The sequence below is a fragment of the Eleutherodactylus coqui genome, chromosome 13 (assembly GCF_035609145.1).
Source record: "Eleutherodactylus coqui strain aEleCoq1 chromosome 13, aEleCoq1.hap1, whole genome shotgun sequence".
NCBI classification, from domain to species: Eukaryota; Metazoa; Chordata; class Amphibia; order Anura; family Eleutherodactylidae; genus Eleutherodactylus; species Eleutherodactylus coqui.
Window position 1 is genome coordinate 73,964,617 of NC_089849.1, and position 72,089 is coordinate 74,036,705.

Genomic DNA, 72,089 nt, shown 5'->3' on the forward strand with positions numbered 1-72,089 from the left:
TCCTTTGCCTTCAAAACAGCATCAATTCTTCCAGGTACCTTTGCACATAGTTTCCGAAGGAACTAGGGAGGGAGGTTGTTCCAAACATCTTGGAAAACTAACCAAAGATGTTCTTTAGATGTCAGCTTGCTCAAATTCTTCTGTCTCTTCATGTAACACCAGACATACTCGATGATATTGAGTTCAGGGCTCTACGGGGGCCATAACAATCATAATCAACTGTTTGGTACAATTGGTTAGTCACAGGGGCGTAACTATAGAGGATGCAGGGGATGCGGTTGCACCCGGGCCCAGGAGCCTTAGGGGGCCCATAAGGCCTCTCTTCTCCATATATGGAGCCCACTACTATGAATAAAGCATTATAGTTGGGGGCCCTGTTACAGGTTTTGCATTGGGGCCCGGGAACTTCAAGTTACGCCTCTGGTTAGTCATACACCTGATTGTAATCCTACAAAATCCCTGATACTGTGCAAATATACCTAGAAAAATGGTTGCTGTTTTGAATGTAAGGGGACGTAATTTTGTGCCGGATTGACGCCAGAGGCGCTGAACGGAGTCTCCAATGCAGATGTCAAAAGAGCCTTAGCAGCAGTAACACCAAAGACAAACACATGTAGAATAACTGAGCCTTGAGAACTAACCATTTTATTATCATTTTAATGAATTTAACACAACAAGAGTTTATATGATAGTTATTTTAATTATAATCATATAAAAATGCAAAACTATATCTATTACTTTATTCTGCTCTTTGCTAGTAGTAATTCGATAAGGGGAACTTATGAACTGTAAATGCCCGTTTGTTATTGTTCCCTGTACATTGTAAAGATGGTCCTAGATAAGCTATCTGGACAAACTTTGTTCTCACACATTATAAATATGCGAACCTGGTTATCACTTTCTCCTTTTAATCAGTCTTTCTTGGCCTTCATGGAGATGTTGACTCTCTGTGCCGTGATTTCAGCTTTTGTGGCATTGGGTTCGTCAATCCCTTTGCAACAGAGAAAGAAGGCCCCCCATAAACTTTTGCTTGTCTCTTTTGATGGATTCCGTTGGGACTATGACCAAGATGTCGATACCCCCAATCTGGATAATTTGAGCAAAGATGGAGTGAAGGCAAAGTATATGACTCCGGCATTTGTAACTATTACAAGTCCCTGTCATTTCACCCTGCTAAGTGGTAAGATACTCTAATAACATCTCTTAGACTGAAGAGGACATTACTATTAGATCATGCTTACAGAGGACAATATTACACCAGATGTATGATTTGTATTTGTTTACTATGTCTTAATAAGTGATCCTTCAAGTTACTATGGCCTCAGGATACATGAAGGCAGATTTACTAATACTGTCTATTAGTTACACTGAGCAAATTTAGATAGATGGGGAGAATTTATCATCAGGAGAATCTTTTATGCAAGTTTTCCCTCCGCTTTTTCCACTTCTTCAGTTTAAAATGTGAGAAATGTATCAATTGTTGCACAATGTTACCATTTTTAAATATGCCCAGGGATGTGGAGTCACATTGCATGCCAGCCAGCTACAGAAATGAGATTGCAACACATTTTGCAACTTTTTAAAAAGTTACATGTCATAAATGTCTGTAAATTCTGGTCAACCAGCAAGTCACACCCACTTTTGTAGACGCTTTTGGCGCAAATAAACAGTAAATCTGCCTGAATGTGCAACTTACGCTAGAATTCTGGCCCAACCTCAGTAATAAATGTGCCTCACAGTATTTAAATGGGACAGATTTATCACAATGACTCTTCTATTTGATAAATCTGGTGTATCTTTAGACTGTCTAGTCTAAGGTTATACTACCTATTAACCCCTTAATGCTACAGTATATATACAGTTACACAGTTACATCATGCAAGTTTGGGCTATTATGGAAGGGGATTGTGGTCGATCATGCTCCATATAATGCGGGTAATGGCTGTTTCTTACAGCCGACACCCGCCTGCAACAGGTCCAATAAGCGGCGCCCCTGATTGGAGGTGTTAACCCTTTAAATGCCACTGTCAATTCTGACAGCAGCATTTAAAAGCCCTGATTGATGTTTGGGGGTTCCGCACTGTCCCCACGCTATAAGATCGTGGGTTGCTGTGCAGTTACCATGGCAGCCTGGGGCCTTCTGAAAAGCCCCAGGATTGCCATTGCAGATTGCCTATCAAGCCATGCCTGTGCCATGGCTCGATAGATTTCCGGTCAGATCATGTTATAATATAATGCTATGGCATTATATTATACTGCAGGAGCAATCAGACTATTGCAAATTCTTATCAGGGACTATAAAAAAAAGGAAAAATTACTTCAAAAAAGTTTTATTAATTATAGAACATATAAGGTATTTAAAGTTGAAAAAAAAACGTTTGCCATATTTATAATAAAAGAATCTAAATACTAAAAAAAATGTTTGTTTTTTTTAACTGCATCCAAAAAAGTCAGACAAAGAAACCTCCTTTGCCGACTGTTTAACCCATTATAAGCCACGATCAATAGCAATCACAGCATGTACGCAGGTGACAGGAGCAGGTAGCACCTCCTATTATCCATCAGCACCCTGCAATGTGAACACAGGGTATAAGGGCAGCTAGAGGCCTCATTAAGGCCTTTAGATTTGCCAGGCATGCCAGCCTATCATACCCTGCCTCCTGCTGATTGGTCAAAAGTACACTACACAAGACTACATAAGTAGTGCAGTGTAGTGTTCCAGCGTTCTAACAATCACATCTTCAAGTCATTTGGAGGGACAAAAAATGGGTTAAAAAAAATTAAAAAAGAAAGAGAAAACAAACCCCACTAATTCCTTACAAACCAGCTTTATAATAAAAAATAATTAAAAAAATAAACATACCATATATTGCTGCATTCATAATGATTAGAGATCAGCGAACGTACTCGGCCACGCCCCTTTTTCGCCCCAGTACCGCGATTTTCGAGTACTTCTGTACTCGGGTGAAAAGATTCAGGGGGCGCCGTGGGTGAGTGGGGGGTTGCAGCGGGGAGTGGGGGGGAGAGGGAGAGAGAGAGCTCCCCCCTGTTCCCTGCTGCTACCCCCCGCGCCGCCACACCTCCCCCCGCCCCCGGCGCCTCCCGAATCTTTTCACCCGAGTACTGAAGTACTCGAAAATCGCTGTGCTCGATCGAGTAATTACTCGAAACGAGTACGTTCGCTCATCTCTAATAATGATCCATACTATAAAAAAATATTCAGTTCACTATCCTACATAGTAAATGTCGTACAAAATTTTTTTTAAAAAGCACTGTCAGAATTGATATTTTTTATTCATCTGCCTCCAATAAAAACTCAATAAAAAAATTATCAAAAAGTTAGAAGTACTCCAAAATTGTATGAAAGGAAACTAGCGCCATCACAAAAAACAAGGTCTCCCACGGCTCATATGGTGAAAAAACAAAAATGTTATGGACTGTGGAAGGTGCCAATGCAAATACAATTTTTTTTCTTTATAAAAACGGGCTTTTACTGTGACAAAAGTAATAAAATTGAAAAAAACTATATGAATTTGGAATTTCCTTAATTATATTGACCCCCAAAATAAAGCATATTATTTATACCGCAAGGTAAGCATCATAAAAAAAAAATAACTGTTTATCATCTGTCTCAAAAAATGGAGTAAAAATTAATCAAAAGTTACCTAAAAATTGAATCAATCGAAACTGCAACTCATCCTGCAAAAATCAATACCACATATAGCTCTATTTGCGGAAAATTACAATGCTATGGATCTTGGCGGTGCAAGTAAAATTATTTTTTGTTGTAGAAAAATAGTAACACCTAAAAAACAACTAAAAGTTAAACAATACATTATAAGTGCCCCAAAATGGTACCATTAGAAGATACAACTCGTCCCGCAAAAAACAAAGCTGTGTCAATGAAAAAATAACCATGTTATGGCTCTTGGAATGAAACGATGGAAAAACAAAAAAAATTGCCTGGTCGTTAAGGTGCAAAATGGGCCAATTACTAAGGGGTTAAAGTGGGATGAATGTGCCTTCAAATTAAAGAAAAATAATGGCATTTTCCCTATATCCTGTTTACCATAGGAAGATACATTGAGAACCACGGTGTTATACACAACATGTACTTTAATGTCTCCACTTGGCAAAAGGAAAGTTATCTCCGTACACAAGGCATTTCTTCCTGGTGGGATAATGGAACGCTTCCTATCTGGATTACAGCTCAGAGACAGGTATGTATGTCTTTTTACTAGCAAAATAAAGGGGGTTTATGGCTTTTAAAAATTGATAGCCTATCCCCAGCTATTAATATGTGATTGGTGGGAGCCTGCAACTTAGGACCCCTACAATCAGATAGGTGAAGGAGACGTGGCGCTTGTCCGAGTGCTGTAGCGGCTTCAGGATTGACCTCTGAGTACAATCCTGTTTGCTACCAGCCATGCCAGCACCTCCACTTCTGGCCTGGTTCTAAAATTGGGTCACTTCTCCCTGCTTCAGGGTCGGTGACATCACTACGGGGTCTGGTTGGTAAACTCATTTTAATATCTAACCCAACACCTTCTCTGCCTTTACAATGACCATGAAGTAGAAGGAGCAATTTAATTATGGAAATGAGATGAAGAGTCAGCCCGCTTTGATGACATCACTAATCTTAGGATGGGGGAATCTATACCACATGACCTGATGTTGGAGTCAGGCTGGAAGTGGAGTTCCCGGAATTTGCTTATGCATCAAGTAATCGTTGTCCCATTTACACAGCATGCTCGTTGAGCAAATAAACATTGTGTCAAACCTTCATGCCTGATAATCGGGACATGTAAAGGGTCTTTAGTCATTGGTCCTCATCTATGATAGCCAAATACCCAAACTGGGCACCCAGGAAGCCTTGTTTCCACAAGAAGATAATGGGTTAAATTAAATATCTGGTGCTTGTTTTACACATTACCTTTTAAAATTACCCGGTTATACCACTCTTTATAACAAAAATCAAGCACCTAGGAGGAATTGCCATTTTGCTGCAAAACTTGGCATACAGTTCCATCTCAGGCAGATCTGTAAATGATTAGAGTTGTGGTGATTAGATGAACGGTCTTCCTACCTGGGGCCCTAAAAGTGGTTCCACCCTTGGCCTATAAACATGCTCTCAGAGGCTAGTTGTGTCTAGTGGCCCACTTTCTTTGCTTGTGTAGAGCGTTTTGACTACTAGACATTCATCTATGATGCAATCAAATAGATATTGTCAAGTTAACAGAGTCTGAGAGGGGGTGCACTATTGGAATACTAGAATCTGGATGGTTGTATTGATGAATTGCCCACCACCTGGGTTATTTTGACCAGACTGTTAGGAGGTGAATAAGCCAAAAAAGAAAAATGTGGGCTCACCTCACCAGCAGTAACTTTCAATGTTGCAGGAAGATTTGGGATCCAACAGGAGCTCCATCCTCAAGTAGCCGACGGCAAACGGCCAGATTCCATATGAGCAGAATTTTTTATTCAATAAAGAAGGAAATTTTTAACGGTAGCAGCTCCCCTCCATCTCTATTTTCTGCTCATATGTTAGGAGGTGTTGGGACCAGTGGATGCGTGAGGGCACACACACAAGGCAACTAGACTCAGGACGCCCTTGATAGACCACCAGTAGAGAGGATTGTCTTATTGTCCGACAAGCACGAGCAACTCCAACTCTTTTGTTGTCCACCATCCAGAGACAGATAGCACCATCGTTACAGGCTCCTGTGTTTGTTGGAACCATTTCCAGGTGCTTGCCTGATGGATATTTGGTCTTATGACGCCCATTACATATATCAACTTTGACACCTACAGGCACCTCCATTTGCAGTGGTGTCTTGAACAATGAAACAGGACTGCTAATGTAACCAGGTTGTCTTCAGCAAAGAATCCAGGTTTAGTTTGGGCACTGACTTACGAAGACTGTGTTCGTGCCTGGAGACCCAGGGTTGAGCGTTTCAGTTGTGTCTTTACTGTGGAGTGGCACACTGCCCCCCAGCTGGCATGCTCATTGGGGGGGCCATCGCATACGACAGTCGGTCACCCCTAGTAGTGGTACGAGGGACAATGACCGCTCAGCGATATGTTCAGGACATCCTGCAGCCTCATGTGTTCCTCTCATGGTGGCTTCCAAGAGGCATTTTCCAGAAGGATAATGCTCAGCTGCACACACAAGGGGGTCATAGCAATGCCTCCACAACATTGTCACACTTTTGAGGCCTTCACAGTTGCCAGATTTATGATCAATAGAACATATATGGAACAATCATAGATGTCATCTTCGATAGCCTGCGACTTTGTACGATTCTGAGACTTAGTTACAGCAAATGTGGACTGATATCTTGCAGGATACCATACTGAAAGTGTATGCCTCCATGCCCAACCGTATCACATCTTGCATCCCAGCTAGATGTAGACCAACACGGTTATAGAGCCTCCCTTCAAGTGTTCAGTTTTTCACAATAAATTCTCCCTTTGCTCTAATATTGCAATCACTTACTTCTATCAATGTTACAATCACCCATAGAAGGTTTCATTTAATTCCGACAACTCCTTCTAGGTGCTTGATTTTTTTGGATAACGGGTGTATATTCAGAAGTTTCCATCTAAAATTAAACTTTGTATAAAATCAAACGGTGTGTAGCATTCATGGGCATACAATGTTACTCCAAAATCTCGCAGAATGATCGCACGGAAAAAACGCAAGATTTCTGCAGGATAAGCGCAGCTTCAAAAACCGTAGTCTTTAACCGCGGGATTTTGGAGCGGCTTCGCCGCCTGCATTCTGCTGTGGCCATCTTTCCTCATAGAAAAAAAATTGACATGCTGTGGCTTTGTTTTCCGCGCCGAATATTAATTTCAGCGTGCTTGGCCACAACGGATCGGTCACAGTGTGTGAATGAGATTTTTGCAAATCTCGTCGGCTTTGCTGGCAAGTCTCGGGATTAAAAATGTGGGTGGAATTTCCGTGCAGAAAGTCAGTACGGACATTCCGCTGCAATTCCGCCTCAGTGTTTATGTTTTTCTAGAGGAGGACATGATTGCGTAAGTACGCTCCTTTACTGTACTTTTATACACTGCCGGGTCTGTTCACATCGACGTGGGACAACTGCACCATGTTTGAACAGGCAAGGCAGCCTACTTAGTAGACGGCCTTATTAGTCCCTGGTGATATCAATTAACACCACAAAATCGCACAACTCATTGCACGATTTTGTTCAGAACAAGTACACATTTGCGCACCCCGTACGCTCCTATTGAGCTTCGGGTCCGCACATAAAAATAGAGCATGTTGCGTATTTTTTCATCCGACGGAAATTTGTTTATATTAACTCAAATATTCTTTTGCTCAGGGTTTAAAGACTGGATCACTCTTCTTTCCTGGAGGCAACGCCACATATAGAGGGGAAACTGTAAACATTAAAAAAGTTGAGAAAACTGGACATAGCTATAGCAATGAAACAGAATGGGCAGAAAACGTAGAAACCGTGATGAAGTGGTTTACAGAGCAAGATCTTGACTTTGTGGCACTGTACTTTGGGGAACCTGATTCAACAGGACACAAACATGGACCAGATTCTCAGCAGCGTAAAGACATGGTTCAACAAGTGGATCGTATGGTTGGACACATACGAAATCGAGTGCAACACTATGGCTTGAATTCCAGTCTCAATATTATAATAACATCAGATCATGGTATGGCTACAGTACACAAAGGTTCAGATGAGATTGTCCTGCGCAATATAAAGAATTTCTCCCTTTCTGATCTTCAGTTTCATTTACTGGATTATGGGCCAACAGGACTTATAGTACCTAAAGAGGGAAGGTTAGAGAAAGTATATCAAGCGTTAAATGGTTCTCACCCTCAATTGAATGTCTACAAGAAAGATGATGCTCCTAACAGATTGCACTATGGAAACAATGCAAGAATCACACCTTTAGTATTGTATGGAAATTCAGGATATGTCATACATAGTGTAAGTAACATTCTTTTACTCTTATATTTGGCTGCCTATAACTAAAGGTGCATTTATACACACAGATGATCACTCACAATTCGTCAGAAACTGAAGTTCTGAGCGATCATTTTGCATAGGTACTAATGGGCTAAATCAGCCCTTTAGTACTTCATGTGCATGTATTTAGAGAACAGCGGGTGGTCTGTTCTCTAAATACCTCGCTATTGTTCTCTAGCAGGACAGTGGATGTTAACAGCTATTAAAGAATGTTATCAGCTGTTATCAGCGCTGCCCGCAGAGAACACAGTGTGCGGTCCATCTTAACTTATCATCCCAAGGGTTTCATGCAAACCTGAAGTCAGCCATGGACAAAAAGTAAGTTCACGATGGGCGCACATTTACACACAATGATTATCGCTCAAAAGATGGCTTCTGAGTGAATTTTGAGCAGTTTTGTGTAAAAGGGCCTTTTACTAGTTTTACCAGGAGAATTAAAATTCTCTACATATTTACCATATTTTATTCTTAATTTAGAAATTATTCCCTTTTTGAGTCTCCAGAAGAGTTAATTAACACTAAATTAAAGTATTTTAAAATAGGTAATTTAGCCCCTTAAAGTAAAAGTCACCTGATGGAACTAAAAAAATTGTAACAATTATTAAAGTTCCTAATTAACTAAAAAAAGACAAAAAAGGAAAAAATACAGTGGACAGTTTTTTTTGTAAATAAATCATTTTATTGAAGTCAGTAACCAGTAGAAACATTTAAATTTCAGATATCCTCATACTTGTAAAGCCCAGTACAATAAAGTTTTGTTATCTATTAAGCTAATGGCAAACATCATGAAAAGAAAAAACAAAAAAAAGGCCTTGTATGCATGCCTTCTGTTTGTGCTCTGCCATTATAAAAAGTAATATAGATTAAACCTTAATTTCTGTGCTGACGAATTTACCTAATGTAATACCTTATAGTTAGAAATATATTAATAACAAATAAAAATAGGGAAGAATATAGTTTGTAGGGGTCCCAAAAAGAAAACAATACCAGCAGAAAGGAAACACTCTGTATTAATAAAACCTAACCTTTAAGGCCCATTTAGACACAACGATTATTGCTCAGTGATCAGTTATCAGGAATTCACAGCGGGATACAGCTGATACTATCGTTTCAGCTGTATCCCGCTCCCTGATGACAGGCTGGGTATGAAGAACACAGCTGTCCAGCTGCGTTCTTTATACTTCGCACAGAGCGCTCGGCTGTATAACAGCTGGGAGCTCCGTGCAGAAAACAGCTGGATGCACAAGACAAGCAGGGCCACCCCGATTGTCTTCTGCATCCTCTGCTGGGAGCGCTCGGCTGTATAACAGCCAGGTGCTCCGTGCAGAAAACAGCTGGATGCGCAAGACAAGCAGGGCCACCCCGCTTGTCTTCTGCATCCTCCGCTGGGAGCGCTCGGCTGTATAACAGCCGGGTGCTCCGTGCAGAAAACAGCTGGATGCGCAAGACAAGCAGGGCCACCCCGCTTGTCTTCTGCATCCTCCGCTGGGAGCGCTCGGCTGTATAACAGCCGGGTGCTCCATGCAGAAAACAGCTGGATGCACAAGACAAGCAGGGCTACCCCGCTTGTCTTCTGCATTCCTCTGCTGGGAGCACTCGGCTGTATGACAGCCGGGCGCTCCCAGCGAGGAACAGCTGGATGCAGAGAACAAGCGGCCCCCTGCTTATCCCCTGCATCCTCCATTGGGAGTGCAAGGTGATTGCTCAATGTTTGAACGATCACCTTGCGCTTAAATGACATGACGATTATCACTCAAAAGTCGCTCAAAAGACATCTTTTGAGCGATGATCGTTGTGTCTAAATGGGACTTTAATAAGGAGAGTAAAATAAAACTCAAACAAAAAGAAACCCCAATAAATCCCTGGTACAATACTACCTACTCATGAGGGCTGGAGTAAAAATATCACCCAGATAGAAGTTCTTCCCGGATAGAATGTGTATAGATGCTGATATTCATCTGATTGGTGACCAAAACTGTTCGATGTAAACCCAGCCATAGACATAAGAGAGCTGCCAACTGAAGAAGTATTTTAGTTGATAAAATAGTAAGTAAGGGTGAAAAAAATGCTAAAAAAAACTAAATTTGTTCCTAACTTGAAAAATTGTAATCAGTCCGTATAAGTTCCCTTCACAGTTGCCTGTTCTATGCTCTCTACCATAACTTATGCATCAACAAGTATCCAAAAACAACCATCACGACCACTGCTTCTCCCCTCATCTACTATAACCAGTGTTCCCCGCACTTCTTTAGATTGTAACTTCATTTGGGCAGGGCTCTTTTCTCATGAATCACACTTTCGTATGCACTGTATAGTATAACATGTAGTGTATATAGTAACATAATATGATGATGGCTTGTAAATAGGATAATAATTGTTCAACCCATTGTCATACAGTGTTTATCCAGTTGAATGAGCTGCAGGTACTCCATGTGTTAAGGGCTTAAGGCCTATTTAGACACAACAATTATCAATCAAAATTTGCTCAAAAGCCATCTTTTGAGCAATAATCGTTGCGTGTTAGTGTGCCCACTGCCCATCTTTCACTGTTTGGCCGAACAATGGAATTCAGTTCTGCTTGAAAACCATCATTCAGGAGAACAGCTGATAAGCGGGACCGCACGCTGTGTTCTGCCTGGGGGAGAGCTGATAACAGCTGATTGCTTTGTCTCAGCGGTTCTCAGCTGTCAGCCCCAACACAGAACAAAGTAAAAGTAATCAGGGAACAGCGGGGGGTCTGCTCCCTGATTACAGCTCCTGGCGGCTCATACGCTGCTTGTTGGTACTAATAGGCATTAGTACCAAGTAGTAGTTTATGCAAAATGATCGCTCAAAAGCCATCTTTTGAGCGATTATCTTTGCAGTGTAAATACCCCTTTACTGTATGTTAGAAATATTCTCCCTAAAAGCTATGCTTCTGGAATGTGACCTCTACGTAACACATAATTCAATGTTGCTGCTTTCAAATAGCCAGCAAATAAATGATGTTACAGCAAGCTTTCGAGGCTACTTAGGCCTCTTCATCAGGCCGGTATAACAATGGTATAATCCTATATCTAGCCTGATGAAGAGGCCCAGGTAGCATTGAAAGCTTGCTGTAACATCATTTATTAGTTAGCTATTAAAAGGTATCATATCTGCAAGATAATTCCATTGCTGTTATGGACACAAATGACATTTTGATCTATTGACTAACACGGTACTAAACTTTTTTCTTTTTACCAAATGGTATTCAATGGAGCATTCCTGAGTTTTTTTTCTGTTGTATTCACATAGAAAGTGATGGGAGAATACTCTATATGCCACCATGTGAAATCAAAAACATATAAGGGCGCAGTAAAGCTCCATAGAAGTCTATGGGTTCTCTTTTACGGCTCTGTACAATTCGGAGGTGACAACATGAGGCCGCTGTGATTCCATAAATGCATATTTTACTGACTCCCTACTTTATAATTAGATCTGTTAAGAATTCATGATCGTAATGATGCAATAATCGAAGCTAATAAAATGACATAGGGATGTCTTCTAACTATATCTCACCCTCTAATTCACAGTATATGAAGTACCAATTTAATAACGGTGAACATGGCTTTGACAATGAAGATATGGATATGAAAACCATATTCAGAGCTACAGGCCCTTCATTCAAGCAGGGCCTGATAGTGGAGCCTTTTGAAAGTGTTAATGTGTATGCTCTGATGTGTGAGCTGTTGGGAATAACCCCCGAAATTCACGATGGAGACCTTGAAGTAACAAAGAACATGTTGCTGACACACAACCAAGATAATGTTGTTACCGCCAAACCAAGAGGTTGGATTCCATTTTTGTCAATAATCAGAACAATTTTATAATATCCAGTATAAATGGATATTAAGTTACCATATATACTGGAGTATTAGCTGAGTTTTTCAGCACAAAAAAATGTGCTGAAAAAGTTCCCACTTGGCTTATAATCAAGTGAGGTAAAAAAAAAAACCTTAATACTCACCTATCAGCCGGCGTCTGTGTCCCCGGCGCGAAGCTGTCCCAGTGTGATACTCCCCCCGGTGATGCAGCCAGCTGCTGCATTCTTCTCCCCACTGTCTTCTCCCTGACTTGCTTTTAAAATCCCCACCGTCAGTGCTGTGATTGGATCGAGCGCTGGCCAATCACAGCCGGCGCTCGATAAACCAATCACAGCCATTCAGAATGACATTACTGGCTATGATTGGTTTATCGAGCACCAGCTGTGACTGGCCGGCGCTCGATCCAATCACAACGCTGACGGCGGGGATTTTAAAAGCAAGTCAGGGAGAAGATAGCGGGGAAAAGAATGGAGCAGCTGGCCGCATCGTCGGGGAGAGCATCGCTCCGGGGACACAGACGCTTGCTGATAGGTGAGTATGGCTTTTTTTTTTACCTACTATATACTCAAGTCTAGCTAGGCTTATACTAGAGTCAAAAAAGTTTTACCAATTTTTTGTGGTAAACCTTATTGACTCGGCTTATACTCGGGTCAGCTAATGCTAGAGTATATATGGTAACTACACATTTTTAAATCTATAAAATGTAGCACACATTTGGCTTTGCTCTTTAACCCTTTCATGGCCAGGTAAAATTCTGCAGGTCTGGCATTCCCACTTTCCAAAAACCCTAACTTTATTTTTCGGGTAACATATCTACATGAGGGCTTGTTTTTTGCAGGATAACTTGTATTTTTCAATCGTAACATTTGGCGTACCATATAATGTATCGCGAAAAGAATTCTTAGTGGTGTAAATTGTAAAAAACTCAATTACACCGTTTTTTTTGGAGGGGGGTTGTTTTTACGGTGTTCATGGTGCAGTAAAAGTGACACGTTATTTTTATTCTCTGGGTCTGTATGATTGCAGCATTACCAAATCTATGTAGTACTTTTATGTGGTACAGCTTAAAAAAAATATATATATTTTAAAAAAGTTGCTTTCTGTCGCCATCTTTTGACCCCCATAACTTTTATATTTTTCCATCGATAGGGCTTTGTGGGGCTTTTTTTTTGTGGGGCAACTTGTGTTTTTTTAATTAGTACCATATGACTTTTTGTTTGTTTTTTTAATATTTTTTTTTCTTGGAGATGGGGGTGACACTTCTGTCACTGCTTATTTTTCTTTCTGACTACGTTCACCATGTAGGATTAATAATGTGGTATTTTACTAAACTGGACCTTTACGAATGCTATACCAATTTTTACATTTTATACATTTTTTTAATGCAACTGCTGGGAAAGATTTTTTTTTCTGTAAAACTTTTAATATTCTTTTTAATGAAAACGTTTTAGTTTTTTTTTTAGTTTTTTTTTTCTGTAAAACTTTTAATATTCTTTATAATAAAGACGTTTTAGTTTTTTTTTTACATCACCAAAGGGGACTTGAGCTTGCAATTGATTGATCGTTTATACGGTATAATGTAATACTATGGTATTGCACTTTACTGAATTTTAACAGGATGCCTATTACATGCAAGCTGTCAAAGTGCCCCTAGATATTTGCAAGCAATGAATTTAGCATAGATTTCCTGTTATTATTGGGTCACGGTAACTTGTGAGTTGCAACATGACAGCATTCACTAACATTGGGATGCGATGTAACAGGGCTGTAGTGCAATCCTTGGCCATGCAGTGTGAGTAGCAGCCAAAGTCACCGTGCAGCCTAATCTTGAAAGACATGTTTGGTTCTGTATGGATTCTTGTATGGATTCTGGCTTGGCTTTCCATTCCCAGTCATTGTTACAAGGCTTGTATGAAGAGTCTAATATTGGAATGCTGCCTTCCAATAGGTGGCGCTGCAGAGGTATTCTTCCATCTCCCTTATTTGCATATTACCCAGAGGAGCATGAATGACCTTATATATATATTTGTTTCATTCTATATAGAGTACGTTGCATGCCACTGTCTGTACTGGAGGAGCCTCTCTTCAAAGTTATAGTTAGGAAACAATTTCTAGCAAGTTGTTTTACAATAAATCATTTATTGTGCCTTATGGTTTTTATATCTTCTAGACACGATTTATCACGTTACAATCGGACTTACTGCTGTAACTGGAACTCTTTTTGTTATTTCTATCATAACCATAACTGTCATAGCTATCAAAAGGCGGAGAACAACAGTATAATGCACTGCAAGGAGCAGAGAGGTTAAGTATGAACCCCATATAATTATATTGCTTACATATAATAATCTCATGTTGTATGTACAGGTGTGCGAAATCTATAGGTCAGGTGACCAAAGGCTTCAGAAAGCAGCCATGTTTCTCTAATCCTGGAAATCCATTTAACTGTTCAAGTGGGATGTAGATTTATTTTAATTTATTCAGTGAAAAAAGTAAACCTCATTGGTGAATCTTCAGTACCGGCTTCTCGTGCTTTAACCCTTTCCAATCTAATTTTGGATTCAGGGTTTCCTAAAAGGCTTTCTCTTTTTGCTGTTATACAACAGTGCCATCTGCTGGCTAAAGCCAGTGTGTGTGCACCAGAGAGGCTGGCAATAGATGGTAAGAATACCCTGTCGGACGTCTTCTGACATTGGAGCTGTACAAGCTTCAATCAGAATGTAGGAAGACGTCAGGCAGTGGATTGGAAAGGGTTAGGCGTATTGCAGTGAAATGCTAGTTGGAGTTTCAGGTAATCTTTAGGGCTTAAACAGACGAACGTGTTTGCGGAGGTTTTTGCACGCGTGAAATTCAAGCCCGTAAAACATGATGAAATGAAGTTATTGATTTCAATGGTTTCGTTCTCCCGAGCGTGTTTCTCACGTGCAAGTTCCATGTGAAAGAAAAGATAGGTCTTGCCCTATTGGTCTGTGTTACGCAGAAAGAATAAAGTGAGAGGGAGAGAATTAGGCAGGGAAAAAAATACCGCAGACCCTAATTTGGCGTTAAATTGCCATGCTACTCCACGGAAAGGGAGTGCCACGTGTGAACTGGCATTTTAAGCGCAAAAATTGAAGTAATATGCGCTGGCGTGTGCGTATCAGCCTGTTTAGGGCAATCTTCAAAGCTAGTTCATGTGCAAATACACACCGTTGCGATGAGCTTATTTCTGCATACGTTTGTCTGTTTGAGCCCTTATTTAGAGCAAAGTCAGAGTTAGGGCTTATTCAGACGACCGTATATCGGCCGGGTATTCACGCTGGCCGATATACGGCGTCCCTCTCTGCAGGAGGGGCGGCTGGAAGAGCCGGGAGCAGTGCTCTGAGCTCCCGCCCCCTCTCCGCCAACTCTGCACCCCTCTGCACTATTTGCAATGAGGGGAGGTGGGATGGGGCGGAGCTAATTCTCAGAACTTAGCCCAGCCCCCGTCCCGCCTCCTCTCGTTACAAATAATGCAGAGGGGTGGAGAGTTGGCGGAAAGGGGGCGGGAGCTCAGAGCACTGCTCCTGTCTTTTCCAGCCTCCTCCCCCTGCAGAGAGACGTCGTATATCGGCCGGCGTGAATACCCAGCCGATATACGGTCATCTGAATAAGCCCCTAGGGCGGATTCAGAGGAACACAGTTTTCTCCTGTAATACAGCTGTGATAATCACATAACGGGACATAACCCTGATTTCAATAGGATTCTTGCCCATTAATTGTACGGGCGAGAAAAATAGTACCTGCCCTACTGGTGGGTAATATCGGGCAGCACCTGTCTTCCTGCGGTTATTTTCAAACTCCTCCTCTCTGGCACAGAGTTTAAAAATCTGGCAAAAGGGAAGAAATCCCCCTCATTCAGACGTACGTATGCTCAATGCTGCTGAGCGTAGTTGTGCCTACACTCGTCTGAATCCGTCCCTAGACTAGGTGCACACTAGCATTAAAAAAGTCTGTGTTATGTCTGCAGAAAACTTATAAATGTGTGTAGGGGTCCACGGCACTCACAGTGGGACAAAAACCCACATCCAGGGGGGACCTATTCAAGCTTCAATAAATGCAACAGCCAATGGCAGGTTGTGAACTGTCGACCAAAACGTATTCAAATTCATCAAGATATGGCGGCATAGAATGGCGCAAAAGAGTTTCTCAATCTTAGCATATAAATCTTTATTGTGCCATAGGTCAAATTCAGGCAACGTTTCGGCCTACAACTGGCCTTTATCAAGCCACTTATCCTATGAGACCGTGCAAAGGATCCATGCTCAGGACATTTTTCCATTCCTGCGCAGCTCCATGTGGTCTCAGTATTTGGCCCATATTTCGTTTGTGTTTACCTTTTTTTTACTCCATGGGCCATACGGTTTTCAAAAAACACCGAAACGAGTCCAATTCTTTTTTTCTGCATATTGGAAAAAAAAAAAACGGACTGTACACGGCTAGCATACGCTTGTGTGAAGCGAGTCTTAGGGCGGTTTCAGACGGCCGTATGTGTAAGTACGCTCGCCAGTACGGAGCATAGTTGCCAACGGACAAGGTTTTTTTCTTCCTCTCTGGCTGTTCAAACTCCACACCATATTGCTGGAGTTTAAAAAAAACTAAAGAAAAACAGCGGGAAGATAAGTCCCGCCCCAAGGAAAGTCCTATCTTTTCTCATCTCCGTAGAATTAATGGGCGAGAATCCCGATAGTGAAAACTAAACCACTAAAATCAAAGGTTTTGTTTTGTCCTATTATGTGGCTGTGATTATTACGGCCGCATAAGGGGAGAAAAACGCGCCCATATGTTTAAGGCCTTATACACGTTTGTGGCACTACATCTGCTATACATCTACTGCTGCCTATAGACCGACCATTATATTTTTGTAACCATAGGCGCTCTTTACTTCGTTTCCAAGGTGATGCAATTTGTTTTTACATCTTTTGCAGATTCTTCCGTTCTATTTGTATGAAGACCCTGAATGAAAAACATTCCGTTTCTATGGGGGATCGACGTTACTTATTTGTACACTTACAAGATGACTTACCTACTGTGTCTTTATGACTTATGACGGCCCTGTTACCTGGACACAATGTACAATGCTGGGCTGCAGTGATAAACCTGGAGCTGTAACTAATATGATAAAACCTCCATGTGACTTCACAGCACCGAGAGAATATCTTATGAGTGCTCAGCAATAAAAAGCTTTGACCGGCTATGAGAGGGTTGTATATTTCTACATACACAATAAACACATAACCATACATCCGTCTGCTATATAACGCTAGATACCTGCCAGGTGAATCATTGCGCTGCTTGTTGTGCAGTAAAAAAGGAGACATCCCACAGCCGAATCCGACCCTGTGACCCCTGTGCACCTTTCCGGGTTTTTCTTATCTGTATTGTGGACGTACCAGCCGGCGCGCATGCGCAGTACAGATAATTCGCCTAGAAATAGAGCATGCTGCGATTTTATTTCCTTTTTACCCCCGTGAGCGGAAAATTACCATTGTTTTCCGCTCATGGTCAGGATAAACCGCTTTTCCGTAGCATGCTATGACAGGTATTTCCTGCGGAATCTGGAGGTGGACAGGGATCCCACGTCCCCCTCTTCTCACTGAGGGCTCACCACACCCGACGTATCGGCTGCAGCTCCATTAAATCTCCACGTCACTGTGCGGGGTGAAGTGAGTCCGCAATGAAGAGGAGAGGGGGACATTGGACCCCTGTTCTCGAGATTGATGGGGGCCTCAGCAGTGAGATCCCAACCCATCAGATTTTTAATAGGTAATAAAGGTCAATTTTGGGAATGCCCTATTAAAGAGGCAATCAACGGGGTCTGGCACTTCTCCCTGACTTCAGACTATAAGACTTAGAGTCTTTTTAGCAAGAGTTTTTCTTGATAGAAAGTATGCCCTATAGTCTAAAAACCTGTCATAAAGTTCAGTCGTTGTGTTGCGCTGCTCTTGCTGCCATTAAAGAACTGTCTGTGTGCAAAACTCCAGGTTTCTGTTTTCTTGTGCAACTCTGTGTGGTTCGGTCATAGAACCACCCAGCCACATTACACATGCACCACTCCCTCAGGCCCTACACTAGTGATAACACAGAGTATTAGTCTTCCAAAGGTCATTCCTTTCAGAAGTTTCACTTTATAATGTTCTTATAACGTAAGCTATAATGTGTGCTACCATGGTAGGTCCCATGTAAGAAATGAAAAAAATGTCAAACAGCAGAAAAGGGGATATAGACAACTTGTATATTCGCAGAACTAAAGCCAAAATGACTTTTTTGGCTTCCGTCGGATGAATACATGCCCATGGACACATGCACCGGGAATATTTGCTGAGCTGTGCATACGGCAAGGGGACAATGCAAAAACAGCCTTCGTTTGCTTCCCTCTCATACCGCAGACAACTTCCTGCCTAGTGGGCTAATGTAAATGGATCTAAGGCCTCCTTCACACCGGCGTATGCGGTTTTATGGTTGCCTGCACGCAGCGTAATATGCATTAATGAAGAATAGAGCGATCAAGTCCCGAGCTTAATCAGCATTTTCTTGTCCATTCACACGGGTGCATCACGGAAAAAATACTCTGCAACATGGAATTTCTTTGGTCGGCAGAAATCCTTGGAATTACTTCTAATAGCTTAACCCCTTAAGGACATGGCCTATTTTGGGGTTTAACCCCTTAAGTACACGGCCTATTTTGGGCTTAAGGACGCAACGATTTTTGGCGGATTTTCATCTCCATTTTTCAAAAGCCATAACTTTTTAACTTTTCCATCGACGCGGCCGTATAAGGGCTTGTTTTTTGCGTGGTGAACTGTAGTTTTTGATGGTGCTATTTTTGGGTACATTTGACTATATTGTAAAACTTTAATTATTTTTTTTTATGATAACAGGGAGAAAAAAAACGCATCAAATCTACCATAGGTTCTTTTGTTTTTTTTTTACAGCGTTAATCATGCAGCATAAATGATACAATACACTTTTTCTGCGGGTCGGTACGATTACAACGAGACCAAAATTCTTATATTTTTTTTAGGTTTTTCCACTTTTCTGCAATAAAAACCCTTTCTTTGGAATTTTTTTTTTCTAATCGCTGCATTCAAAGTCTTGTAACATTTTTTTTTATTTTGCCTCTGTTTTTTGCAGTTATTTTTACGCTTTTTGTTGTGCCAAATAAAAAGCATATTCAACTTATTGTCATCACGGACGCGTCGATACCAATTATGTGCCATTTTAATTTTTTTTTTTACCTTTTTTAATGCTAATATGAGAAAAAGCATAAAAAAGGTTTTTTTTTACATTTATATATATATATATATATATATATTTTTTTTTACACCATCAATGTTCCTCTGGGGGACTTAAAGCACAGCATTGATGATCGCTGTGATAAGGCATGGCAGGACTTCTGTCCTGCCATGCCTTATCGCTTATACAGCGATCCCAGGCACTGGCAACACAGGACGCCGGTATCTGGTGTCCTGTTGCCATGGCAACAGGCCGGACTCTCTGCGATTATATCGCGAGAGCCCGGCAACTTCACAGAGGAAGTGCTCTCCCTCTGTGAACCCTTCTCATGCCGCGATCTATATAGATCGCGACAGGAAAGGGGTTAACAGAGGGGGGCGCATCTCTGATGCACCCCCGGTGCTGCAGCGGGAGGCCGGCTATGACTGACAGCCGGTTCCCGCTGCGGGATAGCGCGAGATCAGTCATGATCTCGCGCTATTCCTATGACGTAAGGGTACGTCAATTTGAAGGAAGTACCCCGCTCCCATGATGTACCTTTACGTCATGGGGAGGAAAGTGGTTAAAAGCAAAATGCTCACTTTTATCGTTATAACGAATTTCGAGCGAAAATCTATGTGTCTAAATGGGGCTTAAGAGTTTATACTACCAGTTTATTATGGAACTTCAAAAATACACAAACCATCCTTTGGAGAGTAATCTGTTTAGGATTTTTTTAAAAATTTTTAGAAAAAAATGTGCCTCCGCTGCTTCCGCTTGTCATCGCTGCACCATCCTGAACCTGCGTCGCACCAACACCTGCGTCTGGTTACATAGAAATGATGGCAGCGTAAAGTTCAGTGCAGCGATCACCGTGCAGAAAACAGCAGCCACAGCATTCCGGAGCGTTCGCAGGGATTGTTGTGAGCGCACGATTACCCCTGGGGCAATTATATAATAGCCTCTTTTACACGCGACCATATTTTAGCGTGTTTTCGCATGTGGAAAAATCCCACACATAACATGTGGAGAATAAAACCCATTAACTCATTCTCACCTATCTGTTTTGCGCCTGCGGTTCTTGCAGGCGCAGAAAAACAAAACAAAACAACCTGTTCTTTTTTGTGCGCATTTGCACACCAAAGAGCTCCATAGAGGTCTACATATATATGTGCAGGTATGCGCAGAACACTGTTCAAACAAACCCGCCCACACCGGCACAGTATCGTGCGCAGGCATGCATGCAAAGTACCCACGGTCACTGCGCAAAAAAACTGTGCAAGAGCGAACGTATTTTGCAACACACCCATGTGAAGCTGCGCTTAGGCCTCATGTCCACGGGCGTTTTTTCCCTGCGCAATATGTAAGCGTTGCACAGCCATGGGATACGCGGTACTTGGATCTTTGTTGATCCGTGCACATGTGCGTATGGTCACTGCGTGTCGATACGCGTGAGAAGAAAATCGCAGCATGCTCTATTTCACCACGGATTTTGTGCGTACAGCCCTATTGATCTCTACGGGTGCGTGGATGTAAGCGTGTGAAAGGCATGTTGCTAGGATACATGCACTGAAGTGATAAAAAGGAAGAAAGAAGTTGTTGCACTCACTGTCTCCCTAAGGAGAAAAGATAGCGTTTCTGACCCCCATCCCAGGCCTCTCTCTAGCAAAGCCAGACTCCTGCTGTACACTGATGAAGGGCAAATACCCTGAAACAGCTGTCTGTGCATGGAGTCTGGCTTTGCTTTTAATTCCCAGTCATTGTTACAAGGCTTCCAATAGGTGGCGCTATGGAGGCATTATTCCATTTCCCTTATTTGCATATTTGAAAGGAGAAATGCAAGGGTAGTGCAAGGGCCTTAGGGCGGCTTCACACGGGCATATGTGTTTTTGTGCTATGAGGGCACATACATTCTATTACTGCTGCCCTGGGCTCTCTGCACACATTCACTAGAGGGAAAGCACTGTACGTCTGTGTAGTGTGTGTACATGTGTGTAATGTACGTGTTATAAGACATGTAATATGTGTGTAATGTACAGGGGCCACAGAAAGGTAAGCCGGCACCACACTCTTATGGAAGTAGACTCAAGGAAAATCTGTCTTTGTTGCCCATAGCAACCATTTACAGCGCAGCTTTCATTTTACCTCAGCAGCATAACAAATGAAAGCTGCGCTGTGATTGGCTTCTATTATACTGCTGGGGTAAAATAAAAGCTGTGCTGTGATTGGTTGCTAGAGCTCAGCTTTCATTTCTTATACTGCTGAGGTAAAATTAAAGCTGTGCTGTTATTGGTTACTATTTCTTATACTGCTGAGGTACAATGAAAGCTGTGCTGTGATTGGTTGTTATTTCTTCTACTGCTGAGGTACAATGAAAGCTGCACTGTGATTGGTTGCTATTTCTTCTACTGCTGATGGGCAACACAGATTTTCTTGTGGATAGTTTTCATAACAGAGCGGTGGCGGGCTCACTTTTTTGGCCCCCTTCGTGTATTCCAGGACTGCAAGTCATAAAATTCTTTTAAAAGCCCAATTTTCAATAACCAATCTCAGTGCTTACAGCGCCGTGCAACGCGGGGGTATATCATGTAGTGTGTTATAAGATGTGTAATATGTGTATAATGTCTATGTAATATAAGGCGGGGGTCACATCTGCTTCGAAGGCTCTATCTGGGGACCCTGGCACAGATCTGTCTGCAAATCCTGGACATAACGCCACAACAGCCGTGTTATTTTGCCCACGATAGTGGCACAGGGCATGACGGCAGCCGGATGGACCCCCTAGTAGTTAATGGTGCCCATTCTGTCCCTTCCGATTCCATGGTAGATCGGATCCATTTGGGCAGGAATCCTTGTTACATGGCTTCTATAGCTGAAGCCTAAGGCCTCATGTCCACGGGGAAAATCAGGCCTGCCGCGGATTCTTCATGCAGAATCCCATAGCGGGTTCCTCCTTTCCCGCAGACATTAGGCCTAAAAATAAGCATTAACTTACCTGTCCGGACGCTGCGGATCTGCCTTCTGTCACGGCCGGATCTTCTTTCTTCGGCCTGGCGGGGGGAAAAAAAAGAGTGCACGGTGCATGCACCGTGCACTCTTTTTTTTTTTAACTTCTGCTCTCCCGCGATCCCGCCACGGAGAGCAGAAATTTAGCTGTGGGTGTGCCGCGGGTCCGGACGGCATCCATAGGCTTCAATGGAAGCCTGCGGGAGCCATCCATGCGGGAGACCTGCACTAAAATGGAGCATGCCGCGGGTGTTTTCCTGCGCACGCAATCTGCGCCTCAGGGAAAAATGACATCCACAGGTATTTAACTTCCTGTGGGTGTCCAATACATCCCTATGGGGCGCGGATCCGCGTGTGGGAGACCCGCTGCTGATCTGTCCCCGTGGACATGAGGCCTAAAGGCCGCCCTTAATGTTCGAGCCAACCCGGCATCGTGTGTATGCCGTGTAGTATGTTTGTAACGTGTTTATAAATACGTGTGCAAGGGCTCTTTCACACTGGCAGTATCGCCGCGAGAAAATTGCGGCAAAATCACAACTTTTTTCCTACAAGTTTTAAGCATCAGTGCTGCCTTTTCTCGCGCAAACATGGCTGCCACTTGCTATTCTTTTCAAGCAATTTTGCCACAACTTTTTTTGTGCGAAAGTCAATAGGACTTTCTAATGTTAAAAACGCACCACACGATAATCGTAAGTCTGTGCTTTGTGATGCGATAAAAAGGAGGCTCCATGAGAAAACATGGGAGATAAAGAGACACGAAATGCAAAAAGATATGGCATGCCGCGATTTTTATTTCTCGCAACATCGCATGAATGAAAACATAGCAAATGTGAAGGAAACCATTGAAAATCATGGGTTTCATAATTCTGCGTTTTTACTCAATCTCGCATCGCACGAAAATTATGTGGTTTTATCGCCCGTGTGAAGAAGCCCTAAGGGCTGTGACAGCTGTGGCAGAAGTCCACAGCATTCTATTCCATTGCTTTCAATGGGATCGGCACTGCTGCTGATCCCATTGAAAGCAATGCTTTCTGCTAAGCCCTGCAGAATGATTATCGGGGAAAGGGCTTGAAATATAAGTCCTTCCCCGATAATCAGCAATAAGTGGTAAAAAAATAGAAAAAAAAATTTACTCACCTCTCCGGCGCTCAGACGCGTCCTCCTGCCGGCTCCCCGTCACTGCTATTAAGCTATATCTTAGCTATTCATGAATGAATAGCTAAGGGCTATATGTGATTGGCTGAGCGCTCAGCCAATAGCAAAGCAGTAGCTGCTATTGGCTGAGCCCTCAGCCAATCTGCACAGCCCTTTCAGGAGGCGGGGATTTTTAAATCCCTGACTGCTGAAAGAGCTTAATAGTAGTGCCGGGGAGCCAGCAGGCGGACGCGCCTGAGCGCCAGAGAGGTGAGTAAATTTTAAAAAAAATTTTTTTACCACTTATTGATGATTATCGGGGAAGGGCTTATATTTCAAGCCCTTCCCCGATAATCATTCTGCAGGGCTTGGCAGAAAGCATTGCTTTCAATGGGATCGGCAGCAGTGCCGATCCCATTGAAAGCAATGGAATAGAATGCCGCGGACTTCTCCACAGCTGTCACAGCTGTGGCAGAAGACCCTGACGTTCTGCATCTCTTTTCAATGGGGCTAGCGCTGCTGCTGCAGGCCCCATTGAAAAGACTGGCAATATGCCGGCGTCATGCCGACTTTTTTCTCGCACTGCGATGCGAGACTTTAACTTTACTCTCGCATCGCAGTGGAGAAAAAAACGCCAGTGAGCGTCCACCCTAAAAGGCTGGTCTCACATGGACAAGAAAATTGTGCAATATTTGCACAATGCGAGAAAGAGTGAAAGTGCAGAATTATGAAACCAATGATTTTCAATGATTTTCTTCACATTTGCAATGTTTTCACTCATACGATGTTGCAGTAAAAAAAATTGCGGCATGTCCTGTCTTTCTGCGTTTTTTTGTCTCACATTTTTCCAGTAGAGCCTCCTTTTTGTTGCATCGCAAAGCACAAACTTGCGATTTTTGTGTGATGCTTTTAACATTAGAAAGTCCTAATCATGGCAAAAAAAATTGTGGCAAAAATCGCACAAAAAAAAACACATGCGAGAAAATCGCAAGCGGCAGTGATGTTTTAGTGAGAAAAAGCAGAGTTGATGCTCAAAAATCGTGGGAAAAAAGAAGCGGTTTTGCTGCGATTTTCTCGTGGCGATATCTCCTGTGAGACACTACCCTAAGGGCTTCTTCATATAGAGAGAAAGTAGAATGGAAAGATTTACATTTCTCACGTATTTGGCTCACACAATACTGATGAAAAATACTGCTGTGTGAAGGAGCCGTAAATCTACTTCTGTAATGTGTATATGAATATATGGGAATATGTGAATATGTGCAAACGTGCGTATCAAGTGTGCGCATTTTCACCCACCCCCACATACGCTCCAATGGGGCCTTTGGTGCACAAGAGCACACTACACTAGAGCATGCTGCAGTTTTATTTTATGTTCTTGCGCTCTAAATGCCAAAGAATATGTGAAAATGGGAATGAATCCATTGAAAACAATGAGTTCTACTTTCTGCACTTTTTGCGCACAGATTTTGGACGTGCAAATACTCTGCTGTGAGACTGCCCTAAGGCTCTATTTACATTTGCATTAGAGCTTTCAGTCTCTCTGATCTGTGTTTGGAGAAGAAAAATTCAACACACTGGCGTAACTATAGAGCAGGGGTGGGCAATTAATTTTCCCATGGGGCCACATGAGAAATTGGAATGGTTTTAGAGGGCCAGACCAACATACGAAGGCTCCATGCACATTGCCTTAATGGGGCCGTATTCCAGCCGCCCGATTTGCGGCCAGAATACGGCCGCCATTGAAAATGAATGGCGCTGTAATACGGCGCGGTGAACACCCGGTGTTTCACCCCGTTTTACGGCGCGGCCCCCGTGTCTGCCAATGGAGAGGGGAGCGGTAAGGAGCACTCCCATCTCCACTCAGAAGTTACAGTGGCATCACTTAGGGCTCATGTCCACGGGCAAAATGAGATTTAAAATCCGCAGCGGATCTCCCGCGCGCGGATCCGCACCCCATAGGGATGCATTGACCACCCGCGGGTAGATAAATACCCGCGGATCGTCAATAAAAGGGATTTTTAAAAAAATGGAGCATGAAAAAATCTGGACCATGCTCCATTTTCGTGCGGGTCTCCCGCGGGGTCGGCTCCCGCGGGCTTCTATTGAAGCCTATGGAAGCCGTCCGGATCCGCGGGAGACCTAAAATAGGAATTTCAAGGATTTACTCACCCGCAGCGGGCCGCGAAGCTCTTCTCTTCCTCACGGCCGCATCTCCCTTGTTTCGGCTCGGCGGATGTGCCCGGCGCAAGCGCGCGGCACGTCGACGACGTGCCGGCGACGTGCCGCCGGCGTAAGGAATTCATCCGCCGGCCGAAAAAGAAGATCCGGCCGTGAGGAAGAGCAGAGCTTCGCCGCCCGCTACGGATAGGTAAATTCCTTTTTATTGTTATTTTCAGCGCTCACGTCCGCGGGGCAGGAGGGACCCGCTGCAGATTCTACATGTAGAATCCGTAGCGGGCCCGATTTTCCCCGTGGACATGAGCCCTTAGTTTCGCTGCTTCCCGTTGCTGACACTCTTTGCGGGCCGGTCCGAGCTATTCAGCGGGCCGGATGTGGCCCGCGGGCCGTGCTTTGCCCAGGTCTGCTATAGAGGATGCGGTTGCACCCGGGCCCAGGAGCCTTAGGTGGCCCATAAGGCCTTTCTTCCCCATATAGGGAGCCCAGTACTAGGAATAAAGCATTATAGTTGGGGCCCTGTTACAGGTTTTGCATTGGGGCCCAGGAGTTTCAAGTTACACCTCTGCATTAGGGCTCCTGCGCACTGGTGAGAGCGATATCTGGATGTGATTGACGCCCCGATATCGCTCTCGCAATCCTTCTGGAAGCCCCGGATGCGAGGCGTTTCTGCTGGGAAACAGCCTCCCTTTCGAGCAGGGCTGAAGGAATCTCCTGCTGTGGCTGTCACAGCCGCGGCAGGAGACAGTAATCTTCTCCCATTCATTTTAATGGGTCAAGCAACAGCCCGTTTGAAATGAATGGGAGATGCCCACGGTCCTCTGCCACTGCTGTGACAGCAGTGGCAGGGGACCTCCCATGGCGAGGATTTTCAAGAGGACTTGAAACATAAGGCACCCCACCCGAAATGTAAAAATCCCCGTCCTCTAAAAGCGCTGCCTCTGATTGGCTGAGCGCTGTGACCAATCAGAGGCAGCGCTTTCAGGGGGCGGGGATTTTTAAATTCCGTCCAGGAGACGAGGAAAAGAAGAGTGCCGGCACTTGCAAGAAGACACGCCAGATATGACAGCGCTTTCCAGGTGATGTATTAGTATTTTTTTTTTTCAACAGTCATGTATTATTTTCGGGGGCGGGGGAAAGGGCTTATATTTCAAGCGCCCCCTGAAAATCCTCACCACGCGGAGTCCCTTGCCACTGCTGTGACACCAGTGGCAGAGGACCGCGAGCATCTCCCATTCATAACAATGGGGCTGGCGCTGCTGCCGCCAGTCCCATTGAGATGAATGGGCAAGATCGCAAAAAGAATAGACGCGATCTTGTTTTAATGCTGCATCGCAAGTGTTAAAACATCGCACACGTGCATGGAGCCATTTGAAGCCATTGGCTTCAGAATTTTGCGATTTCTCGAAGCCTCACAGTGCTGGGAAATCGTGCGATTCTCTTTCTAGTGTGAAGCCACCCTTAAGGTGTTAAGCAAATTTGGGGGGCCCTAAGATAAACTTTTGCACCCGGACCCATGAGCCTTTAGCTACGCCCCTGATTCAATGGTTCAGGTTTTTCCTCATTGATTTCAGTGAGTTTTTATTGCTGGAACACAAAAGGGGAAATAATTTACTGGTTCTTAAGCTTAAAATTAGTTATGTCATTCAAGTGAAAGGGACTGAGCTGCAATACCAGATACAGCCGCTATACAATGTATGACACTGTGTCTACTATGGACTAAAGTGAGAGTGGCGCTCACGCCTGTGCTGCTGTCACTTTAGTCATCTGATTGGCAGTGATTCTGAGCGATAGGCACCTGCCAATCAACTATTGATGACCTTTCCTAAGGATGGGTCATCAATGTGTAGTCCTGGGAAACCCATTTAAAGATTAGAAAAGGAGAAAACTGTTCTGTTAATAAGGGTCTAGTGAAAATTAAAAGAGGTGTAATTACTAATGACTGTAGGAGACTCATTCTCACTGTTTTCTCTTTTAGATCATGGAACTCAAAGTCCTCTTCAGTGCGGTTCTGACTAGGCTGCTGTTCATGTTTCACTCTGTACTTGGAGTTTGGAGAGTGGCTAGTTTACAAAAAGACAACATTTACTGGCTACTGGCAGTCTGCAACATTCTGCTGTGCATTGAGATGGTGCTGACTGTGAAATTTAAGAAAGGAAAAGGGCTGAAATGGTAAGACATATCTATACGCTCTGGAACAAGTACTATCATTACGCCTGGTGTATTTCTTCTATCAGGTTAAGGCTTTATTCACACAAGTGTATATTGGTTGCCTTTTTCCCAGCTGGCCAATATACGCTACCATCTGATGCATTGGATTCCAATGCATCAGATCACAGAGGCGTATTCTCGCGGCATAAAAGTGCCCAGCTGGCTGATATTACACCGGGCAGTGAAGATAGTCCTGGAACTATCTTTCCTGGCCGAATATGGAGGCTGCATAGACTCCTATGAGAGCTAATGACCACGGCCGAAGTAGAAAAGTGGAAGGGAGTTTAGCACTGACTGCTAAACTCCCTCCCCCTTCTTTCCTCCTATCCGCCCCTTGCCGGCTGTTTGCAATGGGAAGGGGTGGGACGGAGCTAGTCGCTAAGCTCCCACTCTGCCTGCCCCCTCCCATTGCTGGCTGCCGACAAGGGGTGTAGAGGGGGCAGAAGCTTAGCACACTAGCTCCCGCCCTGTCCCGCCTCCTCCCCTTGCAGAGAGCTGGCGGGGGAAAGACAGCTTAGCAGAGCTAAACTGTCTCCCCCATACCGATGGCAATGCGGGTTCAATGCATATGTGTCGGGCTCGTGCCGTCTCAACGGGCGCACAAATATTAGGTTTTACGGCGCTGGCGGGCGCACTTAAATATGCCTACGGCCGCGTGAATAAGCCCCGGCGGACACTTTACTGTCTTTTGTACGGTATCATATACAGTATGTGGATCCGCGTAACACTGTCACAATGTAATGATTTGTTGGGGTACTAGAGCCTCCTATGAATAGTACCGTATTCCCCAATAAATGTATCCTCTTACACTAATATTGTAATCACTTATATGTATATAATCATTACATTCACACATACTGTATGAAGCTTAAGTCTATTCCAACAACTCCTTCTTGGTGTATTTTTTTCTCAGTGAGTGTAATTATACAGCTCACTCACATGCCTTGACAGTATATGGTTCAAATAGCAATCTTCTATATATACTCTCTGTGAAAAAAAATCAAGCAACTAGAAGAAGTTGTTGTTTTGCTGCAAAACCCGGCATGCAGTTACATCTCAGGCAGATATGCAAATGATGAGAGTTGTGGCATGATTAGATGAATAGTCTTGCCATCTGAGCTCCTAAAAGCCTATAAAAAGGCTCTCAGAAGCTACTTGTGTGTATTGACCTCTTTTTCTGCTTGTCTAGAGCTTGTTGACCACTAGACGCTTCTACAACGCAATCAAAGAAATTGCCCAGTCAACAGAGTTTGAGAGGGGGCGCATTATTGAAATGCATTAAGTTGGATGGTCGTATCAGTGATTTGCCCGCCACCTTGACTGTTCTGACTAGACTGTTAGGAGGTGTTGAGAGCAGTGAATGTATGAGGGCACACACACAAGGAGATCAGGCTCAGGATGCCCTCGACAGATCACAAGTAGAGAGGATCGTAATTGTTCGACAAGCACAAGCAGCTCCAGTGGTGCCCATTAAATGTACTGACTTTGTCATCCTCCCACCATCGCCTACATTTGTAGTGGTGTTGTTAATGACAAAAGTGGCTAGCTACGGATTGGAACTGGGTTGTCTTCAGCGACAAATCCAGGTTTAGTTTGGGCACTGACAACGGTCATGTTGGGGTCTGGAGATCTAGAGATGAGCGCCTCAATCCTTCTTTTGCTGTGAAGTGGCACACTGTCACCACTGCTGGTTTGATGGTCTGGGGGGGCAGCCATCACATACGACATTCGGTCACCCCTAGTAGTGGTACGTGAGACAATGACAGCGAAGCGATATGTTCAGCACATCCTGCAGCCACATGTGTTCCTCTCATGGCAGGGATTCCAAGAGGCATTTTCCAGCAGGATAATGCTCAGCCGCACACACAAGGGGGTCACAGGAATATCTCCACAACATTGTCACACTTCCGTGGCCTAACTGTCACACTTAAACAGCCTGCAAGTTTCAGAGGCTACACGATTTAGAGGCTCAGTTACAGCAAATGTGGAGCGATATGCTGCAGGATACCAATATGCCCACCCGTATCACATCTTGTATCCAAGCTAGAGGCGGCCGAACAGAGTACTAGAGCCTCCGTGCCCACCCGTATCACATCATGTATCCAAGCTAGAGGTGGAACAACTGGGTACCAGAGCCTCCATGCCCACCCGTATCACATCTTGTATCCAAGCTAAAGCCTCCATGCCCACCCGTATCACATCTTGTATCCAGCTAGAGGTGGAACAACAGGATATTAGAATCTCCATGCCCACCCGCATCACATCTTGCATCTAAGCTAGAGGCAGTACAACAGGATACTAGAGTCTCCATTCCCGCCCGTATCGCATATTACATCCAAGCTAGTGGCAGACCAATAGAACACTAGAGCCTCCATGTCCGCCCGTATCACATTATGTATCCAAGTTAGAGGTGGTACAACAGGGTACTAGAGCCTCCATGCCCACCTGTATCACATCATGTATCCAAACTAGAGGCTGTACAACAGTGTACTAGAGCCTCCATGCCCACCTGTATCACATCTTGTATCCAAGCTAGAGGCGGTACAACAGGGTACTAGAACCTTCATGCCCGCCTGTATCACATCTTGTATCCAAGCTAGAGGCGGTACAACAGGGCACTAGTGCCTCCGTGCCCACCTGTATCACATTATGTATCTAAGCTAGTGGCAGTACAACAGGGTACTAGAGCCTCCCTTCAAGAGGTCAGTTTTCCGCAACAAATTATCCTTTTGCTCTGATATTGCAATCACTTAAAGCCCATTTACATGCAACGATTAGGGCTCAAAATTTGTTAAAATAATGGCATATGAGCGATAATCGTTGCGTGTAAACGCTGCCATCGTTCAGTCTCCAGCTGAATGCTGATTTTAAGGTGAGCTTAAAATCCATCTTTCAGCCAGAGAGAAGATAAAAGGGACTGCATGCTGTGTTCTGCACAGGAGTCGGAGATTACATTGTATTCTGCCGACAGCCCATACAAGAGCAAACAAGCTGTGTGCAGAGCTCAGACCGCATGGTGTGCTCTGCAAAAAGCTCCTGGAGGCCCTTTTACATGCATATGAAGCTAATAAAGTGTTAATTGACATTAGTGTCCATTAACACTGTCATTTTTGACAATGAGTGTATTTCTGTGATTTAATATCTTGTTTCCACAGGGTCTCTCCACCAATATTCTTTTACTTATTAAGCATAGTGCCATCATTCTGGTTTCTGGAAATGAACTCTGATCTTCAGGTAAGTGGGCTATACAGTGTAATTCTATCAATGTGTGATATGAAAATGAAAAAGACAAATATATCCCAGCTCTTAAGGTGTTGGCATCGTTCACACTGATGCAATCAAAACAAAAAAATTGTGACAACACGTACTTTGCAGGGGGTTAGAAAGCAGCACTAACCCCCATTTTCATCAAGATTTGCTTATTAGAGGGTAACTTTCAGTACCAGAAAAGCACAAGTAGTGAAATACCCTTGGCATACAGAGCAGCAATGAGTTTTAGAGGATCCAGCTTCTAAAAATGTTATTTTCAAGCATGTCTGTGTATTTACCCTCTGAATTGTAAGGTGTTGTGGAATATGTTGGCACTATATATACTGTATGATATGGAGGCTGCAGCGATCACCTGATTTCTGGCGGCTGTCCACGATGAGGGACGGGACAATGGAAATCAATCAGTTGGGTCCTGGGTGGTGAGTGAGACAGGTGAGTATGTTTTTTTTTATTTTGTCACCTGTCTATCTAGCCATTAAAATTTTTCTTCTTCTAATCACACAACCCATTTAAGCCTAAATTAATGAGGTCAGCAACTGATGATGATTCAACTATACAAGGGCCAAATATAATTATCTCAGAGACCAATATAGCCAATAATATCATCATATATGAATAGAGTGCAATCAAATACAGTAGAATTTATTCCAGTGACTCATAGGTGACAACCTCTCTGAATTGAGTTCTTCACTCTCACTTCACTTCTCTTTGTCACAGACTATCATGATGACTTATACTTTCCATGACTCGTCTCTGTGGAGATTGCTGCTGTCCTTGGAGCACAGCCTGTTAATAATAGTGCATCACATAGTAACAGTGCAAAAGGCAATAATAGTGCCTCCTTAGTGCCCTGTATGCCCGTTAGTAATAGTGCTCCCTTTGTGTCCCAAACACAAATATGCCAGGAATTCAGAGTGCTAATAGCACTGAAAAGACTGGTGAACTAAAGCACCAGGTAGAGATTCAGGCACCTCCCGTCAGTCCAGTAGCAGGGAGTGGGAAGTATAGGAGGCGCTCCAAGCTCCATGTATAGGAGGATGTGGTGGTGATGTGATCAGCATGTCACCGCCTTAAAGAAACTGCTTAATGATAGGGAAGTTCATAAGGGATTAAGTTCCACCTCTGACCCCAAACCTGCTTTAAAGTTCTTGGGCGCCTAAAAAAGTATAAAAGGACTTTTAGCTGCATCACAGCTCTGAGAGTGATGCAGCATCAGTGAGACAGAGCAGCAGCGAGAGAGGAGCCACATGGAAGTGTCAGAAGCGGCTGCCCAGCCGTGCCCCATGTTATGCTGAGCAGAGCGCACAGACTTTATCGGAGCAGAAGTGCTGTGGCACACAGGAGAAAACTGAGGCCCAATAGCCTGCAGGGGGGCAGCGCAGCAGACCGCTGGAGGGCCTTGATGACCGGTGTTATGGAGAAACTGCTCCAGAGCTGACACAGCCTGCAGAGGAGCTGCCACCCAAGGTGCGACGATCTGCACCAGACAGGAAGCCAGTGCTGAGCCTGCAACCACAGGAGAATGTCCAGACCACTGCTAGGATTGCCGGTAATCGTAGTTGAGGAAGTGAGGCAGGTGTTGGACTCGTGCCCAAAAGGCCTGAGTTTCTACAGATGTCTACATACAAGATAGAGGCTACGTACCCTAAATGTTTAATGTAACGTTATGTGATGAGGTTTGATGTTATAATGCAACACTCAAGTGCCGTCCTATGGAGTGAAGTCAGATAACCATTGCTTGTTAAGTAAAGTGCTGTAAGTTGTGAATTATGGTTTGTGAGGTCATTCATTCCTCATAATGGCTCAGTGCAGAGGTGTAACTTGACGCTCCTGGGCCCCAATGCAAAATGTGTAGCAGGGCCCCTAATTATAATGCTTTATTCATAGTACTGGGCCCCCTATATGCAGGAGAGAGGCCTTATGGGCCCCCTAAGGCTCCTGGGCCTGGGTGCAACCGCATCCCCTGCATCCTCTATAGTTCCACCCCTGGCTCAGTGTAAAAGCTTCTTAAATGAGTGCCGATCAACTTGCTACATTGACGATTAGCAATCATTATGGGCCCTTAGTCATGGCTGTGCATTATGTAGTGTGTCATTGTGAACAATTAGCATGATTATTGTCTATCTTTTTTCTAGGAATGTGGAAACAAAACCGCTATTGTGTTAAATTTTACCCATACGGATGTCATACAAATGGTAAGTTACACATGATGCTTCTGCTGAGTTGTGTGAACTTTAGTACTGCCGAATTAGCTCCTACTCTATGTATACTACAGTATACATTTGCCAACAGTATACACACCACCCCTGTGCCAAGTCCCAAAGTGGCCATCAGTGGTAGGCTGTCATATACCCATCAGCAGCTTCTGGCTCCCGGGTACATGTGGATCTATATATTATCCATATACAGGGTTATGTCACTGCTGGGACGGATGAATCATCAGGGTTATCTCAAATATATATTGTAGAATTTAGATATAGGAAAAATATGGAGACATTCATATTGATTTGTGAGATTAGGATTTTGTCAGTATTTTTGTAGCCAATTTGAGTTTATCATCTGGGTACTTACCATACGTCCGGGGCTCAATAGCCATACTTTATAGCCAACTGTCAACTCTTTCAGGGGGGACACTATTACTACAGGAGCTACTGTGGAGGTCACTGTTATCACTGGATTCGATCAGCCCCAGTAGTAATAGTATTTCTACTGCGGGCACTGTGGGGGTCACTATTACTACTGAGGCCAATACAGGGGACAGTATTAACTTGTAGTAACTTGTAGCTGCCGGATCCCAATGCAAAACCTGTCACAGTGCTCCCTAACTACAATGCTTCATGGCTTCAGGGCCCGTGTGCAACTGCAACCTTTGCACCTTGTATAGTTACCCCTCCGTATGAAGGACTCCCTACATCTGTGAGCTGAAGCTGAGCATTGATAAGTCAGGAAGCCCAACTATTGCCGTGTCTAACTGCAGCAACCACATCTTATATATTAAGGTCCATATAACTGGGGGATATGGATCAATGTATTTGTTTTGTCTATGTTCTATGATGTGAGACCCCCACTACCCTTTCTTAAAATGTAATCGTCATTTATGTATTTATTAAGTGTACAGAATAGGCAATTTTAAGCATTTTTGCAATATGTTTAATCTAAGTTGACCATATTTTCCCAGGGTCAAAGCAGGACAAAGGTGTGTGGTCAGGGGTGGGGCTTATCACGGCGTACAATTTTACCTCTGTCGTTATAAAAATTACAGCGCCGGTTCAAAAAAAGACAGGGAGCAAATTCCGCAGCATTTCTGCATCCAAAAAGCAATCAAAATATGTGCCATTAGTGCAAATTTTGACTGCAAATCAGCCGCGTATCCGCAGCTGATTTCATACTATGCGGCGCCCCACCTGACCTCCTCCATAGGCTTCACACCATCAGCGATCCCCAACTTCAGGTTCCCAGAATCTGCGCTGGTAAAAAAGCTCAGTGTGAGCACTTCCTTAGCAACTTATTGGTTGCTACAGAAGTGTGGCTTACACGCTGCTGTAGCAGCATGTAAACCACGCTCGTCTGAACGAGGCCTAAGCCGTGCCTGCAGAATACTTGTAGAAGTACAATGTAGTGCAATACCTCAGTGATCTCTAGTTCAGATCACCTATAGAGACTAAAAAGTAAATGAAACAAAGGGTTTTTTAACTGTTACGAAAAAATAAAATGTTAAAAGTTTAAAAAAACTCTGCCATTTTTATCGTAAAACAACAAAACAAATAAACATATTTGGTAACACTGCATCTGTAAAAGTCCAATCTATTCGTACAAAGTGAATGCCATCATAAATAGATGTGGTAGGCCAGAATTGTGCTTTTTTTGGTCACCCAATCTCCAAGAAACAATGTACTAAAAAATTTGTATGTACCCCAAAATGGTACTAATAGAAACTACAAGTCATCCAACAAAAATATTCACACAACCCAATAAATGTAAGAATAAAAAAAAACATATGCAAGCCAGAAGATGGCGACAGAGGCCGCACTCACTTGGGCAGATTCATATTGCGGATTCCGTGATCGCCATCCACTATTTTCATCGTGCGGACGGCCTTTATTGATGTCAGTGTATGATTAGCATTGCGTATGGGCTGCGGATACCCGTGTCATCACCATGTGACCTGGCAAATAGAAATAAACAAAAAAAAACTGTACTGAGCATGACCGCCTGTGAGCCTCCGCTGTCATCTGCAGTACAGTTAATGGAGGTACGCAGGGTCACCGGTCAGCTCACAGACTGAATCCGCTGCGGGCCTCCCATATGCGGAATCTTAACCACTCGTGTGAGCCCGGCCAGATAGTAATTTTTTTTCCCGTAAGATGATACAGTACAACAAAAAAACAAACAATGTAAATTTGGTATGGTCGCAATTGTACTGACCCAAAAAATGAAGTCAACCTTTGATTTTTGCCGCACCGTATTTGCAGAAAAATTAAGACCCCTAAAAATAGTGAAATTATTTTTTTTCCCATTCCACTCCCCTTCATTTAGACATTTTTAAAAGTTTTTCAGTACATCATTCAGTACATTAAATAGCACCATTAAAAAATACAAAAAAAACAACAAGCCATAAAATGCCCATGTTGACAGAAAAATAAAAACATTATTTATGATTTTTTAAAAGAAGGTAGGAAAAAAGTGAAACAAGTTCAAATTGATTTATGAGTGAAGGGGTTAAATACGCTGTCATAGCTAATCTACATGCAGTGAAATGTTCCAAGCTAATGTAAGTGCCGTATTTTAATGCAGGGCATACAATTGGTTCAATCATTAAATGAAATGTGCCAGACGGAGTGGAAACTACTGCTACACCAGTCATTTCTGATGCTTCTTATTGTTGGGAAATGGCTCCTTCCCATTGGAGAAGGAATAACACGTGATCAGCTTTCTCAGCTTCTCATTATCTTCCTGGGAACAGCTGCAGATATTTTGGATTTTGCTGGTGAGACTTTGGAACACATCTCTATAAGGTATATTGTATAACTTATTCAATAGACATCTACTCAACTGCCTATACTTAAGAATTAAAGAGAATCTGTCACCTAGTTTTAACCCTATAAGCTAGGATGTACGTTTTATACTTATCTTCCCCGTTATTCCCCTAGTGTGAGCGCTGAAAGCCGTCGCTGCAGTGCATTGAGCAGCGCTGCTAAGTAGTACGCCCATTATAAAATTAGAACAGGCAGACTACTTAGCGCACCGTGCAATACACTGCAGCAGCGGCTTTCAGCGCTCACATTTGGGAACCATGTTTAGGGTAGGTAGTTACCGTGTTTCCCTGAAAATAAGACCTTTCTTATATTAATTTGTGCCCCAAAAGAGGCACTAAGTCTTATTTTCAGGGGAGGTTTTATTTTACTTACCTAGCAGGCTTGGTTCGCGTCCTCCCGCTTCTCTCCGGAGCTCCCGCGACTCTGCAGTCCTTGGCTGCCCACAGAAGATCACTCCTGATTATGGGATTCATAAATCCTGCCTCCAGGAAGCAATGGCTCTGATTGGTTCTTAAGCGCTGCTCAACCAATCAATGCAGCGGTCGATAAAGCAATGTAATGGTTGTGATTGGTTCATTCAGCGCTGCATGATTGACTGAGCAGCTGTTGAAAAAACAATGACAGCCATCGCGTTGTGGAGGCGGGATGTATGAATTGGCCAATCAATGTCGTAGCTCAGCCAATTCATAAATCCTGCCTCTCTACAACTCGACGACTGTGATTTGTTCATGGAGCACTTCATTGATTGGCTGAGCAGCGCCTGAGAAACAATCAGACCCATCCTTTCCTGGAGGCAAGATTTATGAATTCTGTAACCAGGAAGTGATCTTCTGTTGGCGGGTGAGGGCTGCAGGACGTGCACCGGAGCTCTCGGAGGGCAGCAGGAGGACACGGCCCGAGCCTGCTACCTTCACAACAGTATCAATTCTTCTTGGCACATTTGCCCACAGTTTAAGAAGGAACTCGGCATGGAGGTTGTTCCAAACATCCTTAAGAACTAACTACAGATCTTCTGCGGATGTAGGCTTGCTTAAATCCTTCTGTCTCTTCATGCAATCCCACACAGAATTGAAGATGTTGAGATGAGGTGTCAATGGGGGCCGTATCATCACTTCCAAGATTCCTTGTTCTTTATGCTGAAGATACTTCTTATTGACATTGGCTGTATGTTTGGGGTCGTAGTCCTACTGCTGAATAAATTTGGAGTCAATCAGATGCCTTCTATTTTTGAAAAATTCTTACTTTGCAGCATTTTGTCCACACATACCTTCCTCAGACTTTTGCACAGAACTGTATGTGTACAGTATGGTGTAATCTACATATTGAATGGTGACTGAATTTATTTACTTTATAATGAAAGTACTCTTTGTGATCAAGTGTGTACGCATCCTTTGAAGACTGTGTCTATGTCATATATGCACTTATGCTTCTCCTGATGAGATCCTGCACACTCCTCTGTCCAGGCAATGACTCAATGTTCAACTTGTTGCTTCCATAGTTTTGAAGCTCTACATCAAGGTTCCCCAACTCCAGTCCTCAGGGACCGGCAACAGGTCATGTTTTCAGGATTTCCTCAGTGTTGCACAGGTGATGTAATTATTGTCAGCACCTCAGACATTGCCACAGGGGTTCTTACTATAGGATATCCTGAAAACATGACCTGTTGGTGGTCCCTGAGGACTGGAGTTGTGGACCTCTGCTCTACATGACCCTTTCTTGCTAGACACATATTTAACCCTTTCCAATCCACTGTCTGATGTCTTCCTACATTCTGATTGAAGCTTCTACAGCTCCAATTTAAGAAGACGTCCGACAGGGTATTCTTACCATCTATTGCCAGCCACTCCCCTGTCGGAGCCTCTCTGGCACACACACACACACACACACACACACTGGGTTTAGCTAGCAGATGGCACCGTTGGATAACAGCAAAAAAAAAAAAAAAGCCTTTTAGGAAACCCGGAATCCAAAATTGGATTGGAAAGGGTTAAAGCTCTTCCTCTATGCTCTTGTGTGTATCAGCTAAAGCCTCTTCTGGCAAAGACAATATAACAGCCAAGAAGTCTTGGAAATAATTATAAAAAACAGTACAACTGCAATCGTTAGCAAATGTAGTATTTTTCATGGGTGTATTGTAAGTCATGACAGTTTATCAACACTACTACGGAATATGCGTACTCTATATAAATAGGTAAAATTAATAAATATGGAAATATGGAAAACTGGTAATTGGTTTCAAAGCCCCCAAAACAACAACCAGAAGTAATAGAAAATGAAGCAGATAATACAGGTAAGCATGTTCTTCCATATAACAGCTGCTGGAAGCTGTAAATCACTTTCTATGAAGAGAACAGAAGCTTCTTCGTGGTCCGGTACTGTACACACAGTGAACTAGCAAAGTAATGCGGAGCCGTACTCACCCGATGTCCAAAGTAATCCTGGCAGAGGTAAAGGACAGTTCAGAACATGTAGTACCGCACTGTACTGTAGAGAGGCGCTACTAGACTGCCAGTCAATGCTTGTCAGAGTGGTTCAATTATCATTGGGTTATCCCAGTGGGAACATATCTTTAATACAGCTGTAGTTGGCCAGAGGAACACAGACCTCACACTGACACATTGGTACTCTGTAGAGATGAGCGAGCATACTCGCTAAGGACAATCACTCGAGCGAGCATTGTCCTTAGCGAGTACCTGCCCGTTTGGAAGAAAAGATTTGGGTGCTGGCGGGGGAGAGCGGGGGGGAGGGAAGGGAGATCTCTCTCCCTCTCCCCCCCCCCCACGCTCCCCCTGCTCACTCCCGCAACTCACCTTTCATCCGCACCAGCAGCCGAATCTTTTCTTCTGAGCGGGCAGGTACTCGCTAAGGACAATGCTCGATCGAGTAATCGCCCTTAGCGAGTATGGTTGCTCATCTCTAGTACCCTGCGTTTATTGTGACAAAACATCACATATTTATAGCCTTCTCTCATCGGTCCCTTTCTACTGCGCTTGCCCACAACAACGAGAATCGGAAATTTCCTCTAATTAGACACATGCTATATCATGTACATCTGCTAAACTTGACTGACATGTGAAAATAACCTTCAGAAATAAACAGTATATTACATATCCAGCATATCTGGTCGTAAATCCGAGTTCATGAAACATTATGCTTGAAAGGAATGAATACATCATTAGGGAACTTACTATCAGGCCTGTAAGTCAGAGATAATTGTTAAACCATGTTATATATTCCGGGGAAGCGGCGCCATCATCTACACATTCTCAGACAGAAATCAGGGTTATTTGTAAAAACAAATAAGAACATATTCATGAATCGCAATCAGGTGCGTCGTTATCCACATATCCCATGTCTGGGATCTCTGCCAATCACCAAATTTTCATAGAGAATATCTAAATATAAGTCCAGGCTAATTGGCGAAGGGAAAAACATTCAAACAGGTGTTTACAAAGCATCTCATTATCTCAGCAACTACTTCTGGGACTTTCGCCAAAAGCCGAGGTCCTTACACTAAATATTCTTCACAATACAGAGGTTGGAAATACATTATTGACCATATTGAATCAGACACAGTAACAAAATGTAAGCATTGATAGGTTTAGGAAATAAATAGAGCCTAAAGCCTCCTGCCCACGATATTATATTTATGGAGACCTGTCGCTGTTCAAAAACGCGTAAAGTAGAACATGCAGCGATTTTTTTCCTGTGGCGTAAATGCGCGTCGGAATCCCGCATGTGAGGACTGAGCGATTAGGTTCAATAGAACCTAATAGCTGCGATATTCCGCTGCGGATTTACATAAATCCGCAGGAAAGGCGGCATAAATCCATCCCTGGGCATTAGCCCTAAAAGCACATATATTCTAATATGCTTCAGTAATATATGCGTTTTACCAATGCTCAGTTTCTGCCATAGTGTTGTTGCAGAGGAAGTAAAGACTATCCATAGCAGAGTGGATCCCAGTAGTATCCAGGGATCTGCCCCAATTAGTTCATCAATGCTGTGAGCGATGCCAACGATACTCGCTCCTATGTAACAGCACAGGAGCGAGCACCACTGGCACGAGCTGTTGGGCACCATTTGCCCGACAGCTCGTCCTGTGTAAAAGGATCATTAGTCTTTAATGTGACAAGGGGGTGTCTAAAGATGACCATTCCTGTAAATGAAATTTTGAAGGCTTTTAAAATTCTGAAAGTTGAATTTTCATTTTTACCTGGAGTTTTTGGATGAGGGAGGCTGACAAAAACTAGTCGGTAGTTAAAAACTACATTCAGATTACAATCAGGGCTGTGGAGTCGGAGTTAGAGTCCCATTTTGGTGGAGTTGGAGTCGATCGCAATGTACTGACTGCAGCTTATAAAATATATATATATATATGTATATATATATATATATATATATATATATATATATATATACACATACATACATATATATAAAAGTATGGTATAATTAATTCAGTGCAGAATTTGTTGCATATTTCCTTTCAAAGGAATTTAGTAAGGTTTTAAAATGTCCTAGAAATATATGTCCTATTCAGCAACAAATTCTGCATAGTGTATGGCATATCTACAGTTTAGTAAGGTTTTGTGTTCTGAAATTGTATTCCAATAAATATATTTTATGTTCTATCTAAATAGCTTGATTATTTTATCATAATGGTGGTGAAAAGCCTGATGTTATACAGTAAATTTAATCACTTAAAAAAGTCATATATGAAGGGCGTCGGGAGTCACAATGACATTACTCAATGACTGTGATTGGCTCATCGAGCACCGGCTGTGATTGGCTGGCGCTTGATCCAATTACAGTGCTCGCTTTGCTGGAGGGGGGGTATTCAAATCCCCATCACCAGAAAGAAACTGAGATGTCAGAGCGCAGGACACTTCAGTTTGCCGCAGCGCCGCCTGAGACCATCGCGAAGCATTGGGACGCCGCGGACCCGGTGAATATTCATTTTTTTTATGCAGGTTAACTAGGGCTCATTTTTGTGGGAGGGCTTATATTTCAAGTCTCCCCCGAAAACCTGGGTAGGTCTTATTATAGGGGTAGGTCCTACTATTGGGGAACACAGTAGCTATATATGTCATAACTGCACATACACCATGCAGATACAACATATAAAGACTTCCACAACATATACTGTGTATGGAGCAGGCTCAGGAGCCAATCCACTCCATACATGGTGGGCTACTGCCGTCTGTAACCAGCCAACACTTGCCTGCAACAGCCGCGATCAGAGATAATGTTGATTTCAGCTGTTAACCCTTTAAATGCCACTGTCACTTTTGACAGCGGCATTGAAATGTCACAATTGATTGGCATGTCAATGTCCAGAACGCACTTCCCCTGCCCCCCTCTGTGATAAATTGCGGGGTGTCCTCCAGGTATCGTGAGAAGATTGAGGGTGCCCCCTAAGGGCTGCCAAGACTAAAAGTTAAAGAAAAACCTTTTCCCAGTTGTTACATGAAAAAATAACAATACAAAAATTGAAAAATCGCTACATCTGAAAGGGTCCAATTTATTAAAATATCACATTATTAATTCTGCATAGTTTATTCTATCAGAAAAAAATGCAATGGCAGAATTGCACTTCCTTGGGCGGTCTCCAAGAAAATTTGAGTAAAAAGCAATCAAAAAGTCACGTTTCGTAAATTTGTACCAATACAATACAAACTACAACTCACCCTACAAAAGACAAGTTCTCCCACAACCCCATTGACAAAAAAATAACAAAAAGTAGTGGGTTGGGGGTTTGTTGAAATATGCTATGACAGCTGCCTATGGCAACCAATTACAGCACACCTTTCATTTTACTTCAGCAGTATAAAAAAATTAAAGCTGCACTGTGATTGGTTGCTTTGGGCAGCAAAAAGAGATTTTCTTTTAAGCAGCTTTCACACGGGTGATTTTTACCACGCTTAATGCCGCATTTTGAATGCCGCGTTAATTGCCGTATAGTCCCATTGAAATCAATGGGGCCTCACAGACATGCATTCGATCACAGAGCTGGACGGTGCTTTCCAGCTGTCTGCTATATCTTTGTCCGTTTAGTGTACCTTACCACCCATCACAATGCTAGCGTGCGCTAAAACACGCTGTCGGCCGCAGGGAGCTGCGGCTGGAAGCGAAAGTAAAATTGTGGCAAAGCGCCACATTTGAAATCATGGTGCTTTGCCGCGTACAAGTGTGAGAGTGTGGTACGGGTAGATGCTATGGTGATGGTGAGTGATTGTGAGTCACAGCATGTAGTGGTAGATAATGCATACATATAAGGGTGGGGTTGCTTTTATAAACTGCACCAGTTCACATCTGTGTTAGGGCTAAAGTCATATTTCCGGTCCTCTGCTCCATTTTTGGGATTAAAACAGAAACACGCTGGTCTTTTTTTTCCCCATTGATTTCAATGGGCTTTTTCAAAACGGAAAGCTTTTCATTTGCTTGCATTACTCCTGATAATATTCCAAATGGAAAGTATAGATTAAAGGGGTTGTCCCGCGGCAGCAAGTGGGTCTATACACTTCTGTATGGCCATAATAATGCACTTTGTAATGTACATTGTACATTAAATATGAGCCATACAGAAGTTATCAAAAGTTTTATACTTACCTGCTCCATTGCTAGCGTCCTCGTCTCCATGGTGCCGACTAATTTTCGGCCTCCGATGGCCAAATTAGCCGCGCTTGCGCAGTCCGGGTCTTCTGCTGTCTTCAATGGGGCCGCTCGTGCAGAATGCCGGCTCCGTGTAGCTCCGCCCCGTCACGTGCCGATTCCAGCCAATTCCTGGAATCGGCAATCGACCGCACAGAAGAGCTGCGGTCCACGGAGGGAGCAGACCCCGGCGGCCATCTTCAGCAGGTGAGTATGAAGACGCCGGACCGCCGGGATTCAGGTAAGCACTCTCCGGTTTGTTTTTTTAGCCCCTGCATCGGGGTTGTCTCGCGCCGAACGGGGGGGGGGGGGTTAAAAAAAAAAAAAAACCCGTTTCGGCGCGGGACAACCCCTTTAATGATTTTGAGATAGAAACAGTAGAATATTGTCTGCATTCAGAGATACATTTTCTTCTATTGGCTGGTTTTAACTCCTTTTGTGTCATTTGAGTCCCTTAAATTTATTGTCATTAGTTCTAAGATAATTAAAAAATAGAAGGAGAGAGGAATAAACTGTCTCATGCATTTGTATTCCATGAATGACAGTTTACCTTTTATATTAAAGGGGTTGTCCCGCGCCGAAACGGGTTTTTTTTTTTCAACCCCCCCCCCCCCCCCGTTCGGCGCGAGACAACCCCGATGCAGGGGTTAAAAAAGAACACCGCACAGCGCTTACCTGAATCCCCGCGCTCCGGTGACTTCTTACTTACCTGCTGAAGATGGCCGCCGGGATCTTCTCCCTCGGTGGACCGCAGGGCTTCTGTGCGGTCCATTGCCGATTCCAGCCTCCTGATTGGCTGGAATCGGCACGTGACGGGGCGGAGCTACACGGAGCCGGCATCCTGCACGAGCGGCCCCATTGAGAAAAGAAGAAAACCCGGACTGCGCAAGCGCATCTAATTTGGCCATTAGACGCCGAAAATTAGACGGCACCATGGAGACGAGGACGCCAGCAACGGAACAGGTAAGTGAAAAACTTCTTATAACTTCTGTATGGCTCATAATTAATGCACAATGTACATTACAAAGTGCATTAATATGGCCATACAGAAGTGTATAGACCCACTTGCTGCCGCGGGACAACCCCTTTAATGGATTTTCCCCAAAATTGACTTTTATCACCCAGCCATAGAATATGTGATGAAAGTCTGATTGGTGAGCTCTCAGTGCTGAGACTCCCACCAATCCCGAGAATGGGAATGGAGATCTCATGTAGTGGATTTGTTAGGCATAAATCTAGTTCGACCTAAAAAAAAAAAAGATGACTTTGGATAAGCGGTTAGCCAGAATTTTAGTCTACAATTTGGCATGGAAATTAATCAGAGATATGAGTCTGCAGGACTCTGGCAGATGGAAGTCGTTTCTGGGCTTGAGAATCAACATAATTTTAACATATCTATATATTTTTTTTAAACTTGAAGTATTGCAGTTTTCACACTGAACCGTGACCCCCACAATGGACTGACACCATTTTGTAGAGATTCCTTCTCAGCAGTCATCTCATTGTTATTACAGGAAGGATTGTGATAACAGGTGATACCTCTATAAAGTTATGGCCGTTTTAGAGGAGCTGATTCTCGTTTGAATGAGCGAGTGACGTTACCACTAACGTGTTCGCACTCATGCAGACTGTTTAGACAGGCAGATCACCATTGACTTCTCATTCAATGTTTCCCATTCCTATGGAAAACACTGAGCTGGGAGTATTCATACATAACGGGAAGTGAACAATCCAACAGTGATTTTTATGCCAGATGAGACTGAATGACGAACGAAAAGTGACCGATTCTCGTTCGCCGTACGGTTGTTGGCTCGCCTTTAAACTGAACAATTATCAGTTTGTTAGTTTTGAGAATTTTTTTGAACATTAATCATTACATCTAAACGCACCTTTCGAGGCAGTTAACACAGGATCACATCAATGACAATAGGTGATGAGCAGAGCTGAGCGAGCATACTCGCTAAGGGCAAACTACTCGAGCGAGTAGTGTCTTATGCAAGTACCTGCCCGCTCGTCTCTAAAGATTCGGGTGCCGGCGGGGGAAAACGATGAGTTGCGGGAGCGAGCAGGGAGGAGCTGGGGGAAGAGAGTGAGAGAGAGACCTCCCCCCCGTTCCTTTAGAGACGAGTTGGCAGGTACTCGCATAAGGCACTACTCGCTTGAGTAGTTTGCCTTAGCGAGTACGCTCGCTCATCTCTAGTGATGAGTACAACACAACTCCCCCCTACCTCCCTGTATAATGACCTCTGCACATGTATCAGAGCATGCCCAAAACACTCTCCCATAAATATCAATATGTGATTCAGCTCTAGATTCTAGTTAATAGTTCTAGTTACAGAAAATCAAATTCTATCATTAGAAACAAACAATATTTATCACTATCTACTTTTAATTAGAGGAAAACATTGAGGCATGCATTATTTATGCAACGTACGGCACAGAATATATCTATTTCATAAAATATAAGAACTTGGTTTTGTTCTAGGATTCGCTAATATTCCCATTCAAACATAACTTTTCTTGCTGCTCTCCTGCCGTTAATATGTCCTGTCTACTGTTGGCTGAAATTAATTAGATATTTTTCAATTTTGCAGAAATAACAATACTTTTCTCTCCATTATTCTTGGCGTGTGGACATGGAGTATGTTGCAGTTTCCAATTGACCTGGGTGGTAGGTATTACTCTCAAAGAACTATCAAATAAATCTCTATTTACACTTAAGCTATGGGCTCCATCAGTTGAATGGGTATTCTGGGCTTTTACAACTGATGACCTAATCTCTGGTGACCTATCCAGGGGATAGGTCATCAGTAGTTGATCTACATCTAAAGGAAAGAAGGTTTCATCACTAAAATAGAAAGGGGTTCTTTACTGTAAGAGCAGTGAGACTGTGGAACTCTCTGCCTGAGGATCTGGTCATGGCAAAATCCATAGAGGAGTTTAAGAGGGACTAGATGTTTTTTTAGAGCGCTATGATAATACAGGATATAGACATTAAATAACCAGCAGTGTTGTTGATCCGGGTCTTGGAGTCAATTAGGAACTTTCAAACATTGATCCAGGGATTATTCTGACTGCTATTATGGAGCCAGGAATGAATTTTTACCCCCAAATGGGCTAAATTGGCTTCTGCCTCATAGGGGATTTTTTGCCTTCCTGTGGATCAACAAGGGAGGGTGGAAACAGGCTGAACTGGAGGGAGATTGTTTTCTTTCAGCCTAACATACTATGTTACTGAAATTCTCGCCAATTAGCTGATCGTTTGGCCCGCCGTCAGTGTAGTGGGTCCATGCAAATAAAAGATGGAAAAATACCTCTACAGCGCCATCTATTGGATGGCAGCATTCTTTCAAATCAAAATGATTTATAACAAGTCTTAACAATGATTGGGAATATGAAACCAAGGCAGAAGACCGTACACAGACAGACTGTTTGGGGGTGATTGCCCCTCCTCAGTGTGCAGGCTTCTGGCTTAGTCTGTGATGGGCCTGTAATGTGGGTCAGGAGGGGTGTTGTGTCTCCTTAAGGATAGCACCCAAAAAGTGTGTGGAGACACCTAGGGGGTGAGAGGGTCAGGGGATGATATAGCCTCTCCCCAAGGAGAGCACCCAGAAGGGGTGTGGGGACACTGTAAAGATGAGTAAGGCGACTTATAAGACCATGCAAGCTCCTCTGTATAGTTTATCATCTTTGCATTAACAGAGCCATCGGCTAAGGATTTCCATATATATTGGATAGCACCTCTATTTCATGGGCGTACTTAGAAAGCATACGGCCTCATAGCAAAAGTGAGAATGGGCATTACACCTATATTCTAAATAATGTTTAACATTACGGTTTAAATACATCACAGAAGGGGAAATCAAGAATTAAAAACAATCACAGAAAAATGGCCATTACTTACTGACTGAGGAGTGCATATAGATGCATCCTCCTCTCACCATGCAGGTAGCTGACTACCAAATGGAGGAGCCAATAACACCTGTGAGGACACCGATAAGACACCCACTCACACTGCCTCTCGATAATGAGGGGGGTGGCTGCTTGGTGTACACTCCCACACATAGTGGATACAAGGTGCCAGACCATTCTGATATATGATATATGCTCCTCCATTTGGTAGTCAGCTACCTGCATGGTGAGAGGAGGATGCATCTATAAACATTACGGTTTAGGTCCAAAATTAATCATTAGTTTCATTATACGAATATACAGTCTTTCTATAGGGTTGCTCTTTTTCTCTGACTTCATAAATTGTATAATTCTGGCTTTATGCTGTCACCACTGTGGGAAGATGAGAGATGTTCACTGCTAGTACTGAACTCAATGATGGCTCTATTAATCTGCATGCAGTCAGTTTGCCCTAGATTATTTATCATGCATTCAGAAAGCCTTCAGACCCTTTCACTTTTTTTTACATTCTACATTGCTAAGTTGTGACCTTGTACATATTTTTTAAAAAGTCACGTTTTTCTCTGTCATTCTGTACTCAATAACCCATAATGGCAAAGTGAAAACAGAATTGAACTTTTTGGCCTCAATGCTAAGTGTTATGTCTGAAGGAAACCAGGCGCCGCTCATCAACTGCCCAATACCATTCCTACAGTGAAGCCTGGTGGTGGCAGCATCATGCTGGGGGGGTACTTTCAGTGGCTGGGACAGGGAGACCAGTCAGGGTTGATGGAAAGCTGAATGGAGTAAAGTACAAAGATAACCTGATGCTGAGCACAAGGACCCTCAGACGGGCAGAAGGTTCACCTTCCAACAAGACAATGAGCACACAGCCAAGACAAGACAGGAGGGGCTTAGGTACAACTCTGTGAATCTCATTAAGTGGCCCAGCCAGAGCACTGACTTGAACCCCATTGAGCATCTCTGGAGCGACCTGAAAATGGTTGTCCACAGACGGCCCCCACCCAACCTGACAGAGCTGGAGAGGATCTGCAGAGAAGAATGGTGGAAAATCCACAAATCCAGGTGGGCAAACCTTGTGGCAGCGTAACCAAGCAGTCTGGAGACTATAATCACTGCCAAAGTTGCTTCAACTAAATACTGAGTACAGGGTGTGAATACTTATGGCAATGCAAAATGTTAGAAATCTTTCTAAATTTAAAAAAAATGAAAAGCCAACATCCTGTTATCACTTTATCATTATGGGCTATTCAGTGCAGAATGATTTACACCAAACCACAGTTTAGTAAAATGTTAGAAAAGTGAAAGGGTCTGAAGACTTTGTAAATTCACTGTAGTTTTAGGGAAAGCAGGCCATTGCTAGGCCTCCTCCCATCATAGTAGTTGCTTTTGTCAGAGGCACCTAGGGGTGTCAAGCTGTAGCAAACACCTCAACAATTGTAAGCCCTCTCTGACTATGGACACCCTGATGTGTTACTAATAGCATTTTGTTATTACTGGCGCTGACATAGTTTCTATTTGGCCATATCTAGTAGTCTTCCAATAAATTGCCCACACTTTGCAAGTAGTATTTGAAAATGTAACCCTTTCCAATCCAATTTTGGATTCTGGGTTTCCTAAAAGGCCTTCTCTTTTTGCTGTTATACAACAGCGCCATCTGCTGGCTAAAGCCAGTGTGTGTGCGCCAGAGAGACTCTGACAGCAGAGTGGCTGGCAATAGATGGTAAGAATACCCTGTCGGACGTCTTCTGACATTGGAGCTATACAAGCTTCAATCAGAATGTAGGAATGTTGCAAGTGCAAGAATTCAGTCAGGATATATTTGCATGTCACAAGTCAGTGGCACAACCCTTACAGATGCTAATGTCACAGACGTCTTTGCTTATTGCGACTGTTGTTTTCTGTTTCACAGTGCAAAATATTAGATGTTCGGAAGAATCACCAAGCAAAAGGAGCTTTTATGTAAAGCTCTGTGAGCACAGCGCCGATCTGTGGTACATAGCCATTGGCTTACTCATTCAGGATGGTCCATTTCTAACGGTTCGGATTGTGATTTTGGCTTGGTTCAATATTACTAAGCAAACTGTGGTGTTTTTCGCTGTCAAGAACAGTCTCATGGTATTACTGCATCTATATCGATTAGTGATTATAATGAGAAGTATTTATGCAGAAAGCCAGGAAGCGAAAGAGAAAGCAGACTGCCACGCTCCAGATCCAGAAGTAACTTGTGTAAATCCTGTGTCTGACGCAAAGGGCGATCAATCTCTGAAAGTAGATCTGTGAATATTAGTAATTATGAAGTTGTTATTAGTTATGCAGTTACTATTAGTTATGACTAGGGATGAGCGAGTATACTCGCTAAGGCACTACTCGCTCGAGTAATGTGCCTTAGCCGAGTATCTCCCGGCTCGTCCCTAAAGATTCGGGTGCTGGCGCGGGGCGGGGAGCTGCGGGGGAGAGCGGGGAGGAACGGAGGGGAGATCTCTCTCTCCCTCTCTCCCACCCGCTCTCCCCTGCTCCCCGCCGCAACTCACCTGTCAACTGCAGCGGCCCCCGAATCTTTAGGGACGAGCGGGGAGATACTCGGCTAAGGCACATTACTCGAGCGAGTAGTGCCTTAGCGAGTATACTCGCCCATCCCTAGTTATGACGTTTTATCTGGTTGTCACATTGAAAAATAAAAAATAAGAATTAAATGTGTTTTTTTCTGTTACCTCAGAGGTTTTCTGGGCAAAAACTATCGATGACCTCATTATAAGTCATTAATAGTTAATGGACTGGCACCCACCGCTTGGGATCCCAGCCAGTGTCAGCCAGACTCCAGCACTGTTAGTGCAACACTGCTGGACGTCGAGGTCAGGAGCAGAAGTGTCAAGCTGGTTTCATTCCAATTGAAATCAAAGGGAGCTGAAGCCTCCTATGACACTTTCGGCGCTTTCGCCTTTGACACCGTGGTTGGATGTGGAAGTGTAATAAGAGGCTTCAGCTGCAGCGTTCCGTAGGGCGACCTTGGACGCAGGGCATGTGTTGAGGAGCAGGGAGGGTAAGATACTTGCTTGTCATGGCGGCAGTTACCACGCTCTCTCCCAAAGGGACGTATGTAGCCTCGGCCAGGGCAACGCTGGACCTCTTCCGGACACCCCTAGGAGAGGGATGCCCAATAAACGGTAGAACAGGGATAGTAGTTATCACGGGTAACGCCACTGTTCCGCTACACACCGGAATGACCTTTGGCGTAGAATAAAGGAGCAGCAGACACATATAACATACCTCAGGTTCCTGGGAACGGTCAGGGCCTGGCAAAACTTTACTTCAATGCAACTCCAACAGTACAAGGCAAGGTAGACAATATTCCAAGTGCAAGCATTTAGACAGACTTGAGTAAGAGTACCTCCACACGGCTATCCCAGACTTTAGGACACCTGTGTGTGAACAACTGAAGATGCGTACTTCCACCCAGCAGTCTCAGATTTCAGGGCGCTTGGGCGTGAACAATTGAAGAAGAGTATCTCCACCCAGCGGTCCCAGATTTAAGGATGCTGGGGTGTATGAATTAAAGACAAGTACCTCTGCACTGGGCCTTGGGAAGAACACACTCACGGTTTGCTCACACTCTCTCTCTCTTTGGGGCTCACTCTTCTCTCATGCTAGAACATTCAATCCAGGAAACCTCTCCTCCTCTTCCATTCTTCACTGCATGAGGATTGAAGGTACCCCCATGCAGCCGACACTCTTGATAAGGAACCCAGAAGAAATGGAACTCTCAGAACTCAGAAGGACAACGCCTTTCCCACTCTCAGACACTCACATTTATAGCTTCACTTATACAACATGACAGGACATAAATTGATACATTTGCAGGCAATACAGGCTTTGCAAAACCTTAACCTCTCACTTGCTGCTGCTGAGCAATACACATAACAGAATGACAAGACCTATTTGCACAAAGCATCCACATAAGACATGACATGTATGACATTATGGAGGGGGCCAGGAAAGCATGTACTGGGCCACTACACAGCTCCTATTGATTTCAATGGAAGTGAAGCTGGCTACGGCACTTTTGCTCCCGATCCCAGTGAAAACGTCCAGCCACACTACACTGACAGTGGATCAGGCGATTAGCTGATTACTGAAGATCCAGAGGGGTGGGTCCCCAGTGATTAATTATAGACGATCTATCCCAAGGATAGGTCACTGATAGCTTTTGCCCAGAAAACCCCCTTTAATGCGTCAAGTCCATATCATGAAGTAATTAAAACCCATACACATACCCATACACATAGTATAAACTATTTTACATAAATATAGTATGTTTTCTGACATACAATATAATCATAAAGAGACGGCAGGTCATGAAAATGTTACCAAAAAAACATTTCTAACTTCCAAATAAAGTACATTAGTTTTCGTATAACCCATGTTTTTACTACTGTAAACCTACTACCCAGTAGTGTTGATCTTGAAGAAAGCAAAACAACGAGACAAAATATGTTCCTGTCTCATTCGTACGGGTGTTTGCAGATTTCAGTGCATGAATACGCAGCATATTCACAGACCGTAACACTGTGTATGCCTTGCGTGTGTTTTTTTTTTTTTTGTGCACGTGAGCAGTGCGGTTTTCACAAATGCAAAAAAAAAAACCACAATTGGCCCCACTGATTTCCCGTGTAAATACTACGTAATTAATCTTAATAGCCTATTTCTACTCTTTCTTAGTCAGACCTCATCTGGAATACTGTGTCCAGTTCTGGGCACCCCACTTTAAAAAAGACATAGACAAACTGGAGCAAGTTCAGAGAAGAGTTACCAATATGGTAAGCGGTCTGCAAATCATGTCCTATGAAGAACGGTTAAAGGATCTGGGAATGTTTAGCTTGCAAAAAAGAAGGCTGAGAGGAGACTTAATAGCTGTCTACAAATATCTGAAGGGCTGTCACAGTGCAGAGGGATCAGCCCTATTCTCATCTGCACAAGGAAAAACTAGAAGCAATGGGATGAAACTGACAGGGAGGAGATACAGATTAGATATTAGACAGTTAGGGTGAAGTCACACGAACGTATATCGGCTCGGTTTTCACGCCGAGCCGATATACGTTGTCCTCATGTGCAGGGAGGGGAGCCTGGAAGAGCCAGAAGCAGGAACTGAGGCTCCCGCCCCCTCTCTGCCTCCTCTCCGCCCCTCTGCACTATTTTCAATGAGAGGAGGCAGAATGGGGTGGGGCTAAGGTCCACAAATTAGCCCCACCTCCGCCCCGCCTCTTTTCATTGCAAATAGTGCAGAGGGGTGGAGAGGAGGCAGAGAGGGGGCGGGAGCTCAGTTCCTGCTCCTGGGCTCTTCCAGCCTTCCCTCCTGCACATGAGGACAACGTATATCGGCTCGGTGTGAAAACCGAGCCGATATACGTTCGTGTGAATGCAGCCTTAGAGTGATCAATGAGTGGAACAGGTTACCACAGGAGGTGGTGAGTTCTCCTTCAATGGAAGTGTTCAAACAAAGGCTGGACAAATATCTGTCTGGGATGATTTAGTGAATCCTGCACTGAGCAGGGGATTGGACCCGATGACCCTGGAGGTCCCCTCCAACTCTATCATTCTATGATTTTATGATTTCTGTCCGAAATAGAAAAGGCTGTGTTTTTTTTCATGCATGTAAATACACACGTAAAAAACACGTCTGAATGCCCCAATACAAATCAATTGAAATTCAGTGGCCCATATTGCGCACGTAAAGAAATATAGATCGTATTTACACCCGTGGGAATGAGCCCTAAATATGAAAAATTAAAAAAGTCTTTGAATCAACAACCCATTCTCAGTTTTCTAGTGCACACTTCTTAGAATGGCCACACTCATTAGATATACTGTAGATGTTGAAAGGGCCCCACGGGGGTAGCGGCCCCCAACACAGAGGGCTCCCCAAGGTGGAATGAGGACCCTCCAAAATAACAGGCAATAGCGGGTAGGGTGGTAGTACCCTTGGAGCCTCCAGCCACCAGCAATACTGGAGGGAAACTCTCCACCAGAGATAAGGCTAGTATACGCAGTACAGTCTCTCAGCCCAGTTTCCTGGACTTTGGTAGTGCCTCCTGTCACACCCTTGCAATATAAGGGAGAGCGGCCGATGCCTCGAAGTTAACAGACGATCAATAACGCTGAATAACGAAGCGGTTAATTGTTTAACAATTCGTCTGCAGTCCAGAGATACAAATTACTTGAACATTACGAACAGGTGTAACATAACGATACGGCAGGCTGAGGGCACATGGCAGGTTATGCAGCATGGGAGGAGCAGGCGTCTGTCTATTAATCACTATTCGGTCTCCGCTGATTTCCTTCTCCGTGGGAGGCACTCCCGCTTCCACCGAGACTCTCCGTAGGAGAATTCATGAACTGGTGGCTGAAACGGAGGCCCTCATACAATGGCCACCCGCAAGCCAAAGATCAAGCAAGTCCACTACAACTCGCAGCTTCCACTAAACTCATCGACTCCAGACTCCTTCTGGTTACCATCGGCACGTCAAACATCAAGTATATCCACTTATACGAGCTAAACTCCTCAACTCCAGCCTACTTCCTGCTGTGCCCGACAGAACTCTAGACCACCAGTCACAAAATAACAACAGCATAAGGTACATCAAAAGTGCTATAACTATCATCCAGTAGATGGCAGCAAACTCGCATCTTGCATAAGATCTACATGTCATCATCATTAACCAGAAACTAACAATAATCACAATTATTCCCATTATTTCTAATAAAAACCCCGAGCACTACGCTTCTACATTCCCCCCTTAAAATGTGGTCGTCCCGACCAAACAAAACCACTAACATGACATTCGTATTAGGCCAGGGTCACACGATCGAGTCAGATTCCGTGAGCGGATATCCACAACAGAAGACCTGCGTATGATCACGGAAGCGAATTGCGTGTGGTCTGGTATGCGTGCGGATGTACATTTAAGGACAGCGTATCGTCCGTGGGGAAGAATGCAAGCAGGTAATGACATCAGAAAGTTGCCCAAACCCCTGGAAACATCCTTCTATCGCCCAGGCAACATTCCTTTGTGCTGTTGTGGGATGCTGCACTCTAGGCTTGGCTGGTTTATACTACTTTTTTTGGAAGTAGTATAAAGCACTTTAAAAAAAAACCAAACACTTTCTGGTGGAGGAAAAGCAAAGTAGAATAAGCGGAGGCGGCAGACAGCAGTCTGGATGGTGTGCTGCTCCCCAGACTCTATCCTGCATTGTCTGCCCACAACTTTACGCTTTCTTTATTCCATTTATCATCTGGTCTCCTAGGACCTTGCGTACAAATCCGTGTCCATATGCAATGTATTTAGGTACGCACTGCAGATCAAACGCATCCATAGAGATCAATGGAGCTCATACACGTGGAATCCACTGTAAAATGGAGCTTACTGTGATTTTTCTATTGCTCGCGCAACCTGCGATTCCTACCCGCTAGTGTGAGGAACCGAGGTAAGTCAATGCATTTCAATGCCTGCATATTACCGCGTAGCACAAATGTGGACGACAATCGCAGAATCTGCAGTTCAAATCCATTTGTGTTTGTCCAGTCTTAGGGCTCCCACCCACTAGCCTTTTTTTTTCTCCACTGCTCTGCGAGAGTAAGTGAAAACTCTCGCAGAGCAGTGCGAGAAAATCGCTGCGATATCGCTGCGACAGACTTTTCAATGGGGCCAGCAGCAGCAGCGCTAGCCCCATTGAAAAGATATGGAGAATGCCGCAGACTTCTGCCACAGCTGTGACAGCTGTCCCAGCTGTGGAAGGAGTTTCCTTCATCCCCGTGGGGACCGTGGGGATGAAGAAACCCTCTGTCACAGCTGTGACAGCTGTCACAGCTGTGGCAGAAGTCCGCGGCATGCTATCCCATTGGTTTCAATGGGATCGGCACTGCTGCCGATCCCATTGAAAGCAGTGGTTTCTGACAAGCCCTGCAGAATGATTATCGGAGAAGGGCTTGAAATATAAGCCCTTCCCCGATAATCATCAAAAAGTGGTTAAAAAAATAATTAAAAAGTTACTCACCTCTCCTGCTGTCTGCCGCGTCCTCCGGCTGGCTCCCCGGCACTGCTACTGAGCTCTTTCAGCAGACGGGGATTTAAAAATCCCCGCCTCCTGAAAGGGCTGTGCGGATTGACTGAGGGCTCAGCCAATAGCAGCTAGTGCTTAGCTATTGGCTGAGCGCTCAGCCAATGGCAGATAGCTCTTAGCTATTCATTCATGAATAGCAATATCTTAGCTATTATCTTAGCGATAATCATTCTGCAGGGCTTGTCAGAAACCACTGCTTTCAATGGGATCGGCAGCAGTGCCGATCCCATTGAAAGCAATGGAATAGCATGCCGCGGACGTCTGCCACAGCTGTGACAGCTGTCACAGCTGTGGCAGACGTCCGCGGCATTCTCCATATCTTTTCAATGGGTCTAGCGCTGCTGCCGCTGGCCCCATTGAAAATACTGGCGATGTCGCAGCGATATCCCAGCGATTTTGGGATATCTGCCTGCGTTTTTCTCACACTGCGATGCGAGACTTTAATTTTAGAATCGCATTGCAGTGGAGAAAAAACCGCCAGTGGGTGGGAGCCCTTAAACAGATTTCCAGATTTTAGTCCTGTTTAGGGGCAGAGCACGACCGAGCTCCTGGCTGATTACCAGATCACACTGCCGTCGCCACCTGCTATACACTGATGATGGGGGCCTGGATAGTGGAAGCGATATGTTTGGCCAGCATGGGGGCTGGTGCAGGAGGGACAGCAGTTGGATGTGCGGTGATGTCATCTGCGGCACCCAGATGAACTGCTACCAGAGGGTGTAAGGGATGCAGGACAGGGGCAGACAGTGCCCTGTTTCTTCACAATGGAAGTCTCCTTGGTGTCCCAGTTCTCTTAACCCCTTAGGGACCAAGCCTGTTTGCGCCTTGATGACCAGGCCAAATTTTGCAAATCTGACATGTGTCACTTTAACATGGAAAAACACCATAAAGGTTTTGCATATCCAAGCGATTCTGACATTGTTTTTTCGCCACATGTTGTACTTCATTTAGGCGGAAAAAAAAGACCGATAGAATTTGTATTTATTTATTAAAAGCGCCAAAATTGGAAAAATTTTGAAAAAATCGTCATTTTTTCACATTTCCAACTGCAATATCTCAAATATGTGCAAACATAATATTGAAATTTTTGCTAAGATTTATATTTCCACCCGTTTACTTTATTTTGGGCGCACATTGGAAAAACTTTCGTTTTTTTTTTAACCATTTAGGAGACGTACAAATTTAACATTACTTTTCAGCATTTTGAGGAACACTTTGTTTTCCTACACCAAGCCAAGATTGGAAAGGCTCATAGGAGTCAAAATGATGGATACCCCCACAAGTGACCCCATTTTAAAAACTACACCCCTTAACGTATTCACTGAGGGGTGTCATTAGTATTTTAACCCCACAGTTTTTTTTTTCAGGAGTCAATGCAATTTAGAAGAGAAAAACTAAAATTTCATATTTTTGCAAATATGTCATTTTAAAGACAGGAATTTTTTCTATAGTACACATGAAAATGATGATTTGCACCCCAGAATGGATACCCCTGTTTGTCCCGTGCTCAGAAACATACCCATTGTGGCCCTAGTATTACGTCTGTATACACAATGGGGCCCAAAATGAAAGGAGCAACCGGTGGCTTTCGGAACAGAAATTTTGCTTGAAGGAGATTTAGGCCCTATTGGGCACTTGTAGAGCCATTGAGTTATCAAAACGATGGAGAACCCCCACAAGTGACCCCATTTTGAAAAGTATACCCCTTAACGAATTTATCTAGGGATACGATGACCCTTTTGACTTCACAGTTTTTGAATGAATCTAAGCCAAGCCGAAGGAAAAAAATTACGATTTTCATTTTTTTGGTAATTCTGTAATTTTAAAAGCAGTTTTTTTTGTACAGCACATAAATGAATGAAGACTTGCATCCCGAAATGGATACCCCTGTTTGTCCTGTGCTCAGAAACATACCCATTGTGGCCCTAGTATTACGTCTGTATGCACAATGGGGCCCAAAATGAAAGGAGCAACCGGTGGCTTTCGGAACAGAAATTTTGCTTGAAGGAGATTTAGTCCCCATTGCCCACTTGTAGAGCCATTGAGTGACCAAAACGATGGAGAACCCCCACAAATGACCCCATTTTGAAAAGTAGACCCCTTAACGAATTTATCTAGGGGTACAATGACTTTTTTGACTTCACAGTTTTTGAATGAATCTAAGCCAAGCAGAAGGAAAAAATATGATTTTCATTTTTTTGGCAATTGTGTCAATTTAAAAACAGGTTTTTTTGTACAGCACACATAGGAATGAAGACGTTCACCCCAAAATGGATACCCCCGTTTGTCCCGTGTTCAGAATCATACCCCTTGTGGCCCTAATCTACTTAAAGGAAACATGGCTAGGCCTATAATGGACGGAGCACCCGTTGGATTTCAGGGTTCAACAGAATACATTCCAGGCCCCATTGCCCACTTGTAGAGCCATTGAGCGGCCAAAACGATAAAGAACCCCCACAAATGACCCCATTTTGAAAACTAGACACCTTAACGAATTCATCTAGGGGTGTACTGTGTGTTTTGACCTCCCAGTATTTGAATGAATCTAAGCAAAGCAGAAAGAAAAAATTACGATTTTCACTTTTTTGGCAATTTTGTCAATTTAAAAACTGCTTTTTTGTACAGTGTACATAGGAATGAAGACCTTCACCCTAAAATGGATACCTCTGTTTGTCCCTTGTTCAGAAACATACGCATTGTGGCCCTAATCTACTTACAGGACACATGGCTAGGCCCATAATGGAGGGAATGCCCGTTGGATTTCAGGGTACAACTGAATAAATTCCAGGCCCCATTGCCCACTTATACGGAAAAAAAATTGACTTCCTAAAAATAATCCCCCGCCATCCCCAATTTTTGGCATTCCCTAAATATTAGATAAAAGTAATAATATAAACTGCGTTTTATGTCCGAAGACAGGGGTAATTACGGAGGCTGGTTGGGATGGGCACATGGGGCAAGAAAACCTGGGTATCCCCCCCTTTCTCGCTTTTTTGGGGGGTATTTCGTGACCTCAGCGGCAGGTATGGGGTGTAAAAAGTGGCGCTGTGAGGTCTCACACAGAAGGCGCTCAACAAGCTGCTCCTGGAACTGCATGAAGGTGAGCGTTCCCGGGGCTTCTTGTAAATTACGGATTACAGGTAGTGATCCAAATAACTCCAGGCTCTCACGGCCGTATGCAGAATCCGCTTACGGAGGCCCGCAGCGGATTCCAGCTGTGACCCTGCGTACGGCCACGTAATGTACTGCGCATAACTGCCTACTCACACAGGCGGTCATGCGCAGTACACCGTTGTTTGTTTTTATTTCCCGCGCCGTCGCTTAGAGATGACCCGGGTACCCACAGCCCGTTCACAATGTGTTTGCACATGGGCTGCGAGTATATCCGCGGTCATAGAGCACAATGGGCTCTAGGTCGCTGATATCCGCGGTAAAATATAGCATGCAGTGTTGTTTCTGCGAGTGGATTACGTAATTCCGACCTGCTAATTGGGGGGAATTGTGTAATCCAATGCATGTGATTGATCCGTGGATTACCGCTGATCAAGCGCATGCAGAACACGTAATTCCTCTCCGGTCATGCGTGACCGGCCTAATGTTATATCGCTAATTTATCACGTGACCGGGAACCGCTCAACGAGGCCATCGGTCACTGCTCCAAGCACTCAGCGACTGTTGGTCGCTGGGAGCAAGGAGATTTTAAGTTTCCTGGGCTCCCCGCCTCCTGCGCATGTGTCCGGTGTTTTGCCGGCGGTCGCATGCGCAGAATCCGGGAAAGTTCATGGAAGAAGATCGCGTTGGGGTGCAAATACGGAGGCCTCCGTTAAAAAGTTTCATCTCCTCTCACCGATCGCATCGGTGAGGGGAGATGAACCTTCACCTTTTTTTAACTTTTACGTGATCACCATTATCCATTGGATAACGGCGAACACGTGACCAGGAACCGCTGACCGCGGCTCTCCGTAAGGGTCCATAAGGGAAGATGAAACTTTAACTTTTTAAGCTTTTTTTAACTTTTAACTTTTTGCTTTACTTTTTAACTTTATATGATCATATGACTGGAAACCACATACAGCGGTCCCCAGTCATATCTCCCTGCACTCGGCTATCTGTGACAGCCGGGTGCAGGGAGATTTTGAATTTGCCGGGCTCGCCGGCCTTCTGCGCATGCGCGCCACATCGGTGCATGCGCAGAAGCCAGCGGAGGGTCCCGACACCGGCCGGAGGACACGGAGGAAGGTGGGTAAGTATTTTCACCTCCCCCCATGGATCTGATCCATGAGGGGAGGTGAAGCTTTTCTTTTTTTTACTTTTTTCTTCACTTTTCCGCGATCGCCGTTATCCATTGGATAACGGCGATTGCGGTACTGGGGACCGCTCACCGCAGTCCCTGCTGACATCTCCTGCCTCCCGGCTACCTACAGGAGCCGGGAGCCAGGAGATTTTAAACTTCCCGGGCCGCCAGGCCTTCTGCGCATGCGGCTGACGTAATGCCGCCTGGCGTGCATGCGCAGAAGACTGGATTCGGGGCCCGGAGCAGCGGGAGAGCGGGGAGCAGTGCGGTGGACCCGGGTGAGTAATTTCAGCTGCCCTGATGGATCCGATCCATCAGGGCAGCTGAATCTTTAACTTTTTTTGAACTTTTTTGAACTTTTATGCGATCGGCGCTATCGATTGGATAGCGCCGATCGCATTGCCGGGGGGGGGGGGGGGGGGGTGCCCGCAGCCAAGGATGACAGCTCCATGTTGTCGGCCACCTGCGGACACCGACAGCATGGAGCTGTCACGTCCAGAGCCCGAGGGGCTTTATTCTCTGCGGGACACATGTTTTACTTCCTCAGAGAATAAAGCCCACTTTGGGAGGACGTAAAAACACTATGGGCTGGTCATTAAGGGGTTAAAGGGATTGCCATCAGCCTGGTTGTCATTCATCTCTTGGGCCCGCCGCGGATTCTACAATGCAAATCTGCATGTGTGCAGGCGGCTTAACACACATCAATAGTGAATTATGTGATTGCGGATCTTTCACATGACCTTGTCTTACAGAACTAAAGATGTAGCCCACTACAAGCTTCTCATGAGCCATTTTCACATGTTGTCCCGAGTGGTCAGCAGTACTCTGCTTGCTTTTCATAGACTTTATTATACGTTTTTGGAATACTACAGGTTTTATCACTTTTTAGGGGCTCTTCGAGTTTCTACAAGTGTATGAAGGGACTACAGTTGAAATGCATCGACTGCGAAAACTTGGTCCCTGGGACTGCAGACACAGAGATCACTATGGACACCTTTGAGGATAACATTTTTTTCCCCTAAATACATGTATTTTGGGCTGACAATTATTGCTGCAATTGGGTTTAATTAAAAATTATGAGCAACTGTCAACCTGTGAACGACTACTGAGCAACTTCGCGCTCAGTATAAACAGAAGTCGCTCAATCTTTGAGTGACTGCCTGTTTGTAGTGAATGGAAGTGGATGCTCCACCTCCGTGATCTGACAGACTATGACTCCTGTGTGAAAGCACAGTCATTCCTGTAAAAGGACACAAGAGCCCAAATGTAAGTCCCTTACTGGTCACCCCTAGTCTGAGCTTTCAGCTTTTTCTCCCAAACCTTAGCATCTTATCTGTTGTAACTAGTATAGAGGCCCATTTACATGCAAAGATAATCTTTCAAACGACTGAAGGTTTTAGCGATCGTTTTGCATAAAGTGTTAATGGACACTAATGTCCATTAACGCTTTATCATTTTTCATTTGCATGTAAAAGGGCCTCCAGGAGCTGTGTTGCCATGCCCAGCATGTGGGCTGGGCTCTGCACACAGCTGCCTTGTTCTCGTCGGGGCTGCCAGCAGAATACAATGTAATCTCCGGGCTCCCGTGGAGAACACAGCATGCAGTCTGTTGAGAGATACTTTATCTCTCAGCGTCTGAACAATGGATTTTAAGTTCACCTTAAAATCATCGGTTAGACGAAAAGTGCACAACGGTAGTGTTTACACGTAACGATTATCGCTCATTTGTGGTTGTTTGAATGAATTTTGAGGATCGCTGCGTGTAAATGGGCCTTTAGATTCCACCTTAACCTCCTTCTTGTGTCTTCATATTACATATTCAACCTTCGAGGAGCTTCTTACCCCATCTCGGAGGCCAGGGCCCTCCTATTCTCCTTGGCCCAGTCACTGAGCGGCAGTCTTAGGTCATCAGCTTTGATGACGTGCTCCATAAAGCATCTTGCCTTTTCTACATGCTGCTGGGAATTGGGGTTTGTACCTGCCCTTGCATCAGTATGTATGGCCTTTTTACAGGGATAGCTTTTATGTTAAAGGGGTTTTCTGGATATGTCCCCAATATTTGATTGGATGGGGTACGCTGCTCAGAACCCCCCAACCAATTAGCTGTTTGAGCACCCAGTGTCACCGGCAAAACACAGGGTGTTTGGATTAGCTTCCAGTCTGTACTGTGTGCCTTGCGGTGACAGCCAGGCGACGGACGCCAGCCAACCATTACTGACCCGACCTGATGATGGGTCATCAATAACAATTGCCCGGAAAACCCCTTTAGCACATAGCGGAATTCCCACTGCGGCTCTGCATCAAAGCCTCCTGTTATATGTGGAGGTCACTGCCTCATCTGAAAACATGGAATTCTACAGTGTAAATTGACATTAACCCTTTCCAATCCACTGTCTGACCTGTGAAGACATTATGATTTAAGGACGCATTCAGACGATCGTATTTCGGCCGCCGGCCGGTATCTCTGCAGGGGGTGAAGGCTGGAAGCAGTGATCTGAGCTCCCGCCCTCTTTCTGCCTCCTCTCCGCCCCTCTGCACTATTTGCAATGGGGAGAGGCGGGACAGGGGCGGAGCTAATTCTGGGAACTTAGCCCCACCCCTGTCCCACCTCCTTTCATTGCAAATAGTGCAGAGGGGTGGAGATGAGGCAGAGAGGGGGCGGGAGCTCAGTTCCTGCTCCTGGCTCTTCTATCCTCCCCCCCTTCAGATGAGGACGATGTATATCGGCTCGGCGTGAAAACCCAGACGATATACGGTCGTCTGAATCCAGCCTAAGGCTGTACAGCTCCGATGTTGGAAGACGTCCGTCGGGGTTCTCTTACTGTATATTGCCAGCCTCTCTGCTGTCAGAGCCTATCCAACGTGTCACCTCATGCAGTACTGGCTTTAGCCAGCAGATAGCGCCGGCACAAAAAGAGTAAGACCCCTAGGTAAACCAGGATACAAATTGGATTGGAAAGGGTTAAGATTTCAGAAAACCTGCAGCGTTCAGGTGAGATTGTTGGAAACCTCATGCTCATTGCCAAAACCAGGAAAGGCTGCGGCAAATTAAAATGTGGACCATCTGCAGCATTTACGCCATATCCGTAGCGCCCATCGCCACGACAACACAAAATATGGAGAAATAGTACAAAAAAAGAGATCATTTGATGACAACAAAAACTTTTATTCATGAACTATGATTTATTAAATTTTTTAATTTAATTTATCTCTATGGCTCCGAGAAATAAATCCCTTGTGCGCATGAATCCAAGTGGGCAGGTTCATTTACAGTGTTCCTCCGCAATGGACGGAACGAACGCATGACAAATGGCCCGTGTGAATCCACTGTACGTGTCGCGAACTGATACACAAAGTACAACTTGTATCAGCTTCATAATAGCCAGCCCCTGCCATAGCTTCAGCCTTGTCAACAAGCCGCCCGCCGTGCCCGCGCTCCACGCACACCAGCCGCAGGCGGCACAACACACTGGCACATCACAAGCGTCCAAGCCACGCCCACAAGCTGGAATGTGGGCGGGGTATGTAAATGAGGCGCCCGCTCTGCTCCTTCCTCATAGCAGCTCTCTGCCGCCCCGGATGCGCCGCGCAGTGCCGCGCTCCTATTGGCTGGCCGGAAGAAGAGGCGCGCTCCCCCGCTCGCTCCCGCGCCGCTTTGTGTGTGTTGTTCGTTGGCGACTCGTGAGGAGAAAGAGAAAGCGGCCGCCTGCAGTGGACGACGCTCCGGCCCGCGGGAGCCATGGAGGAGCTGAGCGCGGTCGGGGAGCAGGTCTTCGCGGCCGAGTGTATCCTGAGCAAGAGGCTGCGGAAGGTAACGGACTCCGCCGTCACCCCCGTTACTAAGGCCCCGCCCCTCACCCCATAGCAACTAGTGACCCCGTCTGTTTCTCCGCAGGGCACCGCAGAGTACCTGGTGAAGTGGAGGGGCTGGTCCTCCAAGTGAGTATCGTGCGACTAGTCACTGACCACACTGCTGTCAGGTCGGTGCGATCAGATCGGCGGGGGCTAGTCTACCCCTGTGTGTATGACCACACCCCCTGACCTCTGTATGTACCTGCTGGGCTGTCACTCTGGGGGATATATATATTAGTGTTCGCTCAGCAGCGCGGGGTTTACCACACATTGACCGGACGCGCTATAACCGTGCGGGATCCGCTGGGGCCGACGCTCCGGGGGTCATTCACTGTCGTCGCACTGAAGGGGAGATACGGCAAGTGTGACACACGAGGGTGAAACAGGAAGTGGAGGCGCGTGTCATCGGCCCCTCGTGGCTCTACTGATGAGGAACTACAAAAACGGACAGCGAGGAAATGTTCAGAATCCGCGCCAAATCTAGTGCCGGTCAGTTACGTCTCCCAAGGCATAGGGGGCGCATCACTACGTCATGAGGAGTAAGCACTCAGAAGTCGCACTGAAGAACATCAGGGCCATATTGACGAGCGCAGGCGCGATGGCGGTCCGAGAAATCTCCTATCGTACTTGTAGATATGCGCCATTTTTTTGCCCTCGATGGCGGTGTGTTTTGCCAGGAAACGTGTGATAATAGCAGAAAATAATTGCATTGCGCTTGCATTAAAATCGCACCTGCTAGCGATGGCGGCGCTCGATTTTCTTTTCTTTTTTTGTTCCCAGAGACAATAATGAGCGATATCGCCTACGTGCGCGGCCTCAGACCCGCCGTCCGAAATAAAAGTTCCCCTATTTGCATAAATACATAGATAATAACGGGTCCCTGTCTTGCGCAGGTCCTTCCCTATCAGAGTCGAACGGAACGGGCGCGAGGAAGTCTCCGTGTAAATGCGGCCTGAGGGTGACCTCACACGGCGTGGGAAATCCCCGACAAGATCCGCCTTCATGGGCAGGAGCCGCAGCGTTGGGGTGCAGTCCGCCACGGATCCGTAGCATCTGCTGGAAGGGGGACATCCGCTGCGAGTCCACATCACATCCGTGCAGCGGGGCGGTTATTGGCACAGGAAAGAGCCCCATGTGGAAATCTGCGTTGTTTTCTGCTGCGTGTGAGGCGCCCCCCGCAGGCCGGTGGCACGCGGGCGATCGTGTGTTTTTGCCGTGAGAAAATCACATCGCTGCCGCCCACAATAAAATTGCATAATTTTTTTTCTTGACTTTTTTTTAGCGCAAAAGCCAATCGGTTTTTCTAATGTTTAAAAACTCATCGCACAAAAATCCCAAGTTTGTGCGACGCGATAAAAAGGGGCTTCATAGGAAGACGGAGATACAAATGACGGAAAGATGGAGCACGCCGCGATCTTTATTTCTTCCTCACATCAGGGCAAACGTTGCTAATGTACAGCTAAACCACTGATTTCATAATTCTGTGTTTTTGCGCGCTCTCATCGCCCCTGCGAAGGCGCCCTAAGGGGGGGGGCTTTACATTGGACAACCGTCATCCAAATAGGCACTCGACGGAGGAAGGGGAAGTTCTTCGTGTAGACCCGGCGAACAACTGGGTGAGAAGTGAGAATTTGTCATTTTGTTTCGTCTCGCCTAAAAAATAGTGTCTGGTTGATTCGTTTGGTGAAAACAGGCGATCATTTATTCCCACAGCTGGCCAGTAAGTTTGCAGGGGGGCGAGCGCTACAATCACTGTAAGAGCATCCCCTCCTACACCCCTGGATGGTGGACCCACAAGCTGCTGTGAAATCCACACCAGGTTTTCCCGTCGGGGATTTAAAGCGGTTGTACGAAGATGGCAAAATATTCCAAAAGGGTCAGGAGTAGCTTGCGGATCAGTGGAAGTCTCGCTGATGATGCCCCCAACATATCTGGAGATTGGGATCCCCCGTCCTCATTGCAGTGTTACTCGCTATGAGAAGGAGATGAATAGAACGCTCCATTCATTTTCAATGGGGCTGTGGAGATGCCCAAGCGGGTGCCACTTGGGTATTCCCATCAGTCCTCTTGAAATGACTGGAGTGCTCCCTTCTTGCTGACGTCGCTGCGGAGGGAGAAGCAACCCCTACGCTGGGCGGGACACCAGAGTCATGTTCTGGAAATCACTGGGGGTCTTGGCAGTGAGATTTTGGTACGGCCCTTTTAACTACAAAACAAAGCTTAAAACTTAAGGTACCTTTACACGGGATGAGCTGTTGGGCAAACGATGTCCGATACTCATCCTAGTGATGCCCGCTCTGGTGCTGTTACACAAGGATGAGTATCGCTGGCACTGCTCACAGCGCTGCCTTTCTCCCCCACCCCCGCCTCCATTCACGGTAAGCGACTGCTGTTTATACCGAACGGCTGGTCGTTCCGCTTTCCGTATGCAGGAACTGAATGCCTGAAGAGTTCTCGTTCACGCGCCGCATGCGTTTACACGGGACGATTATTCTTCAAATTCCCACTGGAGCCTGAACAATTCTGAACTAGAATCGCTCCGTGTAAAAGGACCATCTGGCTGAAAATAATGCCCGCCCTTTAGGGGTTAATTACACAGGCCAACGAGCCAACAATAGTTGGACCTAGTTACTAGTCAGCTTGTTGAGAACTAAGCAACTAGTGACTGGGTTCTCGCTCAGTGTAAGCAGTCAGTCGTTCATCTTTTAACCCCTTAATGCTACAAGATGGAAGTTTACATCCTGGCTGGGGGCCACTTAACACAACCGAACCTAGACTTGTGTCCTATGGATGGCGCAGGCTGTGAGCCCACGCTTATCCTGCAGTGGGAGCTGGCCACGACTGATAGTAATGATTTCGGTATCGTCATAATTGTACCAGCCCGTAGAAAAAAATGGTCATTTCTGCTGCTTGATTAATGCAGTTAGGAAAGAAAAGGCAGAATTGGTGTTTTCTCTCACTGCTGTCCCCAAAAATTTTATTACAATTTAACAATACATTTTATGTGCCCCCCCCCCCCCAAAAAAAACCCTGTGTGTAATACACAGTAAATAGAGCGCCTTTAGTTCACACTGTTTGAGAAGGTTGCGTTACAGAGCTGTAAAACGGCTTTTTATTTATTTATTTTTTACTGTGACTTTCAGTCATAATGGTGCCCCCATGAACCCCCAGCCCGAACACCCAGCTGTTTTTGTACTTTCCCGCATATCTCGAGGCCAATTTGCACAGGCAGATCATCTGCTGGTAAAGAGCGTAGTTCAGTATAGCATGGTAATCGGCACTCCTTCAGCTGCATTTATGTTGAGCAGTCATTGGTCCTGTATAAGACCAACTGAATGTTAGTGCGATCGTTCAGGTAGTATACGGTTAAAGTCCTTTTAGACGAGCAGATTGTTTAACGAGAGTGATATCACCGCTAACTTGTTCGCACTCATGCAGCCTGCTTAGTCAGGCAGATACATTGTAGGCTCATTCCAACAAAAATCGTTCATTCACTGTATGTGAATGAGAGGGACCGAACGCCTTCTGTTTAAACGGAGCGATAAGCAAATGATGATTTTTATGCCTGCAGAGACGGAACAAACGAGAAGTGATTGATTGTGGCTCATTCGTTGGCTCACATTTAGACGGAACGATTATCGTTCCCTTCCGCTCGGGTGAATTGTTTTTTTGAACACTAAGGCCTCATGTCCACGGGCAAAATAAGAATTAAAATCCGCAGCGGATTTTAACTCTTCTCCCGCGCGCGGATCCGCACCCCATAGGGATGCATTGACCACCCGCGGGGTAGATAAATATCCGCGGATCGTCAATAAAAGTGATTTTTAAAAAAATGGAGCATGAAAAAATCTGGACCATGCTCCATTTTCATGCGGAGACAAAATTCGGAATTTACTCACACGCTCCGTTTCTTCTCTTCGCCTCGGCGCCATCTTCTCTCCGTAGCGGCCGGATCTTTTTTCTTCGGGACGGCGCATGCGCGGGGCACGTCACCGACGTCATCATGCGCATCCGCCGAGCCGAAGAAAGTAGATCCGGCCGCTACGGAGAGAAGATGACGCCGCAGCGAAGAGAAGAAACGGAGCGGATGGGAGGTGAGTTTATTCTCATTTATTCCTATTTTCAGCGCTCATGTCCGCGGGGCAGGAGGGACCCGCTGCAGATTCTCCATGGAGAATCCGGAGCGGGCCTGATTTTCCCCGTGGACATGAGGCCTAATGGTTCTGTCTAAGCGCAGCATTACACTGTGGTCGGCAGCACATCTCTGCACAAGGTGTTACACTGCTGACAACCAGTGATTTTTATGCCCACATAGTGTGATCAACAGCAAAAAAAGGTTGTTTGTTTGGCTGATGGCCGGGCATGTTCACACGGGCAGTGATCGGGGGTAAGTGGTTATTTGGATTCACAGTAAGTCATTATGTTATGTTTATTCTTTACAGACACAATAGTTGGGAGCCAGAAGAAAACATTCTTGACCCTCGGCTTCTTATGGCTTTCCAGAAGAGGTAAGTGACTCCTATGCATGTTGGTCGTCTCCTGTTTTAGCATATTTTTGTAAATATCTTCTTTCTGCATTTTTATAAAGTCTTGACAAACTTGTTGTTTTTTAGGGAACAGGAGAAAGAGCTCCGAAACAGAAGAAGAGGAAAAAGACCACGGGGAAGACCACGTAAAAATGTGGTGAGTGTCTATATAGTATTCTTTCTGATGTGACTGGGAATCTAAGAAGCTAACAATCCATAGTAATATGGGTCTGTTTTTTTTATGGATGCATAAAGGGGTTGTTCCACTAAATTTACGTTTTCTCCTATTCATTCAGTAGTAATGTGTCATTCAAAAATTTTTTTTCTTAAGTTTATGCTTGTTATTTATGGATTGTCTTTTTTTGATTTTATTGTAGGAGTCAGAAGTGCCACCAAAACCTAAATCAAGCAGCTCCTCTTCCTCATCTTCCTCTTCCAATTCATCCTCGTCCTCTTCATCATCAAGTTCATCTTCCTCCTCATCAGATGACAGCGATGCAGAAGCTCCGCGCGGTCCCAGGCCACGGGATTCCCATCCAGTTCCACAGAAGAAGGCACAAGCAGTGGTTGTAAGACCAGAGTTAAAAGAGCAACTGCGCAAGAAGAGGGGGAGAAAACCATTGCTTCCTGACCAGAAGATCCCTAGAAGGACCAAGGGAGCGAAGCCAGGACCTAAAAGCGCAGCCGAAAAATTACAAGCTGCTCATAATGCACAAGCATTCTCAGCTCTTAAAGCCCACTCCAAAGACCTTTCCGTCACCAACAATAACAGGCAAGGTAATTTGTCTGCAGAATTGCTCTCCAGCATTGCAAAAAGCTCCCCTAGCCACCCCAATGGGAATTCCAACCGAAACTTAAGCTGGCAGAGCTCAATTGTGCATTATATGAACCGAATAGCTCAAAACAACCCTCAGGCGGGTAGGAGGCCAATGACTTCTGCGTTGCATTCCAAACGAATCACTCAGACTCCAGAATCCAAAGGAGTTACCAAAATGCAGATCGACCTCGCCACATCTGCTCTAAAAACGGTGAAACGCAACGATACTGAAGAGCACACAAGTCCACAGGTAAACCAGTCTGTGCCAAGGGCTGCCATATCTAACAGAGAAACCACCCAGACCTTGAATCTTCAGAACAAAACTCAAGGTGCACAGAGCGTGGGAACACTAAGCGGCTCACCTGCTGTGCATGCTCCTCAGAAAACGAACAACGCTCCTCAGAAAACCAGCAATCCTCCTTCACTTGGGATGTCCACAGATTGTAAGGCGGATAAAATGGGTAGGAAAAGCGGAGGGATAAGCCAAGTAAGGACTGGACTTCCAGGATGCCCAAGAGATGTCACTACTGTTGACAGAGGGCAGCCGGCAGAGCCTCGCAAGGATCTAGCAGAGATGAGCACTGGTGATGACAGCAGTTTGGACTCTGATCACGATTCATCGCTTTCCAGCCAGGACATGTCTGTCCAGGCAAGCCAAGACTGGAAGCCAGCTCGGAGCCTGCTTGAGCATGTTTTTGTGACAGACGTCACCGCCAATCTTATTACTGTCACTGTAAAGGAGTCTCCCACCAGCGTTGGTTTCTTTAACATGCGGCCTTATTGAAAGGAGGAGATACCGGCAGTATACAACCAAAATGTATGGGCTCTGCCAATGAAGCCTCACATGTTACGAGGTTTTATTTATCCCACAGCAATGTTTAAGTTCTCGTTTGACAATTTTTAGTATTTCCTTGACCTAAGCTGTACTTAATGTAGCTTTTAAAAGGAATATCTGTGTTTTCAATAGTAGACAACCTCCAGCTCTGTACGGTGCATGTTAATGGAGTTGGGGTTGTCGAAAGCAGACAGCGACTTCAGGAACTAATCGAAGGAGTTGAGAGTTAAAAAGTAGCAAGTTTGGCTTTGAGAGATTGTGTGTCGCCACTAATACTTTGCCGTAGAGAAATATTCCAGAATCTTCTTAGAATTGCTAGAAAAGTTTTTTGCAAAACTTTTTATTTGGTGTCTAAAGAACCCGAAAAGGTGTTAAGCTCAAGTAATAACGAAGAGCTGTGTAGGTGCTTTACTCCAGCTGTTCTTTCCAGCCCTGCCTTATTCATTTAGCACTTTTGTGACTAAAATGCAAACCAGAGCAATAGACAAGAGTAATAGATCTTAATACAGGTTAAGCCTTAAAATGATATATAATAGAAAAAATAAGCTTTCTTTATATTTGAGTGTTCTAAAGCAGAAGGAATTTGCCAAAAATTGGAGGTAATCCTCGTGTTTGTGAATAGGCTAAACCAGAATATCTGTCCTTGTATCGTTAGTTTAGTTGTCTTGGCGTGTAAAGATGCGTGCGGAGTACGTGAGATGCTTTCCCTCACCTTCAGCGATCGACGGATTAAAGTGGTTGGATCATTGACGGCAGTCTGTCGTGGTTCTATTCATACTGGCTTTAGAAGAAGGGATTGTAGTACTTGTTGAAGTACTTGATACACTTTTGTTTCACAGTGATACAAATTGTTAGTATTCGAGGCACTCTAAAACCTGGTTATCGGTACATCACGTCCGCAGGTTGGGAGGTGTGCCTCCGAGCATGTAGGTTCTGTACATGTAGCCTTACATCTGTAAAGTGATCTTCATGCCATAAAATGCCACCGGCCTTAACGGTTCTCATCCTCAGAAGAAGCAAAATAATGTAGTGCATAACCAATTTCTAAATCTCGAATTGTGCCTTTTAGTTGTGGCCTGCGCACGGCCATCCTGTTATGTTGAGGGTTCGTTGGACGGCAGGGTTATTTCTGAAACGGCTTGCTAGATTTGAGTGGAAACTACTTATTATGTGTGTTTGCAGCCTGAAGGCAAGTAAGGAGGAGTTTTTCAGTTGCATTTAAAGGGAATGTATGACCTATAGCTTTATACTAATTTAATACCAGATAGTGAACCTTTTTTTTTTTTTTTTTTTTTAATTTTTCTAATCTGTTGCTTTTGGATTTTTATTTTATTTTTTTCTTTTAATTTTGTAAACGGAAATACATGACTGCCATGGGGCTGCCATATTGCTTTGGCTGTAGGTAACAGATGATTTACAATGAACAGTAGGGAAGACTGTTCTAGGCCTGACCTCTGCAGGGAGGGGGAGGAGGTGAGGAGTGATCATCACCTATTGTAAATGGTGGATCCTGTGTTATTTTATCACCTTTCATTATAATCCTGCCTGTGTTTACTCTACCGAACGTGTCAGATAATTATTAGACTTGGTGGTCAGTGTAAAAACTGCAGGATATTGAGGAGTCTTTTGTGGGTTTTTTTTTTAAATGTAAAAAAAAAAACTGCTTTAATGCAAAAACCTAATAGGTCATTTTCTGATGACACATTCCCTTTAATAGCCCCTTTTTTTTTGTAAAGCCTTTTTTTGAATACTTTTATACATATGAAGTATACTGACATGTTGCATCTGTCAGGACGTTATGAAGTGTGGGTTCACGCTGAGCGAAGTCATGAGCTTCACATAACGAGCCTGGGGATGTCAACACAACACCAAACCTGCCTTGGAAATGAAACTGGATAGTAAATTGACGTGACGCCTCTGTTCACATATAAAGCATTTGCAGGACTCCAACTCACTTTGGAAACTACCGTTTTTCAGGGTTCACAGCGCTATTACCCAAATAGGCTATAGTTGATGTTTTCTAGCATCATTATGGTAAAGGCTTACTAATATACACGTGCTCCTCTTAGCTGATGGAAGAATATGCAGAATGAAGCAACCTGTCACATGTCTGGCATAAAACAAGAGGACCCAGTGTCCAAAAAATGTCAGTGTGTTTGTCATACTGATGACTTCTGCACTTGTAATGGGCACCAGAATCTCCATAAGTTACTTCTGGAAAGCATCTAATCTATGGTGAATCTGAGCCTTCTCCTTCCAGGAGGCATGTACATCTTCCCTCCTCTAACTGGCTTAGTAATTCTTCCTACATAATCACGGCATGGTAGGCATGATTTTTAAAAGGGATGTCGGTGGTTTATTACAGAAATCTATGCAACTGGAAATTGTTTGCTTCTTCAGAATTGGATTGTTTCTACAGGGTGTGCATTGATTTCTGCAACAAATCTGCTGCATGTAGATTTAGCTCCTGATTTAGCTCAATAAGCGTATTCAGTGGGGGTCTCGTCTGTGAAACCCCCTACCAGTCCCAAGAACAGGCGTCCTGTGTCGTCATCCTTGCTTCAGACTCGCTGTCCCTCCGCAGTGAGGAGGAGATTGGATTGTGAGGTGGGTCGCACAATGTGCAGAGTTGCTCGATTATTCTGCAATGGTACCACCAGAGATAGTAGAGTACTTGTACTTGGCTAGTTCTGTTAGTCCAATTGAAGACGAAAGGAGTGACACCATGCAGGCTCAACTTGGATTACATTCAATTTCCTCATCACTATGGGTTGCAGTGAGATGGGACCCCTATTCTCAGAATCGATGGAGGTCTTAGCTGAGACCCAGACTTCTTACATATCCTGTGGATGGATTATAAGTGTACTTGATGCAATCCCTTTAGGGGCACATTAAATCGTACTCGGAGACTGTACAGAGCCGGTGCAGCCTGACTACCCTATAAAAATACATACTTGGACTTTGTCATACACCTTGCAGATATCCAACGTGTATGACTAACTTACATGGGTTATCCTGAATTGAAAGAGAGGGTGTATACCCCATATGATCCATCGGTGACAAGGTTTTGTCTGCCCATGGACCTGCAGTATTAGACACAGTCCATGGACAGGAAAAAGTCCCCTTATTTCTAATTCTGAGCAACCTTTTTAATAT

The 72,089-nt window shown here is 44.5% G+C and overlaps 3 protein-coding genes across 3 annotated transcripts in view; all 3 read left to right on the forward strand.

Moving 5' to 3' along the window:
- The first annotated feature begins 930 nt into the window (after positions 1 to 930).
- Positions 931 to 11,863, forward strand: ENPP7 (ectonucleotide pyrophosphatase/phosphodiesterase 7). Its single transcript, XM_066585971.1, has 4 exons — positions 931 to 1,180; positions 4,075 to 4,220; positions 7,350 to 7,973; positions 11,567 to 11,863. Exons 1-4 carry the CDS (start codon positions 931 to 933, stop codon positions 11,861 to 11,863), a joined length of 1,317 nt encoding a protein of 438 aa, XP_066442068.1.
- A 15,526-nt stretch (positions 11,864 to 27,389) lies between these two features.
- On the forward strand, positions 27,390 to 48,774 carry LOC136587398 (transmembrane protein 26-like). Its single transcript, XM_066585973.1, has 6 exons — positions 27,390 to 27,580; positions 30,775 to 30,853; positions 33,025 to 33,084; positions 35,684 to 35,904; positions 45,174 to 45,250; positions 48,404 to 48,774. Exons 1-6 carry the CDS (start codon positions 27,390 to 27,392, stop codon positions 48,772 to 48,774), a joined length of 999 nt encoding a protein of 332 aa, XP_066442070.1.
- A 13,750-nt stretch (positions 48,775 to 62,524) lies between these two features.
- The window catches only part of LOC136588271 (chromobox protein homolog 2-like), a 12,925-nt gene continuing 3,360 nt past the window's right edge, over positions 62,525 to 72,089 (forward strand). The window contains exons 1-5 of the mRNA XM_066587364.1: positions 62,525 to 62,714; positions 62,799 to 62,842; positions 67,198 to 67,263; positions 67,369 to 67,438; positions 67,659 to 72,089. The exon at positions 67,659 to 72,089 is cut by the window's right edge and continues 3,360 nt beyond it. Of these exons, the coding sequence (XP_066443461.1) occupies positions 62,643 to 62,714; positions 62,799 to 62,842; positions 67,198 to 67,263; positions 67,369 to 67,438; positions 67,659 to 68,882 (1,476 nt within the window). The 5' untranslated portion in view covers positions 62,525 to 62,642 and the 3' untranslated portion in view covers positions 68,883 to 72,089. The remainder of the gene's footprint in view (positions 62,715 to 62,798; positions 62,843 to 67,197; positions 67,264 to 67,368; positions 67,439 to 67,658) is intronic.

Bases quoted from the DNA above. Each gene is read 5' to 3' on its own strand.
- ENPP7 (XM_066585971.1), top strand. From the start codon at position 931: ATGGAGATGTTGACTCTCTGTGCCGTGATTTCAGCTTTTGTGGCATTG. The intron at 1,181-4,074 runs GTAAGATACTCT...TGTTTACCATAG, and splicing joins TCATTTCACCCTGCTAAGTG to GAAGATACATTGAGAACCAC. The intron at 7,974-11,566 runs GTAAGTAACATT...TCTAATTCACAG, and splicing joins CAGGATATGTCATACATAGT to TATATGAAGTACCAATTTAA.
- LOC136587398 (XM_066585973.1), top strand. From the start codon at position 27,390: ATGGAACTCAAAGTCCTCTTCAGTGCGGTTCTGACTAGGCTGCTGTTC. The intron at 33,085-35,683 runs GTAAGTTACACA...ATTTTAATGCAG, and splicing joins ATACGGATGTCATACAAATG to GGCATACAATTGGTTCAATC. The intron at 45,251-48,403 runs GTAGGTATTACT...TCTGTTTCACAG, and splicing joins GTTTCCAATTGACCTGGGTG to TGCAAAATATTAGATGTTCG.